Source organism: Aegilops tauschii, chromosome 5 (assembly GCF_002575655.3).
Source record: "Aegilops tauschii subsp. strangulata cultivar AL8/78 chromosome 5, Aet v6.0, whole genome shotgun sequence".
In the NCBI taxonomy this organism is placed as follows: Eukaryota; Viridiplantae; Streptophyta; class Magnoliopsida; order Poales; family Poaceae; genus Aegilops; species Aegilops tauschii.
The window spans coordinates 446,032,929-446,105,017 of NC_053039.3; the positions used below are offsets into that span (position 1 = coordinate 446,032,929).

The 72,089-nt window shown below is 44.0% G+C and overlaps 3 protein-coding genes across 7 annotated transcripts; 2 read left to right on the forward strand and 1 right to left on the reverse strand.

The window, feature by feature from the left end:
• Positions 1–23,859: 23,859 nt before the first annotated feature.
• On the forward strand, positions 23,860–27,022 carry LOC109784834 (uncharacterized). Of its 2 annotated transcripts, none has more exons than XM_020343440.4 (2): positions 23,860–25,252; positions 26,605–27,022. In XM_020343440.4, the coding sequence occupies exon 1, from the start codon at positions 24,226–24,228 to the stop codon at positions 24,796–24,798; it is 573 nt and encodes a 190-aa protein (XP_020199029.1). In that variant the 5' UTR covers positions 23,860–24,225; the 3' UTR covers positions 24,799–25,252; positions 26,605–27,022. The 2 variants fall into 2 exon arrangements, with proteins under 2 accessions (XP_020199029.1, XP_020199030.1); XM_020343441.4 differs by having other exon boundaries at positions 23,945–25,252; positions 26,608–27,022.
• Positions 27,023–39,070: 12,048 nt separating this feature from the next.
• Positions 39,071–40,751, forward strand: LOC109784823 (uncharacterized). 4 transcript variants are annotated; one of them, XR_006663308.2, is made up of 4 exons: positions 39,071–39,371; positions 39,774–39,964; positions 40,060–40,178; positions 40,359–40,751. XR_006663308.2 is itself a non-coding variant. In XM_045228187.2 (4 exons), the coding sequence occupies exons 2-4, from the start codon at positions 39,276–39,278 to the stop codon at positions 40,477–40,479; spliced, it is 408 nt and encodes a 135-aa protein (XP_045084122.1). In that variant the 5' UTR covers positions 39,073–39,170; positions 39,259–39,275; the 3' UTR covers positions 40,480–40,751. The 4 variants fall into 4 exon arrangements, 2 of the variants coding, with proteins under 2 accessions (XP_045084122.1, XP_045084121.1); XR_005755722.3 differs by having other exon boundaries at positions 39,072–39,371; positions 40,060–40,108; XM_045228187.2 differs by lacking the exon at positions 40,060–40,178 and having other exon boundaries at positions 39,073–39,170; positions 39,259–39,371.
• A 1,566-nt stretch (positions 40,752–42,317) lies between these two features.
• LOC109784830 (uncharacterized) lies at positions 42,318–47,322 on the reverse strand. Its single transcript, XM_073499270.1, has 3 exons — positions 44,028–47,322; positions 42,447–43,967; positions 42,318–42,337 (listed from the first exon to the last, which is right to left on the reverse strand). The coding sequence occupies exons 1-3, from the start codon at positions 47,317–47,319 to the stop codon at positions 42,318–42,320; spliced, it is 4,833 nt and encodes a 1,610-aa protein (XP_073355371.1). The 5' UTR covers positions 47,320–47,322.
• Positions 47,323–72,089: the final 24,767 nt, after the last annotated feature.

Below are 72,089 nucleotides of genomic sequence, written 5' to 3' on the forward strand. Positions count from 1 at the left end.
CGAATCAACCTGTGATTGGATGGTTAGAGGGACTGCGATATCCCCAGCCCACTAGGGTTCAAATCTTGGTGCTCGCTTTTATTTCTGGATTTATTTCAGGATTTCCGGCGATGCGCATCTAGATTTATATGTAAGACCTAAACTGATCAATACAGTTTCTAATATCAGATTTGGGCATATAGATGGCTCTTAAGAGCATTTCCAATAGATGGTCCAAATTTTGACGGTCCAAAACCGGAGATGTAAAATTTGGACCGCCAAAAAATGCGTTTTGGAGCTCCGAAAAAAGGCCAACTCCAACAGATGGTCCAAATTCATGGTCCAAAAGAGCAACTCCAATAGATGGTCCAAAACCCGTTGGAGATGCCTTGGGGAATTCCGTCGAACACCTTGTGCGCGCGGTGGAAGACGATGGCCGCCGGTTGGATTGGCTGCTGCGGTCAGCTCCGGCGACGGCGGTGATAAGAAATGAGCTTGGAGGCCGGCCAAGAGGAGCTTGGCGGGCGGTGAAGAATAGTTCGGCAGCCGGGCGAAGGGCTTGGTGCGGCGGTCGTGCGGCCGGCGCAACGGCCATGGACAGGATCACGGACGACGGGGAGGAGGTCGGCGGCAGCCTAAGACCCGGCGGAGGCCTACCGCGGCAGCCGGACCGCCGGAGGCGCCGAATCCCGCGCCGGCTGCCTCCCGATTCGGCGGCGTCCGGGGGGCTGCGAGCCGGCTAGTGGCGAGGGAGGCGACGGGGGCGATGGCGGGGATGTGGGGTGGTAGCGGCGCCGACGGCGAGGTTTTGGGCGACCACGGCGGCGGATTCCGGTCGGCTGGTCTTCGGACGGGCGGACGGGCGTGGGCGGGAAAGGAAATGAAGTGGCGGTTGGGCGTTCGCGGGTGGCGGCTGGTTTTGGACCTGATGCACCTCGTGATATAAATTTGCACCGTGAGGTGTTGTATTTTACATCACGAGGAGGCCGCGGTTCAATTTTTTTGCATATGGACCGTCTGTTGGAGCAACGTTTTTTGCCCCAGACGGTGTATTGTGTATATTTTTAGCCGAGTGCTATCATGATGTTGTACTTAGTGTGGAGAGTAATGAACACATATAGAAGTTACAATATGGGTAGCTTCAAAAACTCTGAAACTGATATCTGAATTTTGAACAGAGATGATCTTCTTTCCGAATTCATGTCTTAATTCTTTTCCTCCGGATGCACATTGCCCTTATCAAACACACGCTCTTTCCTTTAAGCCACAAATACCAACTAAGAAAATTCACAGCCAATAAATGGTCACACAAAGCAGAAAGTCATACTACCTCAATTCCTAAATACAAGTCTGTTTAGAGATTCCAATAGGGACTACATACAAAGCAAAATGAATGAATCTACGCTCAAAAATGTGTCTATACATCCATATATAGCCCATATTGAAATCTCTAAAAAACGTTATTTAGAAACGGAGGGAGTACAAACAGTTCTAAGTTAACCACCAAGGTCAATCACTCTAATAAATGCAATGGAAATGTATTTCGTTGGTAAATGACAAGTTAAATTAAGATCAACAAAATACTATTACACTGTGAGACAAAATAAACAATATGAACGGTTGGAAGAAGAATAAATCACAACTCAAGAGTGATCATCATATGTAGTACCTGAAGTTCAACAAAAATGTCTTAGATTAATAAAAAAACAGTTGCATTGTTTCAGGATCAGATGCACGCTCAGTTAAGAACATCTCACTAAGGATAACAAAGACATGGTGTCATGCATGTGTACTTGAAGCCCTGCTAGATTAGAATACAGGATGCAAACGACTAGGGCATACAACTAGCAACACAAGAATAGTTAAAAAACAACCCCAAGGGTTCACATCAAGAACAGTTCAAACAGATAGCAATATTATCACAATCATTACTGCCTACAGTAAGAGTATAAGGTGGCCACTGTCGGCCCAACAAAAGAAGAGCCAAAACCTCTATAGAGACGGCAGCATCAGCCCAGGCAAGAGACAACAGCTTGTTTCACCAGTTAATTAACATAAATTCCTATAGGCACTAAGGTGGCTACATGATCCAATGCTTTCACTGGACCTCAAAATGTCATTTCGTGGACTGCTGTGAAAGACGGGTTCATTCAGAATGTCGATCATCCAATTGTGGAACCAACTTGGAAGTTCATGCAGCACCAACCTATCAATGGTCGTCTTCTTCCTCTGCTTCCCTACTGAGGCCAACCAGCGCCAGCATATTTTGCACGTCCATATTCGAGAGCTCAAACCCACTATTCTTGTACAATTCCCAGACAGCCTTCAGCCTGTAAAGCATCAACCATCAAACGTACTTAGTACAACAGAGCATAAATTGATTTCAATAAGGTACAAACAGAAGTACACCGGTACCTACTTTCCCGTCATAGCAGAATGATCAACCAGCTCAGAGATCATCAGAGGCATGATCTCCTCTGAAACAGACGCAACCATAAGCTCCATGACCTCGAATGTGTCCAGCTTCTGTTTTCTCAGCCTGTTGCTGTCCCACTGGTTACCCTCCACCTTCCAATATTGAACCCCATCATTATCTGCCGCCTCTTTGTAGTCCTTATCCTCCTTTGAATAGTCTGGGCCGTGGACAATAAGATGCCTCTCGGTGTCAATATAGGATAGAAAGTTATTTGCAGTAACATTCACATTATCCATCAGCAGGTAGCGCCTGAAGGCAGCTTTGTTCTCCCAAATCCAAAACGTGCCATCTGGGCGAAGTATTCTGACCTGACGCGCTCCATCTTTATCAGCATTTCTGGATGCCTGCCGCTTCTGTTAATCAAGAACCTCCTGGAGAATATCTATCCCAGAGTTGGCTATCGCATCTACCAGGTTGAAACCAGGGATTGCTAACCTTTTGAGGACCTGCTTGTACCTTGCGTCAGGGTCATAGATGTCGTGCGCCCTGCACGCTTGCTGAACACCGCATATAATTATGGCACGCACTAGAGGGTGCTTAATTGCTGCATGGTGCAGAAACTTATCATATAGAAGTTACAATATGTATATTTTTAGCCGAGTGCTATCATGATGCTGTACTTAGTGTGGAGAGTAATGAACACATATAGAAGTTACAATATGGGCAGCTTCAAAAACTCTGAAACTGATATCTGAATTTTGAACAGAGATGATCCTCTTTCCGAATTCATGTCTTAATTCTTTTCCTCCGGATGCACATTGCCCTTATCAAACACACGCTCTTTCCTTTAAGCCACAAATACCAACTAAGAAAATTCACAGCCAATAAATGGTCACACAAAGCAGAAAGTCATACTCCCTCAATTCCTAAATACAAGTCCGTTTAGAGATTACAATAGGGACTACATACAAAGCAAAATGAATGAATCTACGCTCAAAAATGTGTCTATACATCCATATATAGCCCATATTGAAATCTCTAAAAAAACGTTATTTAGAAACGGAGGGAGTACAAACAGTTCTAAGTTAACCACCAAGGTCAATCACTCCAATAAATGCAATGGAAATGTATTTCGTTGGTAAATGACAAGTTAAATTAAGATCAACAAAATACTATTACACTATGAGACAAAATAAATAATATGAACTGTTGGAAGGAGAATAAATCACAACTCAAGAGTGATCATCATATGTAGTACCTGAAGTTCAACAAAAATGTCTTAGATTAATAAAAAAACAGTTGCATTGTTTCAGGATCAGATGCACGCTCAGTTAAGAACATCTCACTAAGGATAACAAAGACATGGTGTCATGCATGTGTACTTGAAGCCCTGCTAGATTAGAATACAGGATGCAAACGACTAGGGCATACAACTAGCAACACAAGAATAGTTAAAAAACAACCCCAAGGGTTCACATCAAGAACAGTTCAAACAGATAGCAATATTATCACAATCATTACTGCCTACAGTAAGAGTATAAGGTGGCCACTGTCGGCCCAACAAAAGAAGAGCCAAAACCTCTATAGAGACGGCAGCATCAGCCCAGGCAAGAGACAACAACTTGTTTCACCAGTTAATTAACATAAATTCCTATAGGCACTAAGGTGGCTACATGATCCAATGCTTTCACTGGACCTCAAAATGTCATTTCGTGGACTGCTGTGAAAGACGGGTTCATTCAGAATGTCGATCATCCAATTGTGGAACCAACTTGGAAGTTCATGCAGCACCAACCTATCAATGGTCGTCTTCTTCCTCTGCTTCCCTACTGAGGCCAACCAGCGCCAGCATATTTTGCACGTCCATATTCGAGAGCTCAAACCCACTGTTCTTGTACAATTCCCAGACAGCCTTCAGCCTGTAAAGCATCAACCATCAAACGTAGTTAGTACAAGAGAGCATAAATTGATTTCAATAAGGTACAAACAGAAGTACACCGGTACCTACTTTCCAGTCATAGCAGAATGATCAAGCAGCTCAGAGATCATCAGAGACATGATCTCCTCTGAAACAGACGCGACCATAAGCTTCATGACCTCGAATGTGTCCAGCTTCTGTTTTCTCGGCCTATTGCTGTCCCACTGGTTACCCTCCACCTTCCAATATTGAACCCCATCATTATCTGCCGCCTCTTTGTAGTCCTTATCCTCCTTTGAATAGTCTGGGCCGTGGACAATAAGATGCCTCTCGGTGTCAATATAGGATAGAAAGTTATTTGCAGTAACATTCACATTATCCATCAGCAGGTAGCGCCTGAAGGCAGCTTTGTTCTCCCAAATCCAAAACGTGCCATCTGGGCGAAGTATTCTGACCTGACGCGCTCCATCTTTATCAGCATTTCTGGATGCCTGCCGCTTCTGTTAATCAAGAACCTCCTGGAGAATATCTATCCCAGAGTTGGCTATCGCATCTACCAGGTTGAAACCAGGGATTGCTAACCTTTTGAGGACCTGCTTGTACCTTGCGTCAGGGTCATAGATGTCGTGCGCCCTGCACGCTTGCTGAACACCGCATATAATTATGGCACGCACTAGAGGGTGCTTAATTGCTGCATGGTGCAGAAACTTATCATATAGAAGTTACAATATGTATATTTTTAGCCGAGTGCTATCATGATGCTGTACTTAGTGTGGAGAGTAATGAACACATATAGAAGTTACAATATGGGCAGCTTCAAAAACTCTGAAACTGATATCTGAATTTTGAACAGAGATGATCCTCTTTCCGAATTCATGTCTTAATTCTTTTCCTCCGGATGCACATTGCCCTTATCAAACACACGCTCTTTCCTTTAAGCCACAAATACCAACTAAGAAAATTCACAGCCAATAAATGGTCACACAAAGCAGAAAGTCATACTCCCTCAATTCCTAAATACAAGTCCGTTTAGAGATTACAATAGGGACTACATACAAAGCAAAATGAATGAATCTACGCTCAAAAATGTGTCTATACATCCATATATAGCCCATGCTGAAATCTCTAAAAAAACGTTATTTAGAAACGGAGGGAGTACAAACAGTTCTAAGTTAACCACCAAGGTCAATCACTCCAATAAATGCAATGGAAATGTATTTCGTTGGTAAATGACAAGTTAAAGTAAGATCAACAAAATACTATTACACTATGAGACAAAATAAATAATATGAACTGTTGGAAGGAGAATAAATCACAACTCAAGAGTGATCATCATATGTAGTACCTGAAGTTCAACAAAAATGTCTTAGATTAATAAAAAACAACAGTTGCATTGTTTCAGGATCAGATGCACGCTCAGTTAAGAACATCTCACTAAGGATAACAAAGACATGGTGTCATGCATGTGTACTTGAAGCCCTGCTAGATTAGAATACAGGATGCAAACGACTAGGGCATACAACTAGCAACACAAGAATAGTTAAAAACGACCCCAAGGGTTCACATCAAGAACAGTTCAAACAGATAGCAATATTATCACAATCATTACTGCCTACAGTAAGAGTATAAGGTGGCCACTGTCGGCCCAACAAAAGAACAGCCAAAACCTCTATAGAGACAGCAGCATCAGCCCAGGCAAGAGACAACAGCTTGTTTCACGAGTTAATTAACATAAATTCCTACAGGCACTAAGGTGGCTACATGATCCAATGCTTTCACTGGACCTCAAAATGTCATTTCGTGGACTGCTGTGAAAGACGGGTTCATTCAGAATGTCGATCATCCAATTGTGGAACCAACTTGGAAGTTCATGCAGCACCAACCTATCAATGGTCGTCTTCTTCCTCTGCTTCCCTACTGAGGCAACCCAGTGCCAGCATATTTTGCACGTCCATATTCAAGAGCTCAAACCCACTGTTCTTGTACAATTCCCAGACAGCCTTCAGCCTGTAAAGCATCAACCATCAAACGTAGTTAGTACAAGAGAGCATAAATTGATTTCAATAAGGTACAAACAGAAGTACACCGGTACCTACTTTCCAGTCATAGCAGAATGATCAAGCAGCTCAGAGATCATCAGAGACATGATCTCCTCTGAAACAGACGCGACCATAAGCTTCATGACCTCGAATGTGTCCAGCTTCTGTTTTCTCGGCCTATTGTTGTCCCACTGGTTACCCTCCACCTTCCAATATTGAACCCCATCATTATCTGCCGCCTCTTTGTAGTCCTTATCCTCCTTTGAATAGTCTGGGCCGTGGACAATAAGATGCCTCTCGGTGTCAATATAGGATAGAAAGTTATTTGCAGTAACATTCACATTATCCATCAGCAGGTAGCGCCTGAAGGCAGCTTTGTTCTCCCAAATCCAAAACGTGCCATCTGGGCGAAGTATTCTGACCTGACGCGCTCCATCTTTATCAGCATTTCTGGATGCCTGCCGCTTCTGTTAATCAAGAACCTCCTGGAGAATATCTATCCCAGAGTTGGCTATCGCATCTACCAGGTTGAAACCAGGGATTGCTAACCTTTTGAGGACCTGCTTGTACCTTGCGTCAGGGTCATAGATGTCGTGCGCCCTGCACGCTTGCTGAACACCGCATATAATTATGGCACGCACTAGAGGGTGCTTAATTGCTGCATGGTGCAGAAACTTATCATATAGAAGTTACAATATGTATATTTTTAGCCGAGTGCTATCATGATGCTGTACTTAGTGTGGAGAGTAATGAACACATATAGAAGTTACAATATGGGCAGCTTCAAAAACTCTGAAACTGATATCTGAATTTTGAACAGAGATGATCCTCTTTCCGAATTCATGTCTTAATTCTTTTCCTCCGGATGCACATTGCCCTTATCAAACACACGCTCTTTCCTTTAAGCCACAAATACCAACTAAGAAAATTCACAGCCAATAAATGGTCACACAAAGCAGAAAGTCATACTCCCTCAATTCCTAAATACAAGTCCGTTTAGAGATTACAATAGGGACTACATACAAAGCAAAATGAATGAATCTACGCTCAAAAATGTGTCTATACATCCATATATAGCCCATGCTGAAATCTCTAAAAAAACGTTATTTAGAAACGGAGGGAGTACAAACAGTTCTAAGTTAACCACCAAGGTCAATCACTCCAATAAATGCAATGGAAATGTATTTCGTTGGTAAATGACAAGTTAAAGTAAGATCAACAAAATACTATTACACTATGAGACAAAATAAATAATATGAACTGTTGGAAGGAGAATAAATCACAACTCAAGAGTGATCATCATATGTAGTACCTGAAGTTCAACAAAAATGTCTTAGATTAATAAAAAACAACAGTTGCATTGTTTCAGGATCAGATGCACGCTCAGTTAAGAACATCTCACTAAGGATAACAAAGACATGGTGTCATGCATGTGTACTTGAAGCCCTGCTAGATTAGAATACAGGATGCAAACGACTAGGGCATACAACTAGCAACACAAGAATAGTTAAAAACGACCCCAAGGGTTCACATCAAGAACAGTTCAAACAGATAGCAATATTATCACAATCATTACTGCCTACAGTAAGAGTATAAGGTGGCCACTGTCGGCCCAACAAAAGAACAGCCAAAACCTCTATAGAGACAGCAGCATCAGCCCAGGCAAGAGACAACAGCTTGTTTCACGAGTTAATTAACATAAATTCCTACAGGCACTAAGGTGGCTACATGATCCAATGCTTTCACTGGACCTCAAAATGTCATTTCGTGGACTGCTGTGAAAGACGGGTTCATTCAGAATGTCGATCATCCAATTGTGGAACCAACTTGGAAGTTCATGCAGCACCAACCTATCAATGGTCGTCTTCTTCCTCTGCTTCCCTACTGAGGCAACCCAGTGCCAGCATATTTTGCACGTCCATATTCAAGAGCTCAAACCCACTGTTCTTGTACAATTCCCAGACAGCCTTCAGCCTGTAAAGCATCAACCATCAAACGTAGTTAGTACAAGAGAGCATAAATTGATTTCAATAAGGTACAAACAGAAGTACACCGGTACCTACTTTCCAGTCATAGCAGAATGATCAAGCAGCTCAGAGATCATCAGAGACATGATCTCCTCTGAAACAGACGCGACCATAAGCTTCATGACCTCGAATGTGTCCAGCTTCTGTTTTCTCGGCCTATTGTTGTCCCACTGGTTACCCTCCACCTTCCAATATTGAACCCCATCATTATCTGCCGCCTCTTTGTAGTCCTTATCCTCCTTTGAATAGTCTGGGCCGTGGACAATAAGATGCCTCTCGGTGTCAATATAGGATAGAAAGTTATTTGCAGTAACATTCACATTATCCATCAGCAGGTAGCGCCTGAAGGCAGCTTTGTTCTCCCAAATCCAAAACGTGCCATCTGGGCGAAGTATTCTGACCTGACGCGCTCCATCTTTATCAGCATTTCTGGATGCCTGCCGCTTCTGTTAATCAAGAACCTCCTGGAGAATATCTATCCCAGAGTTGGCTATCGCATCTACCAGGTTGAAACCAGGGATTGCTAACCTTTTGAGGACCTGCTTGTACCTTGCGTCAGGGTCATAGATGTCGTGCGCCCTGCACGCTTGCTGAACACCGCATATAATTATGGCACGCACTAGAGGGTGCTTAATTGCTGCATGGTGCAGAAACTTATCATATAGAAGTTACAATATGTATATTTTTAGCCGAGTGCTATCATGATGCTGTACTTAGTGTGGAGAGTAATGAACACATATAGAAGTTACAATATGGGCAGCTTCAAAAACTCTGAAACTGATATCTGAATTTTGAACAGAGATGATCCTCTTTCCGAATTCATGTCTTAATTCTTTTCCTCCGGATGCACATTGCCCTTATCAAACACACGCTCTTTCCTTTAAGCCACAAATACCAACTAAGAAAATTCACAGCCAATAAATGGTCACACAAAGCAGAAAGTCATACTCCCTCAATTCCTAAATACAAGTCCGTTTAGAGATTACAATAGGGACTACATACAAAGCAAAATGAATGAATCTACGCTCAAAAATGTGTCTATACATCCATATATAGCCCATGCTGAAATCTCTAAAAAAACGTTATTTAGAAACGGAGGGAGTACAAACAGTTCTAAGTTAACCACCAAGGTCAATCACTCCAATAAATGCAATGGAAATGTATTTCGTTGGTAAATGACAAGTTAAATTAAGATCAACAAAATACTATTACACTATGAGACAAAATAAATAATATGAACTGTTGGAAGGAGAATAAATCACAACTCAAGAGTGATCATCATATGTAGTACCTGAAGTTCAACAAAAATGTCTTAGATTAATAAAAAACAACAGTTGCATTGTTTCAGGATCAGATGCACGCTCAGTTAAGAACATCTCACTAAGGATAACAAAGACATGGTGTCATGCATGTGTACTTGAAGCCCTGCTAGATTAGAATACAGGATGCAAACGACTAGGGCATACAACTAGCAACACAAGAATAGTTAAAAACGACCCCAAGGGTTCACATCAAGAACAGTTCAAACAGATAGCAATATTATCACAATCATTACTGCCTACAGTAAGAGTATAAGGTGGCCACTGTCGGCCCAACAAAAGAACAGCCAAAACCTCTATAGAGACGGCAGCATCAGCCTAGGCAAGAGACAACAGCTTGTTTCACCAGTTAATTAACATAAATTCCTACAGGCACTAAGGTGGCTACATGATCCAATGCTTTCACTGGACCTCAAAATGTCATTTCGTGGACTGCTGTGAAAGACGGGTTCATTCAGAATGTCGATCATCCAATTGTGGAACCAACTTGGAAGTTCATGCAGCACCAACCTATCAATGGTCGTCTTCTTCCTCTACTTCCCTACTGAGGCAACCCAGTGCCAGCATATTTTGCACGTCCATATTCAAGAGCTCAAACCCACTGTTCTTGTACAATTCCCAGACAGCCTTCAGCCTGTAAAGCATCAACCATCAAACGTAGTTAGTACAAGAGAGCATAAATTGATTTCAATAAGGTACAAACAGAAGTACACCGGTACCTACTTTCCAGTCATAGCAGAATGATCAAGCAGCTCAGAGATCATCAGAGACATGATCTCCTCTGAAACAGACGCGACCATAAGCTTCATGACCTCGAATGTGTCCAGCTTCTGTTTTCTCGGCCTATTGCTGTCCCACTGGTTACCCTCCACCTTCCAATATTGAACCCCATCATTATCTGCCGCCTCTTTGTAGTCCTTATCCTCCTTTGAATAGTCTGGGCCGTGGACAATAAGATGCCTCTCGGTGTCAATATAGGATAGAAAGTTATTTGCAGTAACATTCACATTATCCATCAGCAGGTAGCGCCTGAAGGCAGCTTTGTTCTCCCAAATCCAAAACGTGCCATCTGGGCGAAGTATTCTGACCTGACGCGCTCCATCTTTATCAGCATTTCTGGATGCCTGCCGCTTCTGTTAATCAAGAACCTCCTGGAGAATATCTATCCCAGAGTTGGCTATCGCATCTACCAGGTTGAAACCAGGGATTGCTAACCTTTTGAGGACCTGCTTGTACCTTGCGTCAGGGTCATAGATGTCGTGCGCCCTGCACGCTTGCTGAACACCGCATATAATTATGGCACGCACTAGAGGGTGCTTAATTGCTGCATGGTGCAGAAACTTATCATATAGAAGTTACAATATGTATATTTTTAGCCGAGTGCTATCATGATGCTGTACTTAGTGTGGAGAGTAATGAACACATATAGAAGTTACAATATGGGCAGCTTCAAAAACTCTGAAACTGATATCTGAATTTTGAACAGAGATGATCCTCTTTCCGAATTCATGTCTTAATTCTTTTCCTCCGGATGCACATTGCCCTTATCAAACACACGCTCTTTCCTTTAAGCCACAAATACCAACTAAGAAAATTCACAGCCAATAAATGGTCACACAAAGCAGAAAGTCATACTCCCTCAATTCCTAAATACAAGTCCGTTTAGAGATTACAATAGGGACTACATACAAAGCAAAATGAATGAATCTACGCTCAAAAATGTGTCTATACATCCATATATAGCCCATGCTGAAATCTCTAAAAAAACGTTATTTAGAAACGGAGGGAGTACAAACAGTTCTAAGTTAACCACCAAGGTCAATCACTCCAATAAATGCAATGGAAATGTATTTCGTTGGTAAATGACAAGTTAAATTAAGATCAACAAAATACTATTACACTATGAGACAAAATAAATAATATGAACTGTTGGAAGGAGAATAAATCACAACTCAAGAGTGATCATCATATGTAGTACCTGAAGTTCAACAAAAATGTCTTAGATTAATAAAAAACAACAGTTGCATTGTTTCAGGATCAGATGCACGCTCAGTTAAGAACATCTCACTAAGGATAACAAAGACATGGTGTCATGCATGTGTACTTGAAGCCCTGCTAGATTAGAATACAGGATGCAAACGACTAGGGCATACAACTAGCAACACAAGAATAGTTAAAAACGACCCCAAGGGTTCACATCAAGAACAGTTCAAACAGATAGCAATATTATCACAATCATTACTGCCTATAGTAAGAGTATAAGGTGGCCACTGTCGGCCCAACAAAAGAACAGCCAAAACCTCTATAGAGACGGCAGCATCAGCCTAGGCAAGAGACAACAGCTTGTTTCACCAGTTAATTAACATAAATTCCTACAGGCACTAAGGTGGCTACATGATCCAATGCTTTCACTGGACCTCAAAATGTCATTTCGTGGACTGCTGTGAAAGACGGGTTCATTCAGAATGTCGATCATCCAATTGTGGAACCAACTTGGAAGTTCATGCAGCACCAACCTATCAATGGTCGTCTTCTTCCTCTACTTCCCTACTGAGGCAACCCAGTGCCAGCATATTTTGCACGTCCATATTCAAGAGCTCAAACCCACTGTTCTTGTACAATTCCCAGACAGCCTTCAGCCTGTAAAGCATCAACCATCAAACGTAGTTAGTACAAGAGAGCATAAATTGATTTCAATAAGGTACAAACAGAAGTACACCGGTACCTACTTTCCAGTCATAGCAGAATGATCAAGCAGCTCAGAGATCATCAGAGACATGATCTCCTCTGAAACAGACGCGACCATAAGCTTCATGACCTCGAATGTGTCCAGCTTCTGTTTTCTCGGCCTATTGTTGTCCCACTGGTTACCCTCCACCTTCCAATATTGAACCCCATCATTATCTGCCGCCTCTTTGTAGTCCTTATCCTCCTTTGAATAGTCTGGGCCGTGGACAATAAGATGCCTCTCGGTGTCAATATAGGATAGAAAGTTATTTGCAGTAACATTCACATTATCCATCAGCAGGTAGCGCCTGAAGGCAGCTTTGTTCTCCCAAATCCAAAACGTGCCATCTGGGCGAAGTATTCTGACCTGACGCGCTCCATCTTTATCAGCATTTCTGGATGCCTGCCGCTTCTGTTAATCAAGAACCTCCTGGAGAATATCTATCCCAGAGTTGGCTATCGCATCTACCAGGTTGAAACCAGGGATTGCTAACCTTTTGAGGACCTGCTTGTACCTTGCGTCAGGGTCATAGATGTCGTGCGCCCTGCACGCTTGCTGAACACCGCATATAATTATGGCACGCACTAGAGGGTGCTTAATTGCTGCATGGTGCAGAAACTTATCATATAGAAGTTACAATATGTATATTTTTAGCCGAGTGCTATCATGATGCTGTACTTAGTGTGGAGAGTAATGAACACATATAGAAGTTACAATATGGGCAGCTTCAAAAACTCTGAAACTGATATCTGAATTTTGAACAGAGATGATCCTCTTTCCGAATTCATGTCTTAATTCTTTTCCTCCGGATGCACATTGCCCTTATCAAACACACGCTCTTTCCTTTAAGCCACAAATACCAACTAAGAAAATTCACAGCCAATAAATGGTCACACAAAGCAGAAAGTCATACTCCCTCAATTCCTAAATACAAGTCCGTTTAGAGATTACAATAGGGACTACATACAAAGCAAAATGAATGAATCTACGCTCAAAAATGTGTCTATACATCCATATATAGCCCATGCTGAAATCTCTAAAAAAACGTTATTTAGAAACGGAGGGAGTACAAACAGTTCTAAGTTAACCACCAAGGTCAATCACTCCAATAAATGCAATGGAAATGTATTTCGTTGGTAAATGACAAGTTAAAGTAAGATCAACAAAATACTATTACACTATGAGACAAAATAAATAATATGAACTGTTGGAAGGAGAATAAATCACAACTCAAGAGTGATCATCATATGTAGTACCTGAAGTTCAACAAAAATGTCTTAGATTAATAAAAAACAACAGTTGCATTGTTTCAGGATCAGATGCACGCTCAGTTAAGAACATCTCACTAAGGATAACAAAGACATGGTGTCATGCATGTGTACTTGAAGCCCTGCTAGATTAGAATACAGGATGCAAACGACTAGGGCATACAACTAGCAACACAAGAATAGTTAAAAACGACCCCAAGGGTTCACATCAAGAACAGTTCAAACAGATAGCAATATTATCACAATCATTACTGCCTACAGTAAGAGTATAAGGTGGCCACTGTCGGCCCAACAAAAGAACAGCCAAAACCTCTATAGAGACGGCAGCATCAGCCCAGGCAAGAGACAACAGCTTGTTTCACGAGTTAATTAACATAAATTCCTACAGGCACTAAGGTGGCTACATGATCCAATGCTTTCACTGGACCTCAAAATGTCATTTCGTGGACTGTTGTGAAAGACGGGTTCATTCAGAATGTCGATCATCCAATTGTGGAACCAACTTGGAAGTTCATGCAGCAGCAACCTATCAATGGTCGTCTTCTTCCTCTGCTTCCCAACTGAGGCCAACCAGTGCCAACATATTTTGCACGTCCATATTCGAGAGCTCAAACCCACTGTTCTTGTACAATTCCCAGACAGCCTTCAGCCTGTAAAGCATCAACCATCAAACGTAGTTAGTACAACAGAGCATAAATTGATTTCAATAAGGTACAAACAGAAGTACACTGGTACCTACTTTCCAGTCATAGCAGAATGATCAAGCAGCTCAGAGATCATCAGAGGCATGATCTCCTCTGAAACAGACGCAACCATAAGCTCCATGACCTCGAATGTGTCCAGCTTCTGTTTTCTCGGCCTATTGCTGTCCCACTGGTTACCCTCCACCTTCCAATATTGAACCCCATCATTATCTGCCGCCTCTTTGTAGTCCTTATCCTCCTTTGAATAGTCTGGGCCGTGGACAATAAGATGCCTCTCAGTGTCAATATAGGATAGAAAGTTATTTGCAGTAACATTCACATTATCCATCAGCAGGTAGCGCCTGAAGGCAGCTTTGTTCTCCCAAATCCAAAACGTGCCATCTGGGCGAAGTATTCTGACCTGACGCGCTCCATCTTTATCAGCATTTCTGGATGCCTGCCGCTTTTGGTAATCAAGAACCTCTTGGAGAATATCTATCCCAGAGTTGGCTATCGCATCTACCAGGTTGAAACCAGGGATTGCTAACCTTTTGAGGACCTGCTTGTACCTTGCGTCAGGGTCATAGATGTCGTGCGCCCTGCACGCTTGCTGAACACCGCATATAAATATGGCACGCACTAGAGGGTGCTTAATTGCTGCATGGTGCAGAAGCTTATCTTACAGATCTGAGGCAAAGGCTTGAAGGAATGTGTCATCTGTTGTGTTCATCAGAGCTCTTCTAAGCAGGACAAAATATACATGTAGGTGGCCATTCTGGTTGAACTTGTCAAGTAAGAACTCATAGGCACGAAATTCATTTCGCAACCAACCAGCAACCTCTATTGAGATGTTAGGGGATGGCGTAAAGGGCTACATGGCAGTTTTAGTGATCTTGAAAAACTTGCCATTGTAAACTTCAATGTCAGTACTTGCAAAGTGGCCATTCCATGAACGCCCTTGCTTGTGATTATGTATGATGTCCGCCAAAATGCCGTGAACCATCGAAAATCCATCAGCATTTGGGCTAAGGAACCTTAGTTCTTCATATGCATACCAGCCCACCATTGTCCGGGTAAGAAAATTAGCCAGCTTTTCATGCCTGTGAAGGTAAACTGAAATTAAGACTCACAAATAGTTGGATCTTACAGGAATTTAAAATCATATCAAGTACTCATCGTGCTAATGAAACCATCTAAGAGGGAGCTTTTCCTTCAAAATAATCCAAGAGAACTAATCTCTTCCTAGAAATCCTATATTTGGGTGTATTCAGGTTCTCGGGGCAAGCTAATCAGCCAACTGAGTAGCTAAAATTTCATCATGGAAGTTATCAAAAGACAATTGCATGTTTAGAGTTCATACCAACAAATATTCCCTATTCCATTATTTAAGCATCACATGGGAACAAAAAGGAAAACAAACTAAAAGAAAAGAGTCTACTGATGGATGCAGTCAAACATAAATAATGACATATTTAAAGACGGATGGTGTGGGATGGAGAATGGAAGGTGCGATTCAAGGGGGGCAGGGGGATGCTTTAGCAAGTTCCACATATCAGTTATCTACTTAAGTTTAGTCTTTGCACAAAGTAGAATCGGAACTACAAAACAATAATACAGGGTGGGCATCTTCCTTCACACATACATGCCTATTCGGCATCCCAACGAACTTGAACCGCAGATTCTGCATGATATTAACAATAGCAATATAACCCTCCCTAGGCAGCATTCCTTTCAAAGTCGTCATCACAAATTTATGGGATATAGCTTCCAACCTTGCCTTCAACCTGCAGGACAGATTTGGTTAGACAATATATACTTTTTCCAGATGTAAAGAAGGGGCTACTATAATTATAAAGTATAGTGGCGCACCGTTTCTGATTGGCACAGATGTTCATGGCCATATCCCGGTTGTAACTCTCCATGTGATGGTAGTGTACATATAACAACTTGGACTGGCGGTTGGCCAGTGAAATTGATTCCTCAATGTAGAACTCCTCCATGTCATCTTCATTTATGAATCTGATGAAAATTCATTGGGTTATAACAGAGAGAGAGAGAGAGAGAGAGAGGCTGTGAGTGGAGGGTGGATAAAACATTCGTACCGGCCAAAAAAACGCAGAAAGTTTGTGCACAGCTCATCATCATTAATGGAAGACGAAACATCAAGCCATGATCTGAGAGGTGTCCCAGACGAACTGCTAGTGCTGGGTAACTGCAATTCATCTTCAACTTGTTTCTGTAGCAAAACCCTTGTTTTCTCCAGACGCGTGGCTCTGATGTCGCTGCTTTTTCTGAAAACAGTAAATAAACAACACAATGCATGAATATATATTTTGCCAAAAACAAATAAAGCTACACACTGATTTACATATTTAGCCGACACATTCTAAGTATAATCATCTATTCAGAAATAGGAAAATGGAGTGTTCGGCAATTCCATGAAGCACCCATGGCAACACTATTATATTATATTTGAGCAATCAGAATATAGCTCACACTAGCAATACCTCACATTTAAAACATGAGACACCCATAACGAAATCATTCACACTTTGGAATTTTCAGCATGCTCGTGTAACAAGAGTACAAGAGGCAAACAATTCTATAACCCAGATTTCAAGGAAATGAGTGTTGAATGTAGTAAACCTTATGAAGTGCAGAGTCGACGTCCTTCTGAAACGCCTCCTTCAGCCGAGCGACCAGAGGCTCGAGCTGTTCGAGTACGGAATGGATCGTTGCTTCTTTTGCCTGACGGTCAGAACTAATAGGCTTGCCAGCGTCTCTATCCGCCTGGATCAGGTTCAGCTTCTTCTTCAGGGATTTGACACGATTAGTGAGCACCTTCATAGTGTCCGTCTTGTCCCACTCGTTTGCCACCGCCGCTGCCAGCGGCGCGGCCACGGGATTCATGACGCCGCCGTCGGGAGGGGGTGGAGATGCTGGTCAGGAGGGGGGTGGAGATGCTGGTCGGGATGGGGTGGAGAGGCTGCACCACGCGGCTTCCTGCGGCGGGGCATGCCTCCGGCAGGCAGGGCCAGGGGCGGGGAGAGGCCGGGGGCGGAGGCGGCTGGCTAGGGTTTAGTGTGCCAAGTCGGCTTCCCGATTTCGGGGCTGGGGGAGGACGGGCGTGGGCCTGTAGGTGTGACAAGTGGACACGGCGGCCGTGTCCGCTATTTGTGTTTGAATCGATTTCGAGGCCGGACTTGCTCATTTGAGTCGCTTTTCCTTTTTTCCTATCTCCCATGAGAAAAAAATCATCTACATCAATTGGACTTGAGTTTGTGTCTCACTTAGGTAACTACGCCCTCCGTTCCTAAATATAAGTCTCTTTAGACATTTCAAATGGAATACAACATACGGATGTATGTGGACATATTTTAGAATGTAGATTCACTCATTTTGCTCCTATGTAGTCACTTGATGGAATCTCTAGAAAGTAAATAAGTTCACAGTAGGGGGTTTAAGTTGTTAACTATGGTCACTCTGCTCGTTTGCCTATGGTATTTTGCGAAGTATGGTGGGCGACACTTGGGTGGACAACATTGCAGAGACCATATGCGCGCGGTGTCGCTGGAACATACACGTGAAGTTATTGGGCCTTTATGTAAACGTGCGATGAACAAACCCTAGCTAGTGCGGTCGAACTAAGACCCAAACCACATCGACCACCACCGCTTCGATCCTCTTTTCCCCCAAATCTCTAAATCATGGTATGTTGGCCACCGATGCGTTGATCCTCACCATTGCCCACCTCCGCGCCCGTTCTCACCACATCAACGAATAGCTTGGTCTGGGCAGGTCTCCGCCGTCGGGCAATTGCAGCGCCTTTCATTGGATGCCCAAATTATGGCATGTCGGTGAAGTTCTCCGTCTTAACTACCGACACCCATGACATATGGGTAATCTACAAGTGTGTAATGTGGGTCACCGCCTTACCCCATTCTCCCTCCCGTGAGCAACCGAGGGAGAGGGACAAAGCCTAGCACCTCCTCTTATCCTCTGTTGGAAATATTCCCTAGTGATAATAATATTGTATTTTTTTTATTTTCATGTTTACAATTAAGACTTTATATTCTATGCTATAACTGTTATGATCCTAGAATATATGATTTGGTGAAAAACTCATATGCACATGTAGAATGATAGACGGTAAAACCTGATTCCTAGTCTCACCTCTAGGACTAGCTCAAATGTTGTATGTGACCATGTTTTCCGGATCTTGGGATATTGTTAAGTGTAATGATAGTACCAAAACAATTTTGAGGATATGACGTGCTACCTCTTGAGCATGCGCTGGTTTTCCCTTGAAGAGGAAAGGGTGATGCAGCAAGGTAGCGTAAGTATTTTCCTCAGTTTTTGAGAACCAAGGTATCAATCCGGTAGGAGGCCACACGCAAGTCCCTCGTACCTACACAAACAAATAAGAACCTTGCAACCAACGCGATAAAGGGGTTGACAGTCCGCCACTTGCAAGAGTGAGATCTGATAGAGATGATAAGATAATATTTTTGGTATTTTTATGATAACGATTGAAAGTAAAGATTGCGAAATAAACGGCGCCAGAAATAGCTCGTTGTCGGGAGATTAATATGATGGAAAATAGACCCGGGGGCTATAGGTTTCACTAGTGGCTTCTCTCAAGATAGCATAAGTATTACGGTGGGTGAACAAATTACTGTCGAGCAATTGATAGAAAAGTGCATAATTATGAGAATATCTAGGCATGATCCTGTATATAGGCATCACGTCCGTGACAAGTAGACCGACTCCAGCCTGCATCTACTACTATTACTCCGCACATCGAGCACTATCCAGCATGCATCTAGAGTATTAAGTTCATAAGAACAAAGTAACACATTAGGTAAGATGACATGATGTAGAGGGATAAACTTAAGCAATATGATATAAACCCCATCTTTTTATCCTCGATGGCAATAATACAATACGTGTCGTTTCCCCTACTGTCACTGGGATCGAGCACCGCATGATTGAACCCAAAGCTAAGCACTTCTCCCATTGCAAGAAAGATCAATCTAGTAGGCCAAACCAAACTGATAATTCGAAGAGACTTGCAAAGATAACCAATCATACATAAAAGAATTCAGAGAAGATTCAAATATTGTTCATAGATAATCTTGATCATAAACCCACAATTCATCGGATCTCGACAAACACACCGCAAAAAGAGTTACATCGAATAGATCTCCAAGAAGATCGAGGAGAACTTTGTATTGAGATCCAAAGAGAGAGAAGAAGCCATCTAGCTAATAACTATGGACCCGAAGGTCTGTGGTAAATTACTCACACATCATTGGAGAGGCTATGGTGTTGGTGTAGAAGCCCTCCGTGATCGATGCTCCTTCCGGCGGAGGTCCGGAACAGGCCCCAAGATGGGATCTCACGGGTACAGAAGGTTGCGACGGTGGAAATAGGTTTGCCTATTATTTTTGGGACTAACCTATTAACCCAAGGCCCAGTGCAAATTGTTGTTTTTTGCCTATTTTAGTGTTTCGCAGAAAAGGAATATCAAACGGAGTGCAAACAGAAAAAACCTTCGGGAGTGTGATTTTTGGAACAAACGTGATCTAGAGGACTTGGAGTGGACGTCAAGCAATCAACGAGGAGGCCACGAGGCAGGGAGGCGCGCCTGCCCCCCTGGGCGCGCCCCCACCCTCGTGGGCCCCTCGTGGCTCCACCGACCTACTTCTTCCTCCTATATATACCTATGTACCCCGTAACCATCGGGGAGCACCATGAAACCCTATTTCCACCGCCGCAACCTTCTGTACCCGTGAGATCCCATCTTGGGGCCTTTTCCGGTGCTCCGCCGGAGGGGGAATCGATCACGAAGGGCTTCTACATCAACACGATAGCCTCTCCGATGATGTGTGAGTAGTTTACCACAGACCTTCGGGTCCATAGTTATTAGCTAGATGGCTTGTTCTCTCTCTTTGGATCTCAATACAAAGTTCTCCTCGAACTTCTTGGAGTTCTATTCAATGTAACTCTTTTTGCGGTGTGTTTGTCGAGATCCGATGAATTGTGGGTTTATGATCAAGATTATCTATGAACAATATTTGAATCTTCTCTGAATTCTTTTATGTATGATTGGTTATCTTTGCAAGTCTCTTCGAATTATCAGTTTGGTTTGGCCTACTAGATTGATCTTTCTTGTAATGGGAGAAGTGCTTAGCTTGGGTTCAATCATGCGGTGCTCGATCCCAGTGACAGTAGGGGAAACGACACGTATTGTATTGTTGCCATCGAGGATAAAAAGATGGGGTTTATATCATATTGCTTGAGTTTATCCCTCTACATCATGTCATCTTGCCTAATGCGTTACTCTGTTCTTATGAACTTAATACTCTAGATGCATGTTGAATAGCGGTCGATGTGTGGAGTAATAGTAGTACATGCAGGCAGGAGTCGGTCTACTTGTCACGGACGTGATGCCTATATACATGATCATGCCTAGATATTCTCATAATTATGCACTTTTCTATCAATTGCTCGACAGTAATTTGTTCACCCACCGTAATACTTATGCTATCTTGAGAGAAGCCACTAGTGAAACCTATGGCCCCGGGTCTATTCTCCGTCATATAAGTTTACATCTATTTTACTTTGCGTTCTTTACTTTCACTCTTTATCATAAAAATACCAAAAATATTATCTTATCATTTCTATCAGATCTCACTTTTGCAAGTGGCCGTGAAGGGATTGACAACCCCTTTATCGCGTTAGTTGCAAGGTTCTTATTTGTTTGCGTAGGTACGAGGGACTTGCATGTGGCCTCCTACTGGATTGATACCTTGGTTCTCAAAAACTGAGGGAAATACTTACGCTACTTTGCTGCATCACCCTTTCCTCTTCAAGGGAAAAACCAACGCATGCTCAAGAGGTAGCAAGAAGGATTTCTGGCGCCGTTGCCGGGGAGTCTACGCACAAGTCAAGACATACCAAGTACCCATCACAAACTCTTATCCCTCGCATTAGAGCAACTCTAGCAGACCCCGCAAAACGCCCCGGCCCGCAAAATAACCGCCAAATGCTAAGGCCTCTGGTTGGGCCATGGTGACTGCCGAGGGTCTTGGAGAATGCATCCAAGCTTTTGCGATAGCCATGGCAAAGCTCGTGGGTGTCGATGAAGTCGAGAGGGGTGGAGTGCCATAGGGGGCGCCACCGCCGGGAAAGGACGGTTGTCCGTGCCCCATATTTGATTGGGAGAAGGGAGATGATGACTATCAACATATCATCGGGGAGGCTGCTGATGAAGTCTAGGCTTGCCGGAGTCGCTTGCGGTTCTTGCTCGACCCGCCTCCGCTTGTTGGCAGCCCTATTCTCCGCCTTCAGACACAGTGTAGTAACCTCTACAGAGTGTATAACCTATCGATAGCCGTGTCCTCGGTTATGGACACAGTTTGTAGTAGGTCACACTATGGGTCAATAGAAATAATTAACTTGCACACTTAAGAACACTGAGTCTGTGCATGCAAAAGTTGGTGATCATGTGAGGAAAACTACAGTTGATGTTGGTGTGATCGAGTGATGATCACGATGGTAAGATGCCAATGGTGGTTATGAGGTAACCCCGAGATGGGTAAGTTAGTCGAAGAGGATCGTGATGGTAATCCACGTGCACATTAAGAATGAAATCATCATGTTCATGCTCATGATTTAATCTGTTAAATGCCTTGTTATTGTTTGTCGTGTTTGCTTTGTTTGCTGTGAGCTTGCGAGTACATTCAAAATACCCACCTCGCGTGTCATGCTTGATGCAGGAGGAGCCGTGCAAGGAGTTGGCGTCGACCGGTACTTCGCGTTCTAGGCCGTGTCCTAGCAGTGTCCTTGTGGAGTGGAGTTCTTGTACCTCGTCCTTTCGCTGTCGAGTAGATGTTTCCCTTACCGTCGAGGCCCCTGACTTGTCTACTAAATAATGTACATAAGTGCAGTCGCACCGTGTGTGCCGCTTGGCCTCGCTTTCTTATGTAATCATCGAACCTATGTATTCGCAAGAGATTAATAAAGCGGTTATTTCTGTACCAAGTTGTTGTGTGTTGCTAGACGAGTTGATCTCCGGGCTGGCAATGTAAGGTAAACCGGTTGCTCTGAGTCGGGGTGCCACAAAAAAGGACTTGGAGCATGGATGACGATGAAGATTTAGACTGGGTTTACTTCCGGGCATTTTTATTTAATGAAATATGTCGAAAATGTCATGAATATGATCCGGTTTAAGTGAAAATATTAGATTTGCATGAAAATCACCTAGTATGTCAAGTTCCATTTTGAATGTGTGTGGACATACCTCCCGTATCCATATCCATGGACGTGTTCCTACTCAATCATGAACGTATATTTTATCTGTTTTAGAGGTCCACGATTGAAGATGCGCCTTGGAGCATCTACAACCGAAAGTATCAAAATTCGTCCCTCAAACGCCCGCGGACGCACCCGGACGCGTCCACGGATATTGATCAAGCAACACATAAAAATCATTTACCACATTCATGAACCTTGAACTTCATACCTCAAATTCATACTAGCCATGCAGATAAAAAACCTACGTACTATGTACATATTTAAAACTACTCATTGTTGAAGATGTGAACGATCTTTGTGCCCGGCTTCGAGTAGACAGGCAACAACGGCAACTCTGCCTCGTGATCGCCTGAAATAGAGGTGACGAGCTCGTCGCTCTCCGCCCTCTACTGCAGGATGAAGCGTCCGTCCTCTCCTTGGATGGACTCGAGGATGGCGGACTGCTACGCCATCTCTGCCACTTGCGCGACCTCGCACTCTGCCATGGCGAAGCCCGCAGCCGGCTCTGCCTCCTCCTCTGACTCCACCACCTCCTCCTCCATGGGCTGGGGCTCCGTTTTCGGCGACTGCTTTGCCTGGTGTTGTTCCCCCTCATCATCATCTCCCGCCTGCTGCTTGTCATCCTCTTCCTCCTCCTCCCGCTCCGGCGAATCCAGAGGCAGGCCAACAGCGAAACGAGCCGCGTGCCTGGCCCGGATCTCCTCCAGGAGTTGCAACCGGCGTTCCGGTGTCAGCATCAAGTACATGGTGATCGGCACCTCGACATGGCAAGTGGGCGACAGATTGGAACTGGCGGCGACGTAGAGAAGAAATGTAACAGATAGGGTTCGGCTAAGGACGTCCGGCTTAAATAGGTGTAGTTGCTCCCTCGGGCAGCATGTGAAGCGGGGCCATATGGCATGGAGAGAAGGAGGCGCCCGTCAGACTAGCGGTTCCTCTGTGTTCCAGTGTGGGTTCTATCGGTCAATCTGACGTGGCGCCCCGAATATCCCTATATCCATTTCAGACATGAGTTACGAATAGGAAGTGTCAGTTAGTCCGAAAGTTTGGGTCTGCTATGAAGAGCGCGATTTGATGGTGTTTTATCGTCCGTCGGGCAAACCTGCCCGGTTGCACTTGCTCTTGCTCTTATAAGATTTCTTTCAACGAAAATATCCCAAGGCGTTGTTAAAAAACAATAAAATCAAATCGAGAAAGGCACGAAGCCGAGGCAGGCGGGCACGTGACGCGCCCTGGATTTTGTGGCTGAAAACATCCGCCGGGGCTATCCACTCCCCTTCCCAATCCCCAAGAGCTCTCTCCCCTCGCCCGTCTCTGCTGTGCTGTGCTGTGCTGTGACTCTCCATAGCTCGCCGCCGCAGCAGATCTGCTCTGCCATGGAGATGGAGGCTGATCTTCCCCGATGTCGCCCCATCCGCTGGCTTCCTCCGCATACCCCGCACCACGGCGAACACCTACTGTCGGAGTCCGCCCTCGTCGACACGCTGGTCTACGTCGACGGCCGCACCAGCGCCTCAACCAGCTAGTGCATGTGCACCACCGAGAGCGGCGACGTCCTCGGCCTCACCATCTGGGCGCTCCTCTCCTACTTCACCGTCCACCTCCCCGGCCTCCTCCCTGCCACCCCGCTCGATCGTCTGCCCCGCGTCCTCCGCACCCACGGCGACGTCGCCCTCCTCCGCATCCCCGTCGGCCCGAAAGGCAACGACTACTTTCTCTACAGCGCCAGCGCCCGCTTCAGCATGGTCATGCCCCTCCCCACCTGCCCGCTCACCGACGGTTCTATCGGCCTTCTGCGCTGCCCGGGCCAAGACAGGCTCTTTCTCGCCGTTCTCCACAAGACCTTGGCCCGGGGGTACTACGCCGTCGACCTGTTGGAGTTCGACCACGGGTCGTGGACCTGGAGCACTCGTCTGATGCATGCCAAGTCGCCTCAGGAATGTGACTTTGGCATCCCGACCAAGTCCTTCGCCCTCCCGGGCTCGATCTGCTGGGTCGACCATGTGAAAGGCATCCTTATCTGTGATCTGCTAGATGGTGATGATGAAGTCCTTTGTTTCATACGGTTCCCTGTGCAAGAAGAAGAGAATTGCAAGCTATGATCGGGATGTTGCTGTCGGCTCGGATGGCTGCATCAGATACATGGAGGTGTGGGCTCATCTCGTGCCTGGATCAGACAATGGCGTCACCTACACTCCGCAGGACTGGGGCGCCGCCATAGAAAGATGGCTGGAGCCCGATAAGAAGTGGATAATCAGCCATGAGCTCAAGGCATCACAGATTGCGGTGGACGACAGCCACTCTGGGTTGCTTCCTCGTGTCGAGGCTGCAATGGAGAGTCCAATCTTGAGTAGACTCCACGCAGGGCATCCTGCTCTCAGCTTGCATGACGATGATGTTGTTTACATCATGGCCAAGGTTGACCACAGGGACGAACAGTCGTGGATGCTCTTGACATGAGGAGCAAGACTCTGAAGGGGGTAGCTGCTCTAAGAACGGGAAGATCCTTTGGTTACATCTTCTTCCCAAGTGAAATCTTCAAGCTCCTCGAAAAAGGTAATTCTGAATAATGTTGCACATGAATGACAGTATATATAGAAATTAAAATACTATAGCTGGTTCCTCTTTTGGTCAGTTAGTACTATTGTGTTACTGGTTCCCTGGATCATTAATATCTATCATGCAATTATATGATTGGCCTGATGTAGTTTCAAGGTTACAAGCAGTACTTGCTTCGTGCCCAAAAGGGGATTTTAATATGATGATGATGGTGTAGTTTATTCTAATTAGTTACAACTTCACTTCTCTCATCATGTCCTTGAATCACTACATTAATTAAACACATGAAAAAGATAGATTCCACAAAGGTGTTTGTTTTGTGGTTTACTTTACCTCCTAACACGATTGATTGGCTGTTTAGATAATCTACTTTGTTGTGCTATGGGCTTGCTTAGAAATTCACTTGGTGTAGCGTTGAATGCGAGTAGACAAGGATGTGTCAAACTCTAATTCCTTGAACATACTTCTGCCACCTGGAGTTCGTCCAATTCCAGTCCGCACGCCGCGCCCGACGGGAGGCCTGGGCGAGCCCATTGTTGGCTAAATTGCAGGTTATTCTGCTGGTGCTTGTAAACCATGTCCTTTTAGGCCACAGCTAAATGCACTCCAGCAGATGACTTGATTCATCATAGAGATAGAAAAATAAGTTAGCATGGATGGCAAAAGTTTGAAGGATTGCAGAAATAGAATGGTCTAGTCTGTTTCATCGGTGGAATAATGAAATGTTTTGCCAAGGAGAAAACATAGCCAAACAGAATAGGGAAAGATGGTGGCCAAACAACAGAAGCAGCTAGTTCCGATTTAAACAAAATGGGCACCACTGCAATCCGAAGAGCATATTGGTTCAAAGGAGCACACAAACTTAAACTACTTAGTTTAACGGACATGGAAACATGCCGATGACTCGGTTCACATCTACAACGATTTAACCAAAAGGACACCACTGCCACTTGAACAACGTATTTTTCTAAAGAAGCACACAAACATAGGCTACCTAGTTTAACGAACATGCACACATGCCCACAAGACGGTTCATGTTTACAGGACAAAGAGCAACTTTCACGACTATTGGGTAACAACACGTCTGAAATGTAGTCTAGTTGTCTTGAACAACAGCTTCCTCTGTTTTTGCAGGGAGCAATTCTTTTGCGGCATATTATATTAATTGGCTGCCCGTGTTTTCTTGCCATCTGAACTTATTATCTCATTCAATGGCTGGAAAACAATTAGCATACTGTATTAGTAAACGGGAGCATTGATGAATTTAATCTATAGAAATTTAAATCTGTTTTGCATACCTCAGTTTTGTTTTGCTTCTGATGATGAATTCTTCTGTTGGTCATGTTCAGAAGAAGGTGGAGCTGCAAGAGGATCCTCGGTTGCTGTGTGACCTTCTGCGGACATAGAAGACGAAGAGCCTAAACGTCTAAAACAACTATTGTATTAATCATTGGGAGCGATTCAAGTGGCGCTTCATTTTCTAGATGCTCCGTTGCTTGCACTTTAAAATAGAAGAACTCAGCATTTAAGGTCTGGTCATTTCGGTAACTGACAATGAATTTCTTGCCATGAAGCCTCTCTATGGCGGGTAATTTGCTCTTACCTTTGCATGAGCTGTAGTGCAGTCTGCATCAGCGGATGTTGGGTTTGTTTGATCCTCTGCTTCTATGTCTATTGGAAGGAATGAAATTTTGAATCTGTCAAAGCAAATCTATATGTGTGCACACCATATGGGCAGAAAATCACACATGATGCATCTACAGAATACCTTGGCCATGGTTCAGTGTCAACACAGGTGGGACAACTATATATGCCATCTCAGTAATTTTTACTATACATGTGCAAGTGTGCATCAGTTTATCTCTTTTTACTGAATAATTGTTCGAATTAACATAAATTTAAAGTTATATAAATAAGTTGGATTATGTTCTTTTATGCGGGAAGGCCTTCACTCGGTGTAAACATGGAAACTCAAGCGTGGGTCGTCGGATTTGAAACTTGGGTTGTTGACCAAACATTTTTCATACAAGCGCCCACATGACTGGTTATTACTTCGCACAAAGATCCTAGGCCTTTTTTTTTGGTAAAGTGCATGGAGTGAGGTTGGTGGGAGAAGAAGCCCTTGGATCATAGATCCAATGGCTCACGTCTTGGTTTCCATGTTCCCACTGAAACACAGGTTTCTAAGAGATACTTCCTCCATGAGCAATTACATTTGACTCTATTATAATGCTCAATAGTAACCTTATACGCAATTAACTCCAACAAGTGCCAGACACTTGACTAAACAGATTCTGGCCAACAAGGCAGAGAGCCCCACACATAGTATAAACAAGCAAAACATGGGCTTGTTTAGTGCTGAACTGAAAGCAACAAATTATCTCTGAATCTGAGGTGGTAGTAATGAATCACTTAGTTGCGTTCATGAAAATGCTCCGGATACGCGGCACACACCAAAGCTCCCTGCCACTGTGGCCATCAACAACCTACCATACAAATTACCAAGAAAAAAAAGATCACAAATGTCAGGCTCTATCGCAGCGACTCTGAAACGGATGCAACATCGGAGGAACCTACATTGTGCAAAAGAAGCGAAAAACAATGCCCTTACCGTTTAACCCGCGACTCACGCAGAGGGACATGAAAGAGTGACAGCCGAAGAAGACTGCTAATTCTTCTTGCTGCCACCTGCATACATACAGGAGTTTAGAGTTGTGCTTAGTTGGCATCAGCAGGGAAAAAATTCAGACGTTGTAGTGAGATGAAATCTTCTGAGTTTGTCAGGGAGGGATAGACCTAGGGGCGTGGCATTCAGCAAAGCCTCGTCTGATCATTATGCCCATCATCAGTGTTGCATTTAATTCTTTCCAGAAGATCCCATTTGAATTTAATAGTTTTCTTCATAAAGGAACCAGTTGAAGAAGAATCGAGCATGGTCTGATCATTATGAGAAAGCCGAGCATAAAAATTCTATAAGATAATTCCTCTTGAGAGCTCATGATTGGGGCATGTGTACATCATGTGCTTAAGCCTCCCCCAAACTTGAGCGATGCTTTCTCCTTCACGAGGCCAAATTTTTATATATAATTCCGATCACGATGAACCAGATGCACAGGATAAAACTTTTGATGAAATTCAATCTCAATCGGTTCCAATCTCAAGCTCCAATATCATCACATAGCCTATACCATGTCAATGCCTTTCCCTTCAAAGATAAAGTGAAAACCTTCTTCTTAACTTCATCTCCGGGTAAACATGAAAGCTTAAATAATCCAAAAACTTCATCCACATAGATTAAGTGCATATCAGGATGTATCGTTCCATTTCCTGCATAAGGATTAGCTAGCAGTTGCTCTATCATACTCGAAGGAATCTCATAATAAATATTTTCAGTAGGTGCAGTAGGTTGAGGAGCAACTCTTTGTGCTTCCGGTCGAGGTGAAGATACCCCGACCAAACAACTCAGAGGATTGTTTTCCATAGTAAAAAGTGATAATAAATTTCAGCACATAATATAAAATGTTTCCTTACCAAATTCCACTCACCAAAGGCGCTTCACTCCCCGACAACGACGCCAGAAAAGAACCTTGATGACCCACAAGTATAGGGGGTCAATTGTAGTCCTTTCGATAAGTAAGAGTGTCGAACCCAACGAGGAGCAGAAGAAAATGACAAGCAGTTTCCAACAAGGTATTTTCTGCAGGCACTGAAATTTTTGGTAACAGATAGTTTGATAGCAAGGTAATTTGTAACGAGAAAATAATAGTAATGGTAACAAAGGTGCAGCAAGGTAGCCCAATCCTTTTTGTAGCAAAGGACAGGCCGGAACAACCTCTTATAATAAGCAAAGTGTTCTTGAGGACACGCGGGAATTTCATCTAGCCACTTTCATCATGTTTATTTGATTCACGTTCGTTACTTTGATAATTTGATATGTGGGTGGACCGGTGCTTGGGTGCTATTCTTACTTGAACAAGCCTCCCACTTATGATTACCCCCTCTCGCAAGCATCCGCAACTACGAAAGAAGAATTAAGATAAATCTAACCATAGTATGAAACATATGGATCCAAATCAGCCCCTTGCGGAATAGAGCATAAACTAGGGTTTAAGCTTCTGTCACTCTAGCAACCCATCATCTAATAACTACTCTACAATGCTTTCCCTTAGGCACAAAGATGGTGAAGTGTCGTGTAGTCGACGTTCACATAACACCACCAAGGGAAACAACAACATACATATCATCAAATTATCGAACGAATATCAAATTCACATGATTACTTATGACAAGATTTCTCTCATGTCCTCAAGAACAAACGTAACTACTCGCAAAACATATTCATGCTCAAGATCAGAGGGGTATTGAATAGCATTAATGATCTGAACATATGATCTTCCTGATGGAAATATGCCCTAGAAGGAATAATAAAATGGTAATTATTATATTTCCTTAATCATGATAAAGGTTTATTATTCACGCTAGAATTGCATTGATCGGAAACTTAAATACATGTGTGAATACATAAACAAATACCGTGTCCCTAGTAAGCCTCTACTAGACTAGCTTGTTGATCAAAGATGGTTAAGGTTTCCTAACCATAGACATGTGTTGTCATTTGATAACGAGATCATATCATTAGGAGAATGATGTGATGGACAAGACCCATCCATTAGCTTAGCATATCTATCGTTCAGTTTATTGCTATTGCTTTCTTCATGTCAAATTCATATTCCTTTGACTATGAGATTATGCAACTCCTGAATACTGGAGGAATACCTTGTGTGCTATCAAACGTCACAACATAAATGGGTGATCATAAAGATGCTCTACAGGTATCTCCCAAGGTGTTTGTTGAGTTGGCATAGATCGAGATTATGATTTGTCACTCCGAGTATCGGAGAGGTATCTCTGGGCCCACTCGGTAATACACATCATAAGCTTGCAAGCAAATGACTAAGGAGTTAGTTACGAGGTGATGTATTACGGAACAAGTAAAGAGACTTGCCGGTAACGAGATTGAACTAGGTATGAACATTGGAGCTAATTAGTTAACCAATTAAATTTTCCTTAAGACGCTAATCAAACCATAAAACTCTCAATATAAGTCTACTAATTACTTAAATTAGCATAAGGGTTTAAAAAAATCTCACCTATTGACTCCGGCACACGTTGGAAACGCGGAAAGATCAACACACTTGTTGGGTAGATCGATCTTGCCGCAGTTGGTCCACTAAGAAAACCATAATGCTGCACTTGGTGTAAACTGCAGGGGGGGAGATATTTCAGCTAGAACCAATATTTTTGACCTGATGCACTGATAAGAGAACACGCAGGAAGCCGTTTAAGAAAAACTAAACCACATGCATTTTATACAGACCGTGCACACACTATTGATACAGAGCCGACCCATCCGTCTTGAAAATTTCTGAACTTACAATCCAGTTAAATATATAAAACCCAGTATGGTACTACATATCCAACACTAGTAGAAAAGAGGGCTTAGGTCACAGGGCAGTTTTCACATTAGCCCCGGTTCAGTCACGAACCGGGACTAATGTGAGCATTGGTCCCGGTTCGTGAGCCCAGGGGGTCGGCCGGGGCCTCGTGGGCATTGGTCCCGGTTCGTATGGACCCTTTGGTCCCGGTTGGTGGTACCAACCGGGACCAATGGGCCACGCTCCTGGCCCACCACCCTTTAGTCCCGGTTCATACCACAAACCGGGACTAAAGGGCTGGTCCTAGTTGCGGCCAGTGTTTAGTCCCACCTCGCCAACCGAAGGGCGCTCACACCAGTTTATAAGCCCGTCCCTCTATGCCTTGTTGAGCTTCTATTAAAGTGAAAATAGATGCCCTTATACAGGAAATTTGACTTAAATTCATAGTAAATTTCATAGAAATTTAGTATGAATTTAGGTTGAATTTTCTCTATAAGTGCATCTATGTTCATTTTTTATATTTATAAAATAAATAAACCTTAATAAAATAAATAAAACTAAATAAACCTTAATAAAATAAAATAAAATAAACTATAGTAACTACAATAAATAAACCTTAATTAATTAAGTAAAAATAGCAGCAAGTAAAATAAATAAAAATAGCAGCAGTAAAATAAATAAAAATAAAATAATTAAAGTAAAAGACATAAGTAATTAGAAATAAAATAAATAAGTTTTTTGTTGTAAGTAGAAAGAAAACCTTTTCAGAGTTCATTTGAAATGCTTTTCAATTTTAGGGTCTTATAGCTCAAAATAATTAGTAAATGCATGAAAAATAAAAAATGAAGTCAGAAAGGATTGACAAATGATGATGTGGCTTTGAATGGTGCATTTTGAACACACAAAAAGTCAGGAGTTCAAATAAGTTTTAAAAAATGAAATCCCTTTGTAACAGACGAGTTTCCAGATGAAATCCTGATACTTTGAAAGAGATTGTCCGTTTTGTACACGAAGTGCATCCAGTTTTTGCCGTAACCCTCTCAACTTTCTTGCACATGCTATGTGGATGAAATGATGATATCATGCCAACTTTCAACCTTTTCAGAGTTCATTTGAAATGCTTTTCAATTTTAGGGTCTTATAGCTCAAAATAATTAGTAAATGCATGAAAAATAACAAATGAAGTCAGAAAGGATTGACAAATGATGATGCGGCTTTGAATGGTGCATTTTGAACACACAAAAAGTCAGGAGTTCAAATAAGTTTTAAAAAATGAAATCCCTTTGTAACAGACGAGTTTCCGGATGAAATCCTGATACTTTGAAAGAGATTGTCCGTTTTGTACACGAAGTGCATCCAGTTTTTGCCGTAACCCTCTCAACTTTCTTGCACATGCTATGTGGATGAAATGATGATGTCATGCCAACTTTCAACCTTTTCAGAGTTCATTTGAAATGCTTTTCAATTTTAGGGTCTTATAGCTCAAAATAATTAGTAAATGCATGAGAAATAACAAATGAAGTCAGAAAGGATTGAAAAATGATGATGTGGCTTTGAATGGTGCATTTTGAACACACAAAAAGTCAGGAGTTCAAATAAGTTTTAAAAAATGAAATCCCTTTGTAACAGACGAGTTTCCGTATGAAATCCTGATACTTTGAAAGAGATTGTCCGTTTTGTACACGAAGTGCATCCAGTTTTTGCCGTAACCCTCTCAACTTTCTTGCACATGCTATGTGGATGAAATGATGATATCATGCCAACTTTCAACCTTTTCAGAGTTCATTTGAAATGCTTTTCAATTTTAGGGTCTTATAGTTCAAAATAATTAGTAAATGCATGAAAAATAACAAATGAAGTCAGAAAGGATTGAAAAATGATGATGTGGCTTTGAATGGTGCATTTTGAACACACAAAAAGTCAGGAGTTCAAATTAGGTTTAAAAAATGAAATCCCTTTGTAACACACGAGTTTCCGGATGAAATTTAAACTATTCAAATTTGGAAACTAATGGATTAACAGAAAGTTTATAATTATTCTGAGCTAGAAGCAAAAAGAATAAAAAATAAAGCAAAAATCAAAAGAAAATAAATAATTCAAAAAACAAAAAAATACTGGAAAAAATAAAAAAATGCCGCCTAATGGGCCACACAGCCTGCATACGACTAGAAACCCATCTGCACATGGGCCAGGATGCAGGCCCGCAGGCCCAATAGGCCCAACATGGCAATGAAAAAGGTAGGCATGTATAATGCCTGCATATTAGAGAGGAGCTCAGCACCTGAGCTGCAGCGCAGCTTATAAACAGGTGCTGAGCTCTCTCAGCTAGCGAGGTGGGACTAAACTTCCCACCACACCGCGCCAGCACATTAGTCCCGGTTGGTGGCTCCAACCGGAACCAATGCTCCCCTTTGATCCCGGTTGGTGCCACCAACCGGGACCAAAGCCCTCTGCTTCCCGCCCTTTGCGCTGGTGAAAAGAGGCCTTTAGTCCCGGTTGGTGGCACCAACCGGGACCAAAGGGTGGGTATTGGTTCCGGTTGGAGCCACCAACCGGGACCAAAGCCTTTGCTATATAAGTAGCACTTTGGAAATTTTCTGATTTCCATCGCCAGTGTCCCCCCGCCCGACGACGCCGCGAGCTCGATCTACGCCGCCAGGCTGCCCCGTCGTCGTCGCCGTCGCCCGTGCCCCCGAGCCCACGCCATCGCCCGTCGCCGTCGTCCTCCGCCGCGCGCCCCCGAGCCGTCGCCCCGTATACGTCACCGTCGCCGCCCACCGCCCCCGGCCCGCCGCGGTCGCCGTCGCCCTCCGCCACCCTGTGAGCGCCGCCCCGATCCCCTCCTCCTCCTCCCTGTAATGGCCGCCGCCGCTGCCACCGCGCCCCCTAGCTATAGTACTGTATGTAGTTTAATTTAGATTTGTAATTTAGTTGTATTAATTTGGATGTGTAGTTAATTTAGTTGTTGTAATTTAGATGTATTAATTTAGATGTGTAGTTTAGATTTTTCATATTTAGAAGTCATTTATGTATGTTCATATTTAGAAGAAAAAGAAGTAGAGAAAAAAGGAAAATAAGAAGAGGAAGAAGGAGAAGAAGAAGAAGAATAAGAAGAAGAGGAGAGGAAGTAGAGGAGAAATAAATAAGAAGATGAAAAAGAAGAAAAAAAAAGAGTAGAAGAAGAAGAAATAGAGGAGAAGAAGAAGAAGAAATAGAATAATATATTATTCTATTTTTTCTTCTTCTCCTCTATTCCTTCTTCTTCTCCTCTTTTTTTCTTTTTTTTTTCTTCGATCTCCTCCTCTATTCCTTTCTTCTTCTCCTCTTTTTTTTCGTCTTCTTCCTCTTCTTATTTTTTATCGGGTATGTCGTTGTCGATATATGTACCCCCCTCCCCGATAACTTTTAGTAAGTACTACTTAGAAAGTGTTTAATAGAATTAGTTAGAAAAATAATAGAACTAGTTAAACTAGCTAGTTTATTTGTAGTAAGTACTACTTTATTCTATTTATAGTAAGGAAATTAATAGAACTAGTTTGTTTTTTTAGTTAAAGCAATTATTCTCGCATCGACGTCGATGATGCCTATCCCGCATCCTCGTCGTCGACTCGGCGGAGGAGGCCGGCTTGATCAGAGGGGCCATGTCCGGGACTGGGCTCCACCGGGCTGGTTTTGGGAGGTGCTACCTTCCGGTGGGCGTAGGTTGGTGAGGAACCAGCCCGTCGTTGACCCGATCCTTGTTTGGTGGCGCTCGCGTGGGCCAGTGACGGTGCCGAGGCTTCCGGACACCGCGGAGGTGGTACGTCACCGTGTCAGCGAGGAGGACCAGCACGTCCGTCGCTACATGGTTGCGTTGGAGGGCAGGTTCGACAATACCTGGCAGGTTCTTCAGGGATCTCACTGGAGCTATGATCCTGTGATGGTTCCGTCCCTTTGGGTGTCCACCGCCCGCGCCGATACCCGTCGGGCGCTACTGTTCTAGCTGTACTAGCGATGCTATATGTATGATAGTATTCGAGGTGTATTAGTGATAATATTCGGCGATGTACGGACGCATGGAGATGATGTAGTTTTGCTTATAATTGAATGCATCCTAATTTGAATACTACTTTATTTTGTGATTTGATTTTGCTTATTGAATGCTCAAAGTGCAAAACTACTCCGATCCTACTTTGAATGCTAAAATTGGAGAGCACTATGATTAGTTGATAGCTTATAGGGTTTTTGTTTTCGCAGAAATCTAGGAGCCCCCCGGCCCCGCCATCATCCCCGCCGTCGTCCCCGTCACCGCCCCCTCCGACATCGAGGTGAGACCAGCCAAATCCTCTTTTAGAAAGATAATTAAACGATATTTCGGGTTGACTGTAAGTCTGTCGAGTCTCCACCATATATGAGAGGACGAAGAATCCCGACTGTTGTCGTGGGGGTAGCATCTCCTTCGTTCCCGTGTGCTAGACAATTTGGTGTAATGCACTCGAGAACGAAAGGAGGAGCTACCATCACCGACGGTCGCAAATGTCAGAGAGGAATCAGTGAGGGAGACTTCCACCATATATATATGAGAGGACAAAGAATCCCGACTGTTGTCGTGGGGGTCGCTTCTCCTTTGTTCCCGTGTGCTAGCTAGAAATTTTGGTGTAATGCACACGGGGACAAAGGGAGGAGCGACCATCACCAACGGTCGAATGTATACACCATGTGAGCTGAGAGTTTTCAAGAAAAGACTCGACAAACCGATAGTCAACCCGTGATGAATAATAATGATCTAACTTAGGTTTTTTAGTACATATATTTAATTGTAGATGTTTAATATTTGAATTATATATGAACATAGGAAATGTCGTACTCGGACGACGAAAGTCTCCCGGGGGAGTGCGACTGGTGCCACGACGACCGAGGTCAGTGCGACAGGCCTCACCTGGACGAAGATCGGCGCTTCAGTATTAAGCTGGAGGAGACGTTCGATGTTGAAACGGTACGCAACGACGACAAGTGTTATTTTTTCGTAATTAAGCACGACTTCAACTATTTCAACGTGTACTTTTCATCTTTTACAATCCGGCTAGCTTATCCCATGCCATGCAAGACGCTACGTCTTGGAGAGGATGGGTTTTGAAGACCATGAAAGTATGGAAACAAAGAAAATTCACCTAAGGACCCATCATGATATAGATTTTGAAGTAAAGCTGTATAATTCTGAGAGCGTAACCCATTTTGGTTGCAAAAATTGGGAAGCATTTTGCAAGATGTATGGTTTTGATGAGGGTATGCTTGTCACCATGGATCTTGGTGATCCTGACATCGAGCAAGACAATATGGACATTTGGGTCCTTGTTGATACGCCTCCAATTCTACCGCTATGTGAGTTTCTCAAACATAGTTATTAGCTAATTTATATTGTTCATTTCAAAATAGTTGACAGCTTATTTTCAGTGACAGCTTATTTTGATTGTTCAAACAATGTGCGGAACATGGTAGACAGAACCTACTACACCGATGGCTCTGAGTTAACTTATAAGGAGAAAACTCATCTGGTCGGATTTTGTACTGATATTAAGAATTACAATATCTACAATCAAACTCCTCATCATTATGGTCCTCCATACGTGCCACTAGTGCACGTGTTGAACTACGGTAACTACTATGGAGATACCCTGGTAAGATTTCTTACTATTACGACATCCGTGCATATTTTGCATAGTTCTAAAACTAGTGCATTATCATTGCTAACTATGAAGTTATTACTATGTTTTTCAACAGATAATCCCAGAGGATTGTGTGCCTCATTTGATGTATCAGAATGGTAGGCTTGATGTTTTGAATATACAACCAGCTCATCCTACGAATCTCAACTGTCCATACCGGATTTCTAAAAGAAGTGGAGACATGCAAATCAAAGAATGGAAAAAATGTATGGACAGTCGCAAGGAGGTTCTTGGAAGCAAAAGGAAGCGAGGCGCAAGAATTGGAGACAGGATGATCTCCATTCTCCATAATGGAGAGTCAGGGTCTATATTGTTTTATGCTATTTTATCTTAAAGAGGGTATTTCGGTCCTACCTAATACTGATGATCATGTGCTAAGAACAATTAAGTAGGGTTGGTTCGATGACTGTGAGGATGATGATCGTGTGACTTGTTATTAATAACGAGTAGAAGTTGTATGATGATGATTAGTAGGACTTGTTATTATATATGATGATGCATGATGCGTGCATGAAGAGTTATTATATATCAGCGGGTGAAATGAACATGGATTGGATTGAAGTGAAGGCAACATGCATGTGGTGCGTGTCGAAAGTAGTACAATCCAAACTTGATCAAGTCCGGATTAGTATTACTTTCGACATGCACCACATGTTGCCTTCACTTCAATCTAAGCCATGTTTAGGCATAGCAGTACGTAGCGTTGGTAAACCAAGCACGGAGATATAAGAGAGGACACTTCTCTCTAATAGCTACCTAATAACAACCTAAATTAACCCCCCAAAACCCCCAAACCCCCCCCCCCCTTTCAAAAAAAACAAAAACCTCAGCTCCTGCCAGGTGCTGACGCGTGGATGCCTATTGGTCCCGGTTGGTGGCACCAACCGGGACCAAAGGCCCTCCTGCCTGGGCTCCCCGCACCGGCCACGTGGACGGCCTTTAGTCCCGGTTCGTGTAAGAACCGGGACTAAAGGGCTAGGGCATTAGTAACGACCCTTTAGTCCCGGTTCCTGAACCGGGACTAAAGGCCCTTATGAACCGGGGTAAAAGCCCCTTTTCCTACTAGTGCAACTATCTGGATTTCTCTACAAACAATCTCAACTTGGAACCAGTATAGTCTGAAAACTTTCCTGGTAGGATTGAGGAAACAGAGGTACCTTGATCACATGGATTTTGCTCTGCCGCGTTTGCTGGAAATCCCTAATTACCGGCTAGAAAATTCTCACCCACTCCAAGCCGCACAAACTGTTCTTCTCACCCTCAGTCCTTCTTCAGATGCACACATTCGTCATTTGGTTAAATGATAGAAAAAAATTGCATGAACAATCAATGTATATACCTGAATTAAGCAGTAGCTACAATGGTCACACACTTCATCTTCTTTTCTATTCGAGTGGACACCAGATCAAGCTAGTTGATGGTGCTCTGAAAGTCAATGTAGGAGTACATCTGATACACCACGTTGATAATTTTTTGCTGTTTCATGGGCCACACTATTGCTATCTCATGCGAATCTCCCGCAGATTTCCTTTGAACCGACCTAAATCTGATACACCACACAGCCTAACAAAGCAAGAAAATGCACCAAACTGAAATCATGTTTTGCATAAGCAGGTTATAAGATAATTTTGAAGGGTTCTGTGTAATAAACAATTTAAAGAAGCACATGCATGTCGGAGGACCATATACTGACGAATAAAATACATAACACTGTACTCTGAAATTCAATGTCGTTGTACTCACTTATTTCCTCTTACAGCAAATACATAGTGACGAATTAATGCAGACGATCTTTACTTTAATCCATATGTTGTGTTATTAACTACATGAACATGAGAAACTGAGACTCAAATATTTCGTTTGTACCATTGCAAACCTAGTTACGTCTCTTCTCTCCAATAATCAAAAGAGAATACATGCATCCAAAGAAAGCACATTGATACCTCCAGTTAAAACCATCTAAACCATTTGGGCAAAAATATGCATAGTCATTGATCAGCTATACATGCCTGATGCAACCGCATGGCTTTGTTTCTTGTGTTCTCCTCCAGCCGACCATCGTCACCACTCCCCACCATTGCATGTGCCAAGTTCGTCCTCGTCACACACACTTGCAGTATGTTCGCTGACACAGGAATAGTGATCTCCATGCCCGCCCTTACCCACCCGTCGGGCCCCTACTAAACCCGTCTCCGCGTGCGCCCTCGCCATCAAGTGCCTTTCAGCGACACAGAGAGACCACGCCATCGCACGTGCTTGCTTAATGATAGAAAATTATGAAGGAGATGAGGGCCCACGAGCCTCGGTAGCGTATTATGCCTCCGGTGGAAAATTTTGCGTGCCCAAGGTAACTGCTACGGGCACGCTCGACATCCAGTTAGATTCATTCGAGTCATTAGATCTAATTAAGTGAGATAATATGACGGTAGTAATTTGACTGGGTACCCCTGACGGTGGTCTTAGAAAAGAAATATGTTTGCTTTTTAAAAAGTAGTATAGATAAAAAAAAAGAAACCGGACAAAGAAACCATCCGGACCAGGGCCTTTATCATTTTTGTTTTAGTAACAGGGCCTTTATCACTTGCCATGTCGCGGATGGGCTGGGCCTGCTGCCTGCTGGCCAGGCTACCTATACCTGGCGCGAACCCATTTACCCGGTAGATATACCGAGAGAACTGCCCGATCCATCAAAGCATGTCCTTCTTCTCCTCCTCGGCGGCGGAAGGCGAACAGCGAGGGACCCTAAGCCTAACAACCAGTAGATCCGATCTGCAAGGCAGGTTCCGACCCCTAACCCTAATCAGTAGTTCCGACCCGCAAGTTAGGTTCCAACCCGGCCTGATTTCTTGAGTCTTCGGTGATCGATTCCTGCTTGTTTGCATGCCTGCGACGATGGCGGCTTCCCTCCGCACGGCGGCGACGAGGATCCTGCGTCCGGCGGGGCAGGGGCTTCGCCGGCTCGTCCACACCCAGCAGGTATCTTGACCTCCTTTCCATCTCCGGCTCGCCGTTTTCCTAGACCTGTGGCCTCACGTCTGATTCTGGCTCCGATCGGTGGAGGCCCTCCTTTCTACTCGGCGTAGCATTCTAGTATATTACATCATCATAGGGATGAATCGCTATCCTTAAAACATGCATCTTTTTCATTTCCATCTAGATTTAGATTGCTGTTTTGCTGTGCTGCTTGACGTGCTGGTAAATTTGGCATCGTTATTTCATTTCCATTAAAAGAGACTGCCTAGCAGAATTTATATGAAATGAACACAGTAAACCCGAATTACCTTTTGCTTAAGATTAGATTAATATACGCTGCACTCAGACATCTCTTGTCTAAGATTACTTGGTCATCAATTCTCAATGCTGCTTCGTTGTTTTCAGCAATCTAGATCCACCCCTTCCTTGGAGGACCGTGCAGCGCAAATCCAGCAGAAGAAGGAGGAGCTGTATGATCTCATCGCCCGTGCTCAGTCCAAGAAGGTTGGTCTATTTTCCACGGCTTCCCAGGAAGACAGACATATGCTCAGGATTCTCTGCACACAAATCAAGCCAAGACCAAATGACCCTCAATGGTACAATATCTATCAACCATATTTCCTCTGTTTTCTCTCTGCTACAGGACTTGACCCTCGATGGTACAATATTGACCATATGTTTCCATATGTAGACAGCTATTTGCTCCGATTTTCCTCTGCTACAGGAGTTGACCCTTGATGGTACAATATCGACCATATGTACATAGATATTTGCCCTGTTTTTCCTCTGCTACATGAGTTACCCTTAATGGTACAATATCTAGCATATGTAGACATAGATATTTGCTCTGTTTTTCCTCTGCTACACGAGTTACCCTTGATGGTACAGTATCTAGCATATGTAGACATAGATATTTGCTCTGTTTTTTCCTCTGCTACATGATATATGTAGCATAGTTCTTACTGTCTCATCCCACCTACGTACCTGCAGGCGCTGGATAACTACAGCCAAGAAGGTGACCATGTTGGGTTCGGCTTCAATTGTTCTTGGTATTGGTGTGTTCACTCTTCCTGACTTAGCTACTCGTCCTGAATACAAGCCAATGAAGTGAAAGATGAAAGGTATCTTGTTTGATGGAGAAGCAAGATGATGTATATCAGTTCTATTCCTGCACTATTATCTGTGACTCTTAAAATACATGACTATGATCTGTCACCTATGACTTGAGTATTATTATATCTGGATGATTTGTGATCGCATTGTAAGATAATTTGTGATGTTGCTGACATGGTATCTTGTCCTTTCTGCTTGAGTAATTTGTATGAAAATGAGCATCATGCATTGTTGTTGGCGAGAGCAGTGGCAGAGACCCCATTGGGTGCTTCTTAATACTATGTCAACTAGATTTCTTTCTTTAGTTGTAAGCCTGTCGCTCAAATTGTTAGTGCTAGATACATCTGTTTGAACGACAAGCTTTTTAGGAAGGAGTATTAGACTTGTGCTCAATCTCTCTTATAAAAGTTTACAGAGGGAGTACTTGGTACCTCATACCAAACAGTGCTCTAAGAACAAAGGAGAGCCACTCGCACAGACAAATTATGCTTGGATTGTATGAAAATGAGTCAATATCTATTTGGCGTGGTGATCCTTAACAATGGTTGAGGTGGACTTGGGGAACTTGTAGAGAGACCTTCTCGGGTCCCAGGAGGAAGAGTCTGTGTCAAGGTGGTGCCTGATAACACCAACTAAAATACTGGCAATATTTTGCCTGGCGCCACACTTTCCTCCCTGATGGGAGAAAAGTTTATATGTAAGAGAAGAAGTAGATTAAATCCCCTTTTGAGATTGTTTTCTCCATGTGTTGGTGTTGTAAACCCGGGTCATCCTTGTTGGTGTTGAACAAAGCTGTTTGTTTCCTCTTCTATCGATGTATTGAGATCACAAGGCTTTCTCGTTTTCTCAGAAAAGATAGAAGAGAAAACACCTTGTCTGCTGTCAGAGCACAGCTGACACTGCATCAGCAAACTCAAACAAACTTGACCTCAAGTTTTCCCAGCAGACACGGATTATGATCAAGGTCCGTTTGTTATTTGTTCCTGACAGCTTGTTCAGTTTTTGGCGAAAACTCACATGGTCCTGTATTTTAAAGATAAGAGGCATTGCCCACCAGCAAATGGCTGCGCACATGGCCAAAGAACAAAGTGAGCAAGAGGATCAGTTTGAACATGATCAATCAATCGTCTCATTTCTGCAACTACAAAACAAACATCTGGCTCCTCGATTGAACTATTCAATGAAACCTAACGCAATAATTCAGTAAACCAAAGTGCACCGACTGAATGGAGCTAGTCGTTTTACCCACATTCCAAGCAACAGTCATCAGCAGCCTGGTACCAAGTATGCAGGATTTGAAAAGGTGGTCATGAATTCGCTTAAACTAAACCAACAACTGTGCATGCATGCATCATTCATCTCAGATACCAAATACTAAATGGAAGGGAAATTAACCAGAGACATCATAACTAACCAGTAGTCCAGTACCAGTTCTAACATCCTCATAAGTCTCAAGACACTTGACAGATTCTGGCCAACGAGGCAGAGAGCCCCACACATAGTACAAACAAGCAAAACATCGGCTTGTTTAGTGCTGAACTGAAAGCAACAAATTATCTCTTGACTCCGAGACGGTAGTAGTGAAGCACTTTGTTGCGTTCATGAAAATGCTTCGGATACGCGGAACACAACCAAGCTCCCTGCCATTGTGGCCATCAACAACCTACTATACCAATTAACAAGAGAAAAAAGATCACAAATGTCAGGCTCTATCGCACAAAGGATGCAACACCGGAGGAACCTACATTGTGTAAAAGAAGCGAAAAACAATGCCCTTCCCGTTTAACCCGCGACTCACGCAGAGGAACATGGAAGAGCGAAAGCCGAAGAAGACCGCTAATGCTTCTTGCTGCAACCTGCACACATACAGGAGTTCAGAGTTGTGCTTAGTTAGCATCAGCAGGGGGAAAATTCAGACGTGCTGTAGTGAGATGAACTCTCCGAGTTTGTGAGGGAGGGACAGACCTAGTGATGCAGCGTTCAGGAACGCCTCGTCTTCAGGGAACAGCTGCAGATTCTTCGACTTCAGCAGGTACTTCACAGCATCGTCCTGGAAGTCCACTAGGCTGCCGACCTTCACGAGTTCAGCAAGTGAAGGGATGCGGTCTGGCGTCTCAAACAGCAGCCCTCGGGCTATCTCGTCAGCAAAGTTCGTCGCAAACTCAATCTTCTCTTTGTAACCAGCTGCAGCACCAGCACCAGCACCATCGCCTCGCTGCACGTACAGCTTCGAGTTCTCCCTCTCCCACCTGATCATCCGGCTGGCCTCCACGTCCACAGCCTCTCCGGAAGACAGCTTCACGCGGTACCCCACCGTGATCGGCTCCTTGGTCTCCAGGACGCTCACATTCAGCAGGCAAGAGACCATAGTGTGCCGTTCTTTGGAAGCAATGTCAAGAGCTGGATCAGCAAGGAAAGCAAGGACTATCTGGAGCAGACCAACACTGATCACCTCACGCTGGCCAGCAACCGTTTTGCAACTGCCATCCTGGCCCAAGACGACAAAAGAATCGCTCTTCTCGGCGGCTTTGGATACTGCCTGAACACCGATGCCGCCATACACGTTGTTGAGCCTTGCTCGAGAGACGGAAGGAGGGTACCAGATAAAAATGGATTGTCGAGGAAGCTTGTCGAACAGACCCTTAAGCAGCAGATCGTCAGGAATAAACACATCCTCCTTCCGCGATAAAATGATCTTCCCATCCGTACAAGCCGGGACCTTGACACAACCAGAGATAAGCTTCTCCATGCTCTTGCTCCAGTTCCTTGCAATGAACTGCCAGAAAGCAGAGCAATTGGTTACAGATATCTCACCGCCGGAGCTCTCCCATGCGCTCCAGAGTTTGCAATGGTCTTCGGCACCAGGGTCATACCCCACGCCGAAAACTGATGAGAAGAAGTCCAACAGCTTCCTATCATCATAGTATCTGTCTAGGACATGCAGTTGCTGGCTGAAGAGGTTGTTCTGATCATGAAGAACACAGCTCAGCGGGCTCACCCATTCTCCACCTCCTTTTTCATTTGGTATCCAGATCCAGTCACTACCCTCTTTGTTCTTCTCAGGCCCCCAGCTGCACTCCTTGAGGTACAAGTAGATCCTGGAAATGGTAGCAGTTTCTTTGTGGCTCCTCAGATGCTGAGCAACAAGGCCATGCCCACATCGAACATCGACAGTTACTCCAATTGCCGCAAGTGCACCCTTGAATGAGGCGATGTCTGAACCATAGAAAGATTCATCGATGAAAGGGCCATCTGTTACGCACATGGAAGACTGCTTTGGATCAAAGAGTATGCATCCATCAAGAGATTGGTATCCAAATGTTGTCTTCAACCACTTGCAGCTAGTGATTTCCTCCATAAATTCCTTGGGAAATGTTGCTGCACAGGCCAGCCAGCTCTTGACACACCCAAGCAATGACAACATGGTAGCGACAGATATGGATGCAGGGTCTGCAGGAATGTTGAGACCATTGATGACAAACCTAGCTGCAGGAATGTCTACAGGGTTATCACAAATGTTGAGACAAGTGACAGTAGGCCTAGCACCATGAGCTTTCACTTCTGTTGTGACACCTAAATCTTTCAGCTCAGCTTTGTAACCATGCATCTCTTTGCCTAAACCACCATTAGAGTCACCATCATTGATGATGGGTAAGCTTGCTATTGGCGACAGAGACTGCCAATCTTCATCAAATAAGATTGCCTCCAACGGTAACCTGAATCCCAGTGATGTGCACAACCATTTCTCACTCCGCATGCAGTTGAAAAGATCAACAGGAATTGGGTCGTGTGTTCTCAGCTTCCGATAACAAGCTAGAAGAGCCAGGACACTTGCCTTTGTAAGCGATGACTTCAGGACCATTTGCTTGAAAATATTTGCTATAGCCTTCGATGCCTGGTCAAATCCTGCAATCAACCCTGTCTTCTTCAACTCTTCTTTGTACGGGCTGATCTTACTGCCATAAAATCCAGAATCAACTACAGGAACTCCGTTGAACACCTTTACCAGGCACTCCCATTCTGGATCTAGAAGAAAAGATTCACTAGGAGCACGGAATCCCACATTGGTCTTCAACCATTTCAAATCTCTGAGCTTCCTCAAGAAATCATCACATGGGCTAGCATACCGGATACACTTGAGGATTAGTGCAGTAGCATCAGAAGTGATAGATGAAGAACTGAACTTGAAATTATCAATTATAAGCTTGTAAGTCTTTTCACTGTTTTCAAACCCAACTTGAACACCAAGAAACTTCAGCTCTTGTTTGTAGTCAAGGATGGACTCGCCATAGAATCCAACATCAAGGAATGGCTGGGTACTGATACAAGATGCAACTGCCCAGTCTGAATCATATATGATACAGCAAGAAGGAGACATGTAGCCCAGAATACTCTTCATCCATCGTCCATCTTTCACGCTGTTGAGTAGTTCACTTGGTGACAGAACCTTCTGTTGAAGAAACCGAATCAGCTGAAGCAGCTCATATACATGCTGTCTGGTCAGCATATTGCTTGCAGCCATCGACATGAGCCGTCTGCCGATGTAAGCTGATGCCTCCCCAAATTCAAATCTTACCTCGATCACCTTGAGTTCCTCCCTATATGCATTCATTTTGTATTGATAGAACTGTTGATCGATCATTGCTATATCAACACAGGAAGATCCATTTTGCAAGAGATTACCCCACTCAGAACTGGACATAAATGATTCAGCCGGGGGCTTGTATCCGACTGATGTCTTCAGCCAACTTCCTTCTTTCACACAAGCCAAGAAACTAGCTGGTAGTTGTACACCTTTTGACTTTAAATTTCTTATCCATTGCAGTAGCAAGATTGCATTGTCCACAGTCAGAGGTGATGAGGCTGTCGAGAAACTTGCATTTGGAGGGTGTATGAATGGCACATCCGAGGCCTGCATCTTTGTCTTGAGAAAATCCAAGATCTGATCTGCAGGTGTGTAGTTCTCGGCGAAATGACCTGCTGACTTGTAATCTGCTGACAGTTCAATGTATTTCTCATTCCTCCATGGGTTTGTGCCCATCAGTCCAACCCATTTGCTACCATTTGCAGGAACTAGAATGCTTTGCCTTTCCGTGACAGCATTGCCATAGTTGTCAATTACCGGCATGGTACGACACAGGTCTACTAATTGATAGCTCTCCATGTAATTCTTATTGGATGAATGATACAGAAAGTGAGAAAAGGCGATGGCGGGCCTTCGATCATTGTTCAAGGACTTGACCACAATATTTCCATAACTGTATACAGACACAATCTCCACTTTTGCATGGTTCTGAAGCCAAGCTGCCACTTTTGTCTTGTGCGAAAAACCTTGTAGAGCAGCCTGTGTATTGGGAGGCACAAAGAGCCGGTTAGAAGATGGAAACTCCTGGTTCCAGCTGATAAGCCATGACATCCACTTCCCATCAGATGCAATACACAGTCTATCACTCCACTGACTAGCTCTAGATATGCTCCAGAGAGAGACACCTCTGTTCCTGTCAACATACTTCAGCAGAGGCATTGCGATCAAGTTTGTACTGGAGAAGTTTTGCCAATTGTCTGCGACAAAGGATAAGAGTTCCAGATAAAGCTGTTCATCTACATTGCTGACAAGATTAGACCCCTCCATGCATTTTGCATACCATTCATGGCTCACGCTTTTGACATCCAGAAATGTAAGAACACTGTTGTATGCACTCTTGTCGAAATGAGAGCTGAGAATGTAGGTTCCATGAGTTGACAGGTTCTTAAGGTCCACTCCAGATTCTCTCGCCTTGACAAGGATATCCCAAAATGCTGGTTTGAGCCGCACAACCTCGCAAGGCTTGCAAAACATCTTCTGCGGAGTGTGAGACTCACATGGGACTATATCCTCGACGAGAACCTTCTCTTTGATGCCAGACCTAACAGGCTCAAGTAAAGGAATCAGCGAAGGACTGACTGGCAGGTAATGGAACATCGACGGAATAGTCATTGCTGGTGCATCTGTTCTGGACTTGACAAGTGCTACAAAGGCATTCATGAATGCACTTGGGATACACTCCAGAATTCCCTTGTTCCATGGACTATCGAACAGTATCGCCTCTCTTGAAGATGCAAGGAGGAAGTCAGCCTGAATGATGAAGGGGAAGTTGGTCACCATCTCCGTGGGAAGGAAAGCATACACGCCAGGGGATAGCTGCTTCCCACGGGATAGTCGCTCCTTAAGAGGGAAGGCTAGGGTGATGACCCACTCATCGATTTCAGTACGCTTGTCCACCCTGTTCTCTGCCTTGACAGGGAACCTCTGCCTCCACATATGGTACCCGCACTCTGCTTCACTCTCGTTCTCTTGAGCAGATAAAAAGACCGTGTAAGACTCCGCGTGCGTGTTCTTCCTCACTTCAAAGTTCTTCTCACTCGATATTGCAATCTCACTAACAGTGCTGCCTCTAGCGTTGCCGTTATCTTCACAGACAGAAAGTCGCCTGATCTTTGACAGAAACAGTAGCATTTCTGGATGCAAGCTCGAAAGCTGCTGCTTCACCGCAGTGACCTTCTCATCCTTCAAAGGCAGGACGATACAGGTTGTTGGAAGGACTCTGGTAGACCCATATATCTGTTTGATATCTGAAAGGCTAGGCCTGGATTCAACCCACTCTGGGACAATGTATCCAATATTGCATTCTGGACACGGCTTCTCATTAAACTTGATTTGATACCCATTACTGAATATATGGGGCTGGCTTGATATCAGGAACACACTTTTGAATCCAATACCTATATAAAAAGAGACATTGATATTACAAATTTTGAGTTTCAATATAAGGGGAACATATACGTTAAGCATGTACATAACCACAGACTACCTCTTCAAATGAAATGGCTAAAATGGTTATATCCATATGGGCCTATGTATCTTTTGCACATCTTATCTTTTCTACGAATGGAAACAATTGCCCAGCATGCCTTAAAAACAAAAGTGAAGCGATGCATGCTTAATATTATTTATACCAAGTCTGTATTTGATGGATCTGCTTCAGTAAGCTATTGATGAAGAGTAATGTTTCTCAATCAGAAACATACTACAGGAGGGGAAAATTGTTAATAAAGTTGATGTGCCATGTGCATGAATTTGCCATGCAAAGGCCGATTTCTAGGAGCCTGCCAAAAACTAAAGTTTGCCTAGCAAGGCTATGAAAGAAATAGATCCACACACTTTCGAGACAATAGTGAAATGCACAAGTGACAACTTAACATCAAGAAGATTTGATGTGGTAATAGATATGATAAATAATGAGTCTTACTTCTAGATACAATGGGCCTTAAAAGGCCAGTGGTAATATTTTGTGGTCGGTACTATTTTCTTACACTAATATTTCAAAACATGCACACATCTCTGTTTCTGAGTGTCAGGAAATGAACGCATGATATCTTGCACCACAAATCATCTCAAGCAATACTGTGCATGCTGCACCCAATTTGTTTTGCAAAATACATATACATTATGAGAATATTTGCTCCACCACCATTCTAACTAAGCACTAGATTAAGTGCTAAATAGAATTCTGCCCATCTTATATGTCATTTGATATATAGCAGCTATCATAACGTTTGACAGGGAAAGTTCCAACCGGTGACGCGCTAACAAAATTGAAGTTCTAACATTAAAAGGTAAAATGCTTCAAATTGGCCAAGTGAACACAAAAGGATCCATGAGCTGCAAAGATTCACCTTTCTCTCCAATGTAACCCTTGTCCCTGTTTCCTTTTTTCGTTGATTTGCCCACGCCACAAATAGACTGAATATTCGATGGAGAAAAGCCCTTCTCGTTGTTGAAAATGAGTAAAGTTGACGATGCACCAGATCCAGTGATGTCAGTTGATGTTACTAGAAACTCCAATGACGGTGCTACTCCATCAGGGTACTCATTGTCTTCAGCGTTCTAGTTATTCAGGAATAAAATGTTAACATGAATGTGATATTGAGCAAATACAGCTGAATAAAGTGCATTAATCTGAAATGCAATATATATATACCGAAACGTTAATGAGATTTGAGAAAAACAAGCCCATGTAGCAACACACAAGTTTGTCAGAGTCACAATTATTTCAACAGTCTTGACGGCAAAATTGTATCAAGTTTTCAAATCAAACAAGTTGCAAAATAGCGTGGAGGCAACAGGCAAACTGAAAATGTTCTCAAGGCTAAAGCTACAATGGTTACATCAGATCTGCAATAGTTTCTTAATGTGGAAAAGAAATAAAGGAGATCTCTGTTTTCCGTAAAACAGAAAATGGTTACACTGGATCTGAATTTGGTCTTTTATTTTTTTCTTTTCTTTACCGTAGTAGTGTTCCTAAAACAGTTACTTCATAAATACAAATACGAGATCATTTAGGTCTCCATTTTTTGGAGAACATGGCCACCAGACACCATAAAGCCAAATACGAGTCCCCCCGCCAAAAAAAGAAGAAGAAGCAAAATACGAGTTGAATAAATGTACTGTGGTGTGAAAATTGAAAATGCAAAGTAAACACAAAAAATGCAAGCTTATAGGAGTTAATGTGACTTTTGTGCTGCCACAGTGCCTAGTCCCAAGGAAAACATCTTTATTAGTTGATCCTATACTGTGCAACTGAAGGGTAGGCCCTACTCGACATCAAATGAGCTCACAGGAAATTGCGGCGAGCAGAGAAACCAACAGTCACTTTCACTAAACAGTGCTTAGAAAAGTGAAGGAAATTACTCTGCATTAATAAGATATATAAGAAAAATACTAAAAATAAAATACTGCTGCCTTTTCCAACTGCAAAAAAAAAGAATTTGTTGCTTCGTATTGGAGAAAGAGGGAAGGTACAGAGATACGGAAAATTGATAAAATACAGGGAAAATAGCGGAAAATAGCAGGATTATTTTTTATTATTTTTGCGGGAAAAAGTGACCGGGTTTCTGCACAAATAATAAAACATGAAGTTGTAAATGAAAAAATAGCCGGAAAATTCAGTGGGGGAGGGGGGGGGGGGGGTATGTATAATAACGAAATTAATCAGAACTGTAGATTTTTGTAGGCGACGAGCACAAGATGAACCAAATGCACATAAAAATAATCTGTGAAAGCATTTTTAGGAATTAAAAAATCCGTACGCTTTCTTGAAAATGCATGGAAATAAAATCCACACTAATCTGAGCACGCATAATAGAATCCAGACTCTGAAGACTTTTTTTCTTTGTACCAGTAGTATAGTAGCATTGTAGAGTAGTACAAAAACAGAGTGCCGAAGGAAGAAGAAAGCAAGAAAGCAGGGTCACCTGGACGAGCTCCATGAGGAAGTGGACGTCCTTGGAGTAGAGCTCCTGGCTCAGGTAGTTCACCGCCTGGTGCATGTCCTCCGCCAGCGGGTTCTGCTCGCCGCGCCCGATGTAGTACCGCTACCGCCGGAGCCTCTCCACGTGCGCCCGTGCAGCCGCCATCGTCGCCGGCCGGAGACGACGACGACCAGCGCTTGCGCCGTTACCGGAGCTCGTCGATCGGGCTCCAAAGGGGAGGAAGATGGTTGGGTGGTTTCGGAGGTGGGAAGTGGGAAGTGGAGGAGTGGGCGGCGGTTCCTGGGCTTCCTCGCCGGCTTTAAACGAGTTCGGTGTGCGTCTATTGGGTACCCCTTGCGGTCGCAGAGGACGCTTTATTTTCCCAATGGATCTTTTCTTGATGCTCTTTTCCTTTCTCTTTCTTTCTTTTTTGGCATTTGAAAGGAGTGTTAGGGGCTGTTCGGTAATCCTCCCGCTCCGTAAAATCTCAGGATCTGCGGAGCGCCTCCTTCCCCATTCTGCGATTTTGAACTGCCGCTCCTCCAGCTCCCTGAGCGGAGTTGTGAAGGGGAGGGAATCCGAACATGCCTTTAGATGATGTTTTTCCGGTTGAAGTGGTTTAATTTCTAAGGCCATTTGCAGGAATTTGACAAGACTCATGTAGAATTATAATTTTTAAAGGGGGGGGGGGGGGGGGGGGGGGTGTGTGTTTAAAAGGAATGGTGCCACCCAAATCACTACATATCGGTTTGTTATGCCTTGCATATATAAGGATTTCAATATTTAGTAGAATTCTTTTTACATAATCATTCGTACAGGATTGAGTGTGTGTTTTCTTGCGTGCCATCCAAATTACAATTCCTTCGGTTTTCTTGTGCCATGGGATCTTCTGTTTGCTATTGCACTCTTGTTGATTCTGTATGATTGTATATATTTTTTTTACTATTTTTGTGTTTCTCAATTATGTGGTCCATAGGGGCCGCTGTCTTGTTTGACTGTAAAACTACCTTGTATTCAGATTTTCTAACACAAATATTCATTTTAGCCGATTGCTGGGTTTTCAGTGACAGTGAGAGAATGCTCGTGTGAATGATTCTGACGGTACGAGACTTTCGATAGAAGAAATGGCTTGGAAAGGAGCACGACTGACTTGGAAAAGAACACAGTACTAGGACGATGGCTTTGGAATCTGCAGTACGACGACCGAACCTATGCAGACGGAAAGAAGTCTTCCACTAGTGCTGTCGCTACCGTAAAAGGGGCTTGGCGCGTGCATTGCCTCTCATGCTAAGCAAAGGGTTCCACAGCGTGCAGCAACAATTTTTTTTCCTCACATCACATTCACATATACTCCACTACAGTACTCATGAAACAACAAAGATTTGTCACACGGTTCTTTATAACTTTTGTCACACGATTTCCAATTTGTCACATGGAGTAGCACATATGCCCATACGTTGCAATGGGAGAGATTTTTTTTTTGTGAGAAGCAACAGGAAAGATAATTGATGTGTCCACTAAAATCAGTCTCCGCAACGGTGAGCAATAGAGCAAGGAGTTGCAGTCTTCTTGCCTTCTTTTTTCCCTCCATGTCCGTCTCCATCTCGGGGTTGTGCCTGCCTCCTCATTTGGTGGCTGCTTGGCGACTTTTAGGACACGGTTGCTTCGATCACTCTCTTCTATGACGGCGTAACCGGATGTTTTACTAATCGCATCGTAGAAATCCCGTTTCATTAGCATAATCAGGCATGGATGCCCTTCTTTATCAGGGTTTAAGAAAATACTATAGCGTCATATTTGAAACATTTTTTATTCTTCTTAACTTTAAGAAAATATGAACTGCCGAATATTCTTGGAACTTGAATTTTTTTAACATCCCGAACAGTTTTAAAAAAATGCAAACAATATTTCCTGAAAATTCTGTGTATTTTTTTTGGGAAAAACACGAACAATAGAAACGAGATTTATTTTTTGGAATTAACATTTTTTTGGAAACATGAACCTTTTATAAAAACACAAACATTTTTTTTGAAGTTGTGACTTTTTTTAAAAAAAGGAACACATTTTGAATATTTAGAACAATTGTAGAATATGTTTTCTTATACGCAAAAATTATTTCGGATTTGTGAACATATCACTAAAACAAGAATATTTTTAGAATATGGAACATATTATAAAATGTAATTTTTAGAAAACTCTCGAGATTTTTACACACAAACATTTTTTAAAATTTTGAGAAAATTTTGGAACAAGATTTTTTTGAAGTTTCGAACATTTTTCAAAACAGGAACAAAATTTTGGAATTCTGGACAAATTTTGAGTACTTGAAGAAAAATTGAAATTCTGTAAATTTTAGTTTAAGGAGAAAATAAAAAAGAAAAAAGAAAAAAAAGACATGAAAGAGAAAAGAACAGAAAAAATAGAAACAGAACACTAAAAAATGAAAACGGGCCGGCCAAGTCTCTGGTGCCCTGTGCGAAGGTTCGACTATTTGTCGTCGGTGTGGCAAATGAGATTTTCCGAACTGCATGGGCAGGATAATAAGTGGGCTGGCTTGGTTGGGCCAGAGCCCCCGCAACCTAAGTACGGAATTCTGGACAAATGTTTTTTTTTCTTTTCTAGTGGATACACGCACAAAAAATTAGTACCACCTCGAAATAGAACAAAAAATCTTTTCGGCGGTGAATGGATAAAAGAATAGGAGAAACACACCTTGCTTTATTAGTAGGTATAGATAGAGATATAGATATAGATTATACCGAGTTCACACATAACATTAAGGGAAGTGCTCAGCCGGCACTGCGCGAGCCGCACGATCAAGCTACCTCGGAGCATCAAATCTTTCTGTGTCCCCTTGACCATGAGTACTGACATGACCTTCAAAATCTTCGCTCCCTCGCGTACCTAGCCACAGCGCTCGCCGCACAGCTGTGAGCCTGTCGCCCACCCTAGCAAATAACGCCGCTGTCGCACCGTCTCGCCGGTGCTCACCGTCCTATCCCCCTGCACACGCCCTCGAACAGCCATAACATCATCGTCGGCTAGTTCTAGCACGTGCCCACAGGGCTGCAACTTTCTCCATTGCCTTAGCAAAGCCTCCCATTGGTCCCAGCACGACCGTCCCCGAGGTTGCAGCACCTCCGGTCGCGCGTCGTAGAATGACACGCAAACCGACAACAATGAAGTTGCATCTTCGTCAAGGTCGCTACTTCATCATCATTATCGTGTCAGCAAAAAAAGGACCACCATCGATGTTGTAGCAAAATAGTTTGCCGGTTATAGTATTTTGTTGCCGGTTACAGCCCATCACGACACTACCGTCGCCCACAAAGCAAAAATGGGTTGCCTGTTGCAGCCCAAAGCGACAACACCGTCCCCGCCATAGCTAAACGGGTTGTCGTTCCAACATTTTGAGCCAACGGTTACAACTTTTGTGTAGTAGTAGTAACTTTTGCACCCACCATTGCAACACCGATGAGCGACTTCCAACATTTCCATCAAAAGATTGCATCTTTCAGCCACATTGGTTCTAGCTTTTCGCCCGTCAACATCTACACCTTTCAGCGACATTGGTTCCAACATCTCCCCTATTGGTTCCAGAAAACCTCATGGTTAGATGTAGCATCTACAGTTGCCTTTCCCAGCATCCGTACTGACAACTCCCATTTCCGCGCCCAGACCAATATGAAGTCGATGATGCGGTGGTGCAGCTCGCAGCATCTAGGAATATGCTCGTAGCAGTGCCTTTAACCGTAGCCACGCAGGGTTTGCAATGTCCAGCTTCGAGCAACCCCACGGCCTGGATTTGCAGCACATCAAAGGGCATCGCGTCGTTGTCTGCGGTCGCCCCTTGCTACACAAATGATGCGTGAGGTGGAGTCATGGAGGTAGGCGACGAAACAAGGGGAGAAGGAAGATGATGTTGTGGAGGAAGTGGCACAATAGGAAGGGTTGGATGTGCCCCAATTGGACGTCGTGTGCGCGGCAATCCGAAGCTTTGGCCGGCCGGCCGTCAGGAATCATTTACCTAACTTTAACTACTTTAAACATATCCATGCAAAAAAGACTTAAACTACTAAACATCATCACTATACAAGTACTTGAAGTTCCCAACCAATTCGACTTTGCCTCTCTTAGGATACGTTTGGTAGACTACAATAGCCTGAGCCAAGCCCGCTGGATACAATTTTGGCCCGTTTGGTTTCCTGAGTCGCACCGGAATCTTGGCCCGCATGAACCTTAAAGTACCTCTGGGCCCGATGCTACCTCTTGAGCTTGCATTGGTTTTTTCCTTGAAGAGGAAAGGGTGATGCAACAAAGCAGAGTAAGTATTTCCCTCAACTTTTGAGAACCAAGGTATCAATCTAGTAGGAGACAACACACAAGCCACCGAATACCGGCACAAACAAACACCAACTTGCACCCAACACGATAAAGGGGTTGTCAATTCCTTCACGGTTATTTGCAAAGTGAGATCTGATATAGATGGATAAACGGTAAAGTAATATTTTTGGTATTTTTAGTTTATGGAACGGAAAGTAAAAGATTGCAAAGAAAGTAAATAGGAAACTAAAATTGTAGATCGGAAACTTATATGATGGAAAGTAGACCCGGGGGCCATAGGTTTCACTAGAGGCTTCTCTCAAGATAGAAAATATTGCGGTAGGTGTACAAATTACTGCCGAGCAATTGATATAAAAAGCGCAAGGTTATGACGATATCTAAGGCAATGATCCTGAATATAGGCATCACGTCCGTGTCAAGTAGACCGACTCCTGCCTGCATCTACTACCATTACTCCACACATCGACCGATGTTCAGCATGCATCTAGAGTATTAAGTTCCTAAAGAACTGATTAACGCTTTAAACAAGATGACATGATGTAGAAGAATTAACTCAAGCAATATGATGAAATCCCCATGTTTTTATCCTCGATGGCAACAATACAATACGTGTCAGTTCCCCTTCTGTCACTAGGATCGAGCAACGCAAGATTGAACCCAAAGCTAAGCACTTCTCCCATTGCAAGAAAAACCAATCTAGTTGGCCAAACCAAATCGATAGTTCGAAGAGACTTGCAAAGATATCAAATCATGCGTAAAATAATTCAGAGGAGATTTAAATAATATTCATAGATAAGCTGATCATAAATCCACAATTCATCGGATCTCGGCAAACACACCGCAAAAGAGTATTACATCGGATAGATCTCCAAGAACATCGAGGAGAACTTTGTATTGAGAATCAAAGAGAGAGAAGAAGCCATCTAGCTACTAGGTATGGACACGTAGGTCTGTGGTAAACTACTCACGCTTCATCGGAGAGGCAATGGTGTTGATGTAGAAGCCCTCCGTGATCGAATCCCCCCCGGCAGGACGCCGGAAAAGGCCCCTAGATGGGATCTCACGGGTACAGAAGGTTGCGGCGGTGGAAAAGTGGTTTCGTGGCTCCCGTGGAAGTTTTTGGGATATTTGAGAATATATAGGCGGAAGAAATAGGTCGATGGAGTCACGAGGGGCCCACAAGGGTGGGGGCGCGCCTTCCGACCTTGTGTCCGCCTCGTGGCTTTCCTGACGTGCACTCCAAGCCCTCTAGATGTCTTCTGGTCCAATAAAAATCATCACGCAAGTTTCATTCCGTTTGGACTCCGCTTGGTATTACTTTTCTGCGAAACTCTAAAATAAGGAAAAAACAGGAACTAGCACTGGGCTCTAGGTTAATAGGTTAGTCCCAAAAATCATATAAAATAGCATATTAATGCATATAAAACATCCAAAATAGATAATATAATAGCATGGAACAATAAAAAATTATAGATACGTTGGAGACGTATCAAGCATCCCCAAGCTTAATTCCTGCTCGTCCTCGAGTAGGTAAATGATAAAAACAGATTTTTTGATGTGGAATGCTACCTAACATATTTATCCAAGTAATTCTCTTTATTGTGGCATGAATGTTCGGATTCGTAAGATTCAAAACAAAAGTTTAATATTGACATAAAAACAATAATACTTCAAGCATACTAACAAAATAATTATGTCTTCTCAAAATAACATGGCCAAAGAAAGCTTATCCCTACAAAATCATATAGTCTGGCTATGCTCTAACTTCATCACACAAAATATTCAAATCATGCACAACCCCAATGACAAGCCAAGCAATTGTTTCATACTTTTGATGTTCTCAAACTTTTTTAACTTTCACGCAATACATGAGCCTGAGCCATGGACATAACGCTATAGGTTGAATAGACGGTGGTTGTGGAGAAGACAAAAAGAAGGAGATAATCTCACATCAACTAGGCGTATCAACGGGCTATGGAGATGCCCATTAATAGATATCAATGTGAGTGAGTAGGGATTGCCATGCAACGGATGCACTAGAGCTATACGTTTATGAAAGCTCAAAACGAAAACTAAGTGGGTGTGCATCCAACTCGCTTGCTCACGAAGACCTAGGCCATTTTGAGGAAGCCCATCATTGGAATATACAAGCCAAGTTCTATAATGAAAATTCCCACTAATATATGAAAGTGATATCATAGGAGACTCTCTACCATGAAGATCATGGTGCTACTTTGAAGCACAAGTGTGGTAAAAGGATAGTAGCATTGCCCCTTCTCTCTTTTCTCTCATATTTTTTTATTTGGTCCTTCTCTCATTTTTTGGCCTCTTTTTTTCGTCCGGAGTCTCATCCCGACTTGTGGGGGAATCATAGTCTCCATCATCCTTTCCTCACATGGGACAATGCTCTAATAATGAAGATCATCACACTTTTATTTACTTACAACTCGATACTTAGAACAAAATATGACTCTATATAAATGCCTCCGGCGGTGTACCGGGATGTGCAATGAATCAAGAGTGACATGTATGAAAAAATTATGAACGGTGGCTTTGCCACAAATACGATGTCAACTACATGATCATGCAAAGCAATACGACAATAATGATGCGTGTCATAATAAACGAAACGGTGGAAAGTTGCATGGCAATATATCTCGAAATGGCTATGGAAATGCCATAATAGGTAGGTATGGTGGCTGTTTTGAGGAAGGTATATGGTGGGTTTATGGTACCGGCGAAAGTTGTGCGGTACTAGAGAGGCTAGTAATGGCGGAAAGGTGAGAGTGCGTATAATCCATGGACTCAACATTAGTCATAAAGAACTCACATACTTATTGCAAAAATCTATTAGTTATCGAAACAAAGTACTACGCGCATGCTCCTAGGGGGATAGATTGGTAGGAAAAGACCATCGCTCGTCCCTGACCGCCACTCATAAGGAAGAAAATCAATAAATAAATCATGCTTCGACTTCATCACATAACAGTTCACCATACGTGCATGCTACGGGACTCACAAACTTTAACACAAGTATTTCTCAAATTCACAACTACTCACTAGCATGACTTTAATTTTACCATCTTCATATCTCAAAACAATCATAAGGAATCAAACTTCTCATAGTATTCAATGCACTTTATATGAAAGTTTTTATTATATTCCTCTTGGATGCCTATCATATTAGGACTAATTTTATAACCAAAGAAAATTACCATGCTGTTTCTAAAGACTCTCAAAATAATATAAGTGAAGTACGAGAGTTTATCAATTTCTATAAAATAAAACCACCACCGTGCTCTAAAAAATATAAGTGAAGCACTAGAGGAAAATTTGCCTAGCTCAAAAGATATAAGTGAAGCACATAGAGTATTCTAATAAATCATGATTCATGCATGTCTCTCTCAAAAGGTGTGTACAACAAGAATGATTGTGGCAAACTAAAAAGTAAAGACTCAAATCATACAAGACGTTCCAAGCAAAACACATATCATATGGTGAATAAAAATATAGCCTCAAGTAAAGTTACCGATAGACGAAGATGAAAGAGGGGATGCCTTCCGGGGCATCCCCAAGCTTAGGCTCTTGGTATCATTGAATATTATCTTGGGGTGCCTTGGGCATCCCCAAGCTTAGGCTCTTGCCACTCCTTATTCCAGAGTCCATCAAATCCTTACCCAAAACTTGAAAACTTCACAACACAAAACTCAACAGAAAATCTCATAAGCTTCGTTAGTATAAGAAAATAAATCACCACTTTTGGTACTATTGTGAACTCACTCTTTATTTATATTGGTGTAATATCTACTGTATTCCAACTTTCCATGGTTCATACCCCCCGATACTAGCCATAGATGCATCAAAATAAGCAAACAACACGCGAAAAACAGAATCTGTCAAAAACAGAACCTCCTGTAGTAATCTGAATTGTTCGCATACTTCTATAACTCCAAAAATCCCGAAAAATTAGGACGACCTGGAAAATTTGTATGTCAATCTACTGTAAAAAATTAAGAATTATTCAACGCTCTTGTGATTTTTAAAAATTCTGGGACTGAGCGCATAAGTTTCTGTTTTTTCAGCAAGATCAAATCAACTATTACCGTAAGCTATCCCAAAGGTTTTACTTGGCACAAACATTAATTAAAACACAAACCCATATCTAACCAGAGGCTAGATGAAATATTTATTACAAAACAGAACCTAAAAAGCAAAAAATAAAATAAAATTGGGTTGCCTCCCAACAAGCGCAATTGTTTAACGCCCTTAGCTAGGCATAAAAACACGAATAGATCTACGTGTTATCATCTTTGGCATGTAATCCATAAGTGGCTCTCATAATAGATTCATAAGGCAATTTAATTTTATTTGTAGGGAATTGTTCCATGCCTTTTCTTAATGGAAATTGAAATCTAATGTTTCCTTCTTTCATATCAATAATTGCACCAATCGTTCTAAGGAAAGGTCTACCAATAATAATAGGACATGTAGGATTGAAATCTATATCAAGAACAATGAGATCTACGGGCACATAATTCCTATTTGCAACAATAAGAACATCATTGATCCTTCCCATATGTTTCTTAATAGTTGAATCTGCAAGATGAAAATTTAAGGAACAATCATCAAATTCACGGAAACCTAACACATCACACAAAGTTTTTGGAATCGTGGAAACACTAGCACCCAAATCACACAAAGCATGGCATTCATAATCTTTAATCTTAATCTTAATAGTAGGTTCCCACTCATCATAAAGTTTTCTAGGAATAGAAACTTCCAATTCAAGCTTTTCTTCAAAAGACTGCATCATAGCATCAATGATATGTTTAGTAAAAGCTTTGTTTTGATTATAAGCATGAGGAGAATTCAACATGGATTGCAACAAGGAAATACAATCTATTAAAGAACAATTATCGTAATTAAATTCCTTGAAATCCAAAAGAGTAGGTTCATTGCTACTTAAAGTTTTGACCTCTCCAATCCCACTTTTATCAATTTTTGCATCAAGATCTAAAAACTCCGAATCATTGGGACGCCTTCTAACTAAAGTTGACTCATCTCTAGTCCCATCTTTATCAAGATTTACATTGGAAAACAAAGATTCAATAGGAGTCACATCAATCACTTTAAGATCTTCATCCTTATTCTCATAGAAACTAGAAGAACACGCTTTTATAAACCAATCTTTTTTAGCACGCATCTTAGCGGTTCTTTCTTTGCACTCATCAATGGAAATTCTCATGGCTTTGAGAGACTCATTGATATGATGCTTAGGTGGATCAGGTCTAAGTTTCAAAGAATCAACATCAAGACAAATTCTATCCATGTTCCTAGCAAAATCATCAATCTTAAGCAGTTTCTCTTCAATCAAGGCATTGAAATTCTTTTGTGAACTTATAAATTCTTTAACACTATTCTCAAATTCAGAGGGCATCTTATTATAATTTCCATAAGAATTGTTGTAGGAATTACCATAATTATTAGAGGAATTACAACGGAACGACCTAGGATTAAAATTACCTCTATACGCGTTATTACCAAAATTGTTCCTACCAACAAAATTCACATCCATAGATTCATTATTGTTTTCAATCAAAGTAGACAAAGGCATATCATTAGGATCAATAGGAGCACTCTTAATAGAAAATAATTTCATAAGCTCATCCATCTTTCCACTCAAAACATTAATCTTTTCAAACGCATGCACTTTTTTACTAGTGGAAAATCTTTCAGTATGCCATTGAGAATAATTAACCATAATACTATCTACGAGTTTGATAGCTTCTCCTAACATAATTTCCATAAAAGTACCTCCCGAGGCCGAATCTAAAAGATTTCTAGAAGCAAAATTCAGTCCGACATAATTTTTTTGTATAATATCCACAAATTCAAGCCATGAGTGGGGCAATTTCTAATCATTAATTTCATCCTCTCCAAAGATTGTGTAACATGTTCATGATCAAGTTGCTTAAAATTCATAATATTGTTCTTAAGGGAGATGATCTTAGAGGGAGGAAAATACTTGGAAATAAAAGCATCTTTACACTTATTACATGAATCAATACTATTTTTAGACAAAGATAAAAACCAAGTTTTAGCACGATCTCGAAGCGAGAACGAAATAGCTTCAACTTAACAAATCATTATCCACATCTTTTTTTCTTTTGCATATCACACAAATCAATGAAATTATTAAGATGGGATGCGGCATCTTCATTGGGAAGGCCGGAAAATTGATCTTTCATAACAAGATTCAACAGAGCGGTATTAATTTCACAAGATTCCGCATTAGTAGCGGGAGCAATCGGAGTACTAATAAAATCATTATTGTTGGTATTGGAAAAGTCACACAATTTGGTATTCTCTTGAGCCATCGTGACAAACCAAGCAATCCAACACACGAGCACACAGAAAGCAAGCGAAGAAGACGGACGGAAGAGGGCGAAGAAAAGGCGAAGCTTTTCGAAAATCGTTTTAGAAGTGGGGGAGAGGAAAACGAGAGGCGAATGACGAATAATGTAATACGAGGGATGAGATTTTATGATGGGTACTTGGTATGTCTCGGCTTGGCGTAGATCTCCCCGGCAACGGCGCCAGAAGTTCTTCCTGCTACCTTGAGCTTGCGTTGGTTTTTCCCTTGAAGAGGAAAGGGTAATGCAAAAAAGTAGAGTAAGTATTTCCCTCAGCTTTTGAGAACCAAGGTATCAATCCAGTAGGAGACAACGCACAAGCCATCGAATACCTGCACAGACAAACACCAACTTGCACCCAACGCGATAAAGGGTTGTCAATCCCTTCACAGTTATTTGCAAAGTGAGATCTGATAAAGATGGATAAACGGTAAAGTAATATTTTTGGTATTTTTAGTTTATGGAACGGAAAGTAAAATATTGCAAAGAAAGTAAATAGGAAACTAAAATTGTAGATCAAAAAGTTATATGATGGAAAGTAGACCCGGGGCCATAGGTTTCACTAGAGGCTTCTCTCAAGGTAAAAAATATTATGGTGGGTGAACAAATTACTGCCGAGCAATTGATAGAAAAGCGCAAAGTTATGACGATATCTAAGGCAATGATCATGAATATAGGCATCACGTCCATGTCAAGTAGACCGCCTCCTGCCTGCATCTACTACTATTACTCCACACATCAACCGCTATCCAACATGCATCTAGAGTATTAAGTTCATAAAGAACGTAGTAACGCTTTAAGCAAGATGACATGATGTAGAGGAATTAACTCAAGAAATATGATGAAAACCCCATCTTTTTATCCTCGATGTCAACAATACAATACGTGTCAGTTCCCCTTCTGTCACTAGGATCGAGCACCGCAAGATTGAACCCAAAGCTAAGCACTTCTCCCATTGCAAGAAAAACCAATCTAGTTGGCCAAACCAAATCGATAGTTCGAAGAGACTTGCAAAGATATCAAATGATGCATAAAAGAATTCAGAGGAGATTTAAATAATATTCATAGATAAGCTGATCATAAATCCACAATTCATCGGATCTCGGCAAACACACCGCAAAAGAGTATTACATCGAATAGATCTCCAAGAACATCGAGGGGAACTTTGTATTGAGAATCAAAGAGAGAGAAGAAGCCATCTTGCTACTAGCTATGAACCTGTAGGTCTGTGGTAAACTACTCACACTTCATCGGAGAGGCAATGGTGTTGACGTAGAAGCCCTCCGTGATCGAATCCCCCTCCGGTAGGACGCCGAAAAAGGCACCTATATGGGATCTCACGGGTACAGAAGGTTGCAGCGGTGGAAAAGTGGTTTCGTGGCTCCCCTGGAAGTTTTTGGGATAGTTGAGAATATATAGGCGGAAGAAATAGGTCAGTTGAGTCACGAGGGGCCCACAAGGGTGGGGGTCGCTGAGGGAGTCCTGGATTAAGGGGTCCTCGGGCGTCCGGACTATGGTACGTGGGCCGGACTGATGGACTGTGAAGATACAAGACTGAAGACTCTCTCCCGTGTCCGGATGGGACTCTCCTTGGCGTGGAAGGCAAGCTTGGCGCCCTGATATGAAGATTCCTTTTTCTGTAACCGACTTTGTACAACCCTAGTCCCCTCCGGTGTCTATATAAACCGGAGAGCTTAGTCCGTAGCGGCAATGATAATCATAGTCATACAGGCTAGAATTTTAGGGTTTTAGCCATTGCGATCTCGAGGTAGATCAACTCTTGTAATACTCATATTCATCAAGATCAATCAAGCAGGAAGTAGGGTATTACCTCCATAGAGTGGGCCCGAACCTGGGTAACATTGTGTCCCCCGTCTCCTGTTACCATCAACCTTAGACGCACAGTTCGGGACCCCCTACCCGAGGTCTGCCGGTTTTGACACCGACATTGGTGCTTTCATTGAGAGTTCCGCTGCGTCGTCTTCAAAAGGTTCGATGGCCCCGTCAATTATCTACAACAATGCTGTCCAGGGGAAAGTCTTCCTCCCCGAACAGATCTTCGTATTCGGTGGCTTCGCACTGCGGGCCAACTCGCTTGGCCATCTAGAGCAGATCGAAAGCTACGCCCCTGGCCATCAGGTCAGATTTGGAAGCTTGAACTACGTCGCTAATATCCGCGGGGACTTGATCTTCGATGGATTCGCGCCCACGGCAGCCGCTCCCTGCCACCACGATGAACATGACTTAAATCTGTCATCAGACCACACCCAGGAGATAGCGCCTGTAACCACTCTGGCCCTAGATCCGGAGCAGATCGCGCCATCCGAGGATGGAAAGCTCAACCCCGCCACGGAAGCCGCAGACTCAGCGGCGTTGGAGCCGCACACAGACCCAACCTCGGGTGGAATCTGCGCCACCGGAACCTCGGACTCGTTTCCGGCTACAGGTTCCGAACCACGTGCGTCCGCGCACGTCGAGCTCGATCGGTCATCGAGCATGGAATTCGGCTCCGCGGACATCTTCCGGTACTCACCTTTAGGCGATGTGCTAAACTCATTAGAAACACTCTCCTTAGCGGGGGACTCACAGCCGAATTATATCCGGTTCAAACTGGAGGCTGATGACGGAGAATTTCGCTGCCCACCCACCGCCTACTTCATAGCCACTGTCGAAGACTTAACCGACATGCTCGATTACGGCTTCGAAGACATCGATGGTATGGACAACGATGCCGAAGAGGAGCAGGGCCAAAACCCCCGTTTACCGGGCGCTGGATGACCACTTCTTCGTATGACGTGTACATGGTGGATTCACCTAAAGAGAATAATGGCGATGACGAGAAGGATCCAGTCAAGGATAAACCTCCGGAGACACAGCCAAATCGCCGACCTCAGCGGCGCTGCTCTAAATTATGGCGTGAAAAAGATAGCGATATCGGCACGAGAGAAAACAATACTCCGGATGATGCCAATGACAAGGAATACCCCGTTGAGCCAACCTCCGAATAGGACGAACGGGAGGACGGGCGAGTCAGCCCTGATGAACAGGCCGTAAAAGAAGACTCGGAGGACAGTAATTATCTTCCACTCTCCAAGGACGAGGTGAGCCTCAGCAACGAGGATTTCATCGTGTCGGAGGAACCTCTCGAGCAGGAGCGCTTTAAGCGCCGGCTAATAGCCACTGCGAAGAGCCTGAAAAAGAAGCAGTAGCAGCTTCAAGCTGATCAAGACCTGCTCAACGACATATGGACTAATGTCCTGGCAGCCGAGGAATACGGCCTCGATCGCCCAACTAAAAGTTACCCGAAGCGCAAATTGTTACCCCAATTCGATGATGAGGCGTTGGAGCCCGTACCATCAGCGCGTAATGCGGCTGACCGACCACCACGTGGCCGGGATAAAGCGGCACCTCATGCCGAACACCAGCCAGTCCTACCTCACCGTAAAGTAAGAGATAAAACAACTCGGGGTTATACATATGACCTGCGGCAGGACCTAAAAAACAAAACAGGTCTGACCAGATCGATCTACGGATCGCGGGGGCGTGCCCTGATGCGCGACGACGACCATTTTGCCGGACATGACAAACATAACCACGCCCGGGTCGAAAATCGCAGACAGACTACATCCGAACTACGTCGCGACTTGGCCCATTACAGAGGCACCGCACGTCCCTTTGCTTCACTGACGAAGTAATGGAGCATGAATTCCCAGAAGGGTTTAAACCCGTGAATATCGAATCATATGATGGAACAACAGATCCCGCAGTATGGATTGAGGATTTTCTTCTCCATATTCATATGGCCCGCGGTGATGACCTTCACGCCATCAAATACCTCCCGCTAAAACTCAAAGGGCCAGCTCGGCACTGGTTAAACAGTCTGCCTGAAAACTCTATTGGCAGCTGGGAGGACTTGGAAGACGCCTTCCGCGACAACTTCCAAGGTACATACGTACGACCTCTAGACGCCGATGACTTAAGTCACATAGTTCAACAGCCCGGAGAGTCAGCCAGGAAGTTCAGGACCAGGTTCCTAACTAAAAAGAACCAGATCGTCGACTGTCCGGATGCCGAAGCCCTAGAGGCCTTTAAGCATAGCATCCGCGACGAATGGCTCGCCCGTCACCTCGGCCAAGAAAAGCCGAAGTCCATGGCAGCCCTCACGGCACTCATGACCTGTTTTTGTGCGCGCGAGGATAGTTGGCTAGCCCGTAGCAATAACACTGCAAGCGAAGCTGGCACCTCTGAGACCAAAAACAGCAACAGCAAGCCCCGACGCAACAGGCACAAGCGTCGAAGCAACGGTGACAATACCGACGACACGGTAGTCAACGCCGGATTCAGTGGCTCCAAGTCCGGCCAGCGGAAGAAGCCATATAAAAGAAACAATCCGGGCCCATCCAGCTTGGACCGCATACTCGATCGTCCATGCTAGATCCATGGCACCCCAAACAAACCAGCCAATCATACCAACAGAGACTGTTGGGTTTTTAAACAGGCCGGCAAATTAAATGCCGAAAACAAGGAGAAGGGGTCGCAAAGCAAGAACGATGATGAGGAGTCCAGTCCGCCGAACATAGGGGGACATAAGAAGTCCCCCCCCCCCCAATTTAAAACAGTTAACATGATATACGCTACCCATATCCCCAAGAGGGAGCGCAAACATGCACTCAGGGACATCTACGTGATGGAGCCAGTCGCCCCAAAGTTCAACCCATGGTCTTCCTGTCCGATCACTTTCGATCGCAGGGACCATCCGACCAGTATCTGTCACGGCGGTTCAGCCGCACTGGTCCTCGACCCAATCATTGATGGATTCCATCTCACGCGAGTCCTCATGGATGGTGGCAGCAGCCTGAACCTGCTCTATCATGATACAACGCCCAAAATGGGCATTAATCCCTCAAGGATCAAGCCCACAAAGACTACCTTTAAAGGAGTCATACCAGGTGTAGAGGCCTGCTGTACGGGCTCAATCACACTAGAGGTTGTCTTCGGATCCCCGGACAACTTCCGAAATGAAGAATTGATCTTCAATATCGTCCCCTTTCGCAGCGGCTAGAGGTCCGAACCGACTGATGTTGAGGAATCAGCGGATGAGTTGTGGTTAGTCCGCATTTGCTCGATTCAATGCAATGCCACACTATGCTTATCTCAAGCTCAAGATGCCCGGACCACGCGGCGTCATAACAGTCAATGGAAACACGGAACGCTCCCTTCGTACCGAGGAGCACACCGCTGCTTTAGCAGCAGAAGTACAGAGCGGCCTTCTCAAGCAGAACCTTAATTTGGCGGCCGAGCTCCCGGACACTGTCAAACGAGTCCGGACTACTCTACAGCAGGACAGCCCAGCTCGTCAAGAGCTCGACTAGCAATTCGGCCTCCGTCCCAGTCCCGAACAAGCGGCGACATTCGTACCGCGCGTACATAACTACGCACTCAAAATACCATGGACATAAACAGAGGCTTAACCAGATTGTGATCCATAATAGGGCTAGACCCCTCCCTGGACACACATACATTCGCTTTTTCATTTTTATCCTTTTCAGGTTTCTTTTCCATAGGCTATTTCTGACGACCTGATCACCGGTCCTTTCGAAAGGATAGATACACCAAGACGGCAAGAAGCATTGACGTATAAGGGAATTCCTAGGTGGTATCTTTAGCGATCACTCTACCAGTTTTCAGGACCCGCACGCAGTTCTCCCTTGGTTGTGGCATGTTAAATAGCCATGTTGCTTATTGCACTACTTGTACAAATACGCTTTGACGTATTAATCAAACTATAATGGAAACAGTTTGCGGCCCAACTTTTGCGGCACTAGCTTGCTACCTCTCCTTTTTTTTGATATTCTTATCAAATTGCACCCGTACATTTTGGTACGCTTTAATCTGCCAGGGGCTTCATTGCGACCCATAATACGACAACAAAGTCTGAACACTTTTTACAGTATAGTTCGGCACCCCGAATTTAGCATTATATGCATTGGCTCCGAATCATGTCTTTGGTCAATAGTTGGGTTGCCCGGCTCCTATGCTTACTACCTTACGTTCCTCTATATCGACTAGGATAGTAAAGGGAGAACTACTGCGATTGTGTCCTGGTTTATCCGGATGAGCACCTCAGTAGAGAAAGCTGAAAACTGACTGTCATGATGCGGCGTGAGCCGGTCAGCTCTTCGAAGGTTTCAAATCTTTACCGAACTTTTCCGCATTACGCGATGAATCGGTTCTTACCCGATCAGGTGTTTACAGCACCCTAGTTCGGGTACTAGGGGCTGTGCCTAAATTTTCATTGTCGAACTCCTATGGCTAAGTGAGGGTGATAAAGCCACATAGTCCGATTGCCTCGTTCGTTGCGCTAAACACCTCCGTCAAGGACCAAATTTTTGGATCAAGAGTGTTGAGATTCCATCCCGAACACCCCCGTACTACCTACGTGGGGGCTGAAGCCGACGACTGGCCAACTCTCAGATTTATTACAAACGGCCGCACAGGAGGTAATTTTTTTTAAAAAAAACAACAAGCATCATATTACATAATCGACTTTGTTTCATAATACAGGGCGAGATAACATGAATGTATTCATTCAAAGATTACATCTTTTGCACATTGCTCCGCCACAATGCGGGATCACTCGGGCGTGCGGTGCTCCTTGCCCTCGGGCGGCGCCTCGGTCGCGAGCTTGACGGCATTCATCTTCGCCCACTGCACCTTGACATGGGCGAAGGCCATCCGCGCACCTTCGATACAGACCGACCGCTTGATGGCGTCAAGCCGGGGGCAGGCATGGACTAGCCGCTTCACGAGACCGAAGTAGCTGTAGGGTATGGCTTCGGCAGGCCACAGCCGGATTATTAAGTCCTTCATGGCTAGTTCGGCCACCGTATGCAGTTCGACCAGCTGTTTTAGCTGATCGCTAAAGGGCACCGGATGTTCTAGCGCAAGGTATTGCGACCAAAACAACTTCTCCGTTGAGCTCCCCTCTTCGGCTCGGAAGAATTCAGCAGCGTCAGAAACACTGCGCGGCAGATCCACAAACGCCCCTGGAGAACTCCAAATCCGGGTTAGTAAGAGATACCTCTTCTTCACATACTTGCTTTGCATAATAAAAGCCTTACCCGCCGCGATTTTCTTGGCCTCCTGGATTTCCTGGAGGGCACCCTGGGCTTCAACCCGGGCCTCTTATGTGCTCTGGCGAGCCTTGGCGATTTCGGTCTCTTGATCCACAATGTCGCGCTCCAAGGACTCGCATTTCTTGACGGCGTCCTGGAGCTCTTGCTGGACCTCACAAACCCTGGCCTCATGTTTTTCACGGGCGGCTTGCTCCTTTGCCGCTTTCTTTTTGGCCTCAGCCAGCGCTTTCTTGATGGTTTCCACCTCAGAAGTCGCTCCTACAAATATCATGGCACCATGGTCAGCGCAAATCATTCATCCTTTCCGGATATACACAAGGTCATCACATACCTTGCTTGTCCTCCAGCTGTTTTTTTACACGGCCGAGCTCTTCCTCGGCCCGCTCCAGACTCTGTTTTAGTCCGGAGACCTCAGCAGCATGAGAGCTTGCGGCCAGCAACGATGCCTACTTATTCACATAAGACATATTTAGTTAGTTTCCTGCAAAAATTACTTGATCCTCTGTCCGGCTTTTCTTTTCAAACACCGGACAGGGTCTCAGGGGCTACTGTCTATACTGTGACATTCTTTTTACATAATTACGTTGCTTACCTCAAAGCCTATTAGAAGGCTTGTGTAGGCTTCGGTCAGTCCGCTCTTCGCAGACTGAACCCTCTCAACCACCGTACCCATAAGGGTACAGTGTTCCTCAACAATGGAAGCACTTTGCAGCACTTCCATTAGGGTGTCCGGCGCCTCTGGCTGGACAGAGGTCACCGGCGGGATAGGCGCACCTCCTTCTTTTGAAGGTGGCTGCTTGCCGGGTTCTGGAGCCACATAGGCCTCCGGGACCGTATTCGGCTGGGGGCCAAACTGAATACGGCCCCCATCGCCAGTCTCCATGGGGATTTGCTCCCCCATGTGTTCGGCGGCCGAGGCTTCACCCTCGGGCACCGCCCTAGCGGCCTCCTGTGTCTCCCCCTAGCCTGGGATCCTTCGGGACAACACCTCGGTGTCATCCATGGCCCTGGGAGAGGAGGCCGCCGGAAGGGACCCGCTGTCCATCACCTTCGGGTCCACCGAATTCCCCGAAGATGAGGATCGCTCGAGGTCGGAACAGGCCGGACTGCAAGTGCATGATTCAACACGTTAAAACTACAAACTGAAGAGGCTGAATACATGAATGTGTCAGGGCCGTTGAGTACTCACGATTCGGCCTGGGGCCTATCTCGGGGGCGCGGCTCTGGGCTGCTATCGATATCCCACGCGGAGTTATCCGTGCGGGAGGGCTTCCCTTTCTTGGACGCCTCTGCCTCCAGATTTGTGGAGGCCTCCCTCTTCTTCCTCCCCCCTCAGGGGGGAGTTGCTTTCTTCCTCCTCCTCGTCGTCTTCGGCAGCGGAGGAATGAGTCTCGGTGCCTTCGGACGTCAGCGTATTCTTCTCCTTGGCCACTTTTGGCCCCTTTGGCCTTCTTCTCCGGTGCCTGGTAAGGCGGCGGGACCAGCATCTTCGTCAGGAGCGGGATGGCTGGTTCCTCAGGCAGTGGAGCCGGACACTGAATGCGCTCCACCCTCTTTGTCCAGCCCTGAAAAAATAAATGGTGAGGTTTAGATATCTTCCCTGAACAAGCAAGTAAAGGATACACCTTGAAACGTGAAAGACTTACCGCACTGGCGGGATGGGCCAGGGCGTGCCCGCGGTCCTTGGTTGTCTCCGGCGGCGTCTCGTTGCCCTTAAAGAGCACCTTCCAGTATCTTTGTGCGTAGTTCCAAAGAACTGTTGCAAGGTCTGGTGCTCGTCCGGATTGAACTCCCATAAATGGCAAGTCCGGCTCTGGCATGGAAGGATCCGGCGAACTAGCATCACGTGGATCACGTTGACAAGTTTGATGTTCTTGTCCACCATGCTCTGGATGCGCGTTTGCAGTGCTGTCAGCTCGTCCGATGAAGACCAATTCAGGCCCTTCTCTAGCCAGGAGGTGAGCCGCATTGGGGCTCCAGACTTGAATTCGGGAGCCGCGGCCCAGGTGGCGTCGCGAGGCTCTATGACATAGAACCACAGTTGCTGCCACCCTTTGATAGTCTCCACAAAGGTACGTTTGGGCCATGTGACGTTGGGCATCTTGCTCACCATGGCACCTTCGCACTCTGCGTGTTGGCCATCCACCACCTTCGGCTTCACGTTGAAGATCTTGAGCCACAGTCCGAAGTGGGGTGGAATGCGGAGGAAGGCCTCGCACACGACAATAAATGCCGAGATGTTGAGGAAAGAATTTGGGGGCCAGATCATGGAAATCTAGCCCGTAGTAGAACATGAGTCCGCGGACGAAAGGGTGGAGAGGAAATCCTAGCCCGCGGACGAAGTGGGGGATAAACACCACCCTCTCATTGGGCTTCGGGGAGGGGACGATCTGCCCCTTGGCCGGAAGCCGGTGGGCGATTTCCTTGGCCAGATACCCGGCCTCCCGAAGCTGGGTGATGTCCTTCTCCTTGGCAGAGGAAGCCATCCACTTGCCTTGCGCTCCAGATCCGAACATGATCGAGTGTTTTCTTGGGGCGGAAAAGACGAGGACTTGGGCGCTGGAGCTCGAGAATGGGAGGGCAGAGAGAGAGAGAAGGCGTGGGCGAAAGAAGGGAATCCTTATCTCCTTATAAAGGTAGTGAATATCAAGTGCCTCCCCACTCGCCTTAAAACTCGCCTGTTCCCAAGGGCTGTGCAGACGGCACGGTTGGATTACCCACACCCGTATTGATGAGAATCCCGCAATAAGGGGACACGATCTCTGCTTTGACAAGACGTGCCAGTGAGACTGCATCTCGAAATATGAAGCGGCAGGCCGAAAAATGGTTCAAAATAATGACCGGGTGGTGGTGTGGTGTCACGCTACAAAAAGTTGTCAGCAGATTGGACTCGTGAAATATTATACTCTCTGCGGTTGTGTGTGGTACTTGTTTTGCAGAGCCGGACACGGTCATTGTGTCCGAAGAACGTGTTGGAGTATTCGGAGAAGGAACCTGCCTTGCAATGCCGAAGACAACTTGCGCGCCGGACACCTCGTCATTGAAGCCTGGTTCAGGGGCTATTGAGGGAGTCCTAGATTAAGGGGTCCTCGGGCGTCCGGACTATGGTACGTGGGCCGGACTGATGGGCTGTGAAGATACAAGACCGAAGACTCTCTCTCCCGTGTCCGGATGGGACTCTCCTTGGCGTGGAAGGCAAGCTTGTCGCCCTGATATGAAGATTCCTTTTTCTGTAACCGACTTTGTACAACCCTAGTCCCCTCCGGTGTCTATATAAACCAGAGGGCTTAGTCCATAGAGGCAATCATAATCATAGTCATATAGGCTAGACTTTTAGGGTTTTAGCCATTGCGATCTCGAGGTAGATCAACTCTTGTAATATTCATAGTCATCAAGATCAATCAAGCAGGAAGTAGGGTATTACCTCCATAGAGAGAGCCCGAACCTGGGTAAACATCGTGTCCCCCGTCTCCTGTTACCATCAACCTTAGATGCACAGTTCGGGACCCGCTACCCGAGATCCGCCGGTTTTGACACCGACAGTCGCGCCCTACCCCTGGGCGTGCCTCCCGACCTTGTGGCCGCCTCGTGGCTTTCCTGACGTGCACTTCAAGCCCTCTGGATGTGTTCTGGTCAAAGAAAAATCATCGCGAAAGTTTCATTCCGTTTGGACTCCGTTTGGTATTCGTTTTCTGCGAAACTCTAATACAAGGAAGAAACAGGAACTAGCACTGGGCTCTAGTGAAGGAAATATGCCCTAGAGGCAATAATAAAGTTGTTATTTATATTTCCTTAGATCATGATAAATGTTTATTATTCATGCTAGAATTGTATTAACCGAAAACTTAGTACATGTGTGAATACATAGACAAACAGAGTGTCCCTAGTATGCCTCTACTTGGCTAGCTCGTTAATCAAAGATGGTTAAGTTTCCTAACCATAGACATGTGTTTTCATTTGATCAATGGGATCACATCATTAGAGAATGGTGTGATGGACAAGACCCATCCGTTAGCTTAGCATAATGATCGTTTAGTTTTATTGCTATTGCTTTCTTCATGACTATACATATTCCTCTGAGTATGGGATTATGCAACTCCCGAATACCGGAGGAACACTTTGTGTGCTATCAAACGTCACAACGTAACTGGGTGATTATAAAGATGCTCTATAGGTGTCTCCGAAGGTGTTTGTTGAGTTGTCATAGATCAAGATTAGGATTTGTCACTCCGTGTATCGGAGAGGTATCTCTGGGCCCTCTCGGTAATGCACATCACTATACGCCTTGTAAGCAATGTTACTAATGAGTTAGTTACGGGATGATGCATTACGGAACGAGTAAAGAGACTTGCCGGTAACGAGATTGAATAGGGTATGATGATACCGACGATCGAATCTCGGGCAAGTAACATACCGAAGACAAA

Coding starts and splice junctions, on each gene's coding strand:
- LOC109784823 (XM_045228186.2), top strand. CDS start 39,090: ATGTCCTTCTTCTCCTCCTCGGCGGCGGAAGGCGAACAGCGAGGGACC. Junction 39,175..39,258: donor TAGATCCGATCTGCAAGGCA/GGTTCCGACCCC, acceptor TCTTCGGTGATC/GATTCCTGCTTGTTTGCATG. Junction 39,372..39,773: donor GGCTCGTCCACACCCAGCAG/GTATCTTGACCT, acceptor CGTTGTTTTCAG/CAATCTAGATCCACCCCTTC.
- LOC109784834 (XM_020343440.4), top strand. CDS start 24,226: ATGTGCACCACCGAGAGCGGCGACGTCCTCGGCCTCACCATCTGGGCG.
- LOC109784830 (XM_073499270.1), bottom strand. CDS start 47,319: ATGTACATGCTTAACGTATATGTTCCCCTTATATTGAAACTCAAAATT. Junction 43,968..44,027: donor AACAGAAGTGAAAGCTCATG/GTGCTAGGCCTA, acceptor ACATTCCTGCAG/CTAGGTTTGTCATCAATGGT. Junction 42,338..42,446: donor CCTGAACGCTGCATCACTAG/GTCTGTCCCTCC, acceptor GTATGTGTGCAG/GTTGCAGCAAGAAGCATTAG.